This window comes from Nerophis ophidion, linkage group LG23 (genome assembly GCF_033978795.1).
Source record: "Nerophis ophidion isolate RoL-2023_Sa linkage group LG23, RoL_Noph_v1.0, whole genome shotgun sequence".
Classification (NCBI taxonomy): Eukaryota; Metazoa; Chordata; class Actinopteri; order Syngnathiformes; family Syngnathidae; genus Nerophis; species Nerophis ophidion.
In genome coordinates, this window is record NC_084633.1 from 36,373,048 (window position 1) to 36,445,136 (window position 72,089).

At 36.3% G+C, this 72,089-nt stretch overlaps 3 protein-coding genes across 6 annotated transcripts in view; all 3 read left to right on the top strand.

Annotated features, from left to right (window-relative positions):
- Positions 1 to 15,732, top strand: part of bptf (bromodomain PHD finger transcription factor) — a 128,880-nt gene extending 113,148 nt beyond the window's left edge. For 2 of the 3 annotated variants that reach the window (XM_061884279.1, XM_061884280.1), the window contains exons 29-31: positions 2,633 to 2,717; positions 2,799 to 2,985; positions 15,100 to 15,732. In XM_061884279.1, the coding sequence (XP_061740263.1) occupies positions 2,633 to 2,717; positions 2,799 to 2,985; positions 15,100 to 15,145 (318 nt within the window). In that variant the 3' untranslated portion in view covers positions 15,146 to 15,732. Of the gene's footprint in view, positions 1 to 2,632; positions 2,718 to 2,798; positions 2,986 to 10,877 lie in introns of all 3 variants that reach the window. The other variant, XM_061884281.1, reaches the window with a different exon arrangement.
- Positions 15,733 to 24,494: 8,762 nt separating this feature from the next.
- Positions 24,495 to 55,156, top strand: kpna2 (karyopherin alpha 2 (RAG cohort 1, importin alpha 1)). Of its 2 annotated transcripts, XM_061884284.1 has the most exons (11): positions 24,495 to 24,522; positions 24,771 to 24,894; positions 25,120 to 25,260; positions 31,935 to 32,023; positions 32,108 to 32,376; positions 32,460 to 32,554; positions 41,239 to 41,502; positions 41,577 to 41,810; positions 41,879 to 42,061; positions 54,711 to 54,860; positions 54,932 to 55,156. In XM_061884284.1, exons 2-11 carry the CDS (start codon positions 24,838 to 24,840, stop codon positions 55,019 to 55,021), a joined length of 1,572 nt encoding a protein of 523 aa, XP_061740268.1. In that variant the 5' UTR covers positions 24,495 to 24,522; positions 24,771 to 24,837; the 3' UTR covers positions 55,022 to 55,156. The 2 variants fall into 2 exon arrangements, with proteins under 2 accessions (XP_061740268.1, XP_061740266.1); XM_061884282.1 differs by lacking the exon at positions 24,495 to 24,522 and having other exon boundaries at positions 24,689 to 24,894.
- Positions 55,157 to 72,016: 16,860 nt separating this feature from the next.
- smurf2 (SMAD specific E3 ubiquitin protein ligase 2) overlaps positions 72,017 to 72,089 on the top strand; it is a 236,307-nt gene continuing 236,234 nt past the window's right edge. The window contains exon 1 of the mRNA XM_061884285.1: positions 72,017 to 72,089. This exon is cut by the window's right edge and continues 307 nt beyond it. The gene's annotated coding sequence lies outside the window, so the exon portion shown is untranslated.

The window sequence follows — 72,089 nt, forward strand, 5'->3', positions numbered from 1 at the left end:
ACTTTATCGTGGATGTTCTCTACTAAATCCTTTCAGCAAAAATATGGCAATATAGCAAAATGATCAAGTATGACACATAGAATGGACCTGCTATCCCCGTGATATTAAGTCGGCTCTTACCGGAGACTTCAGCGGATTATACGACCTCCTGCAGCTCAAAAAGGCAGCTCTGATCTTGGCTCCTCGGCTTCTCTCAGAGACACTGGCGTTCAACGCAGCCAGGTATGACTTTACAATCTCACTAAAACACTATTAAAACAATAAGCAGATAAGGGATCTTCCAGAATTATCCTCGTAAATGTGTCTAATTACATCTGAAACGCCGCCTGGAGCCGTCGCTTTTTCCTTTTTCTTTTTTTTCTAATACTTTACTCTAAACGTCCTGATCCACGAATCATTCATCCTCGCTCAAATTAATGGGGAAATCTTCGCTTTCTCGGTTCGAATAGCTGTTGCTGCTACTGGCTATGATTATAAACAATGTTCAGATGTGAGGAGCCCCACAACCCGTGACATCACACGCACATCGTCTGCTACTTCCGGTACAGGCAAGGATTTTTTATTAGCGACCAAAAGCTGCGAACTTTATCGTGGATGTTCTCTACTGAATCCTTTCAGCAAAAATATGGCAATATAGCAAAATGGTCAAGTATGACACATAGAATGGACCTGCTATCCCCGTGATATTAAGTCGGCTCTTACCGGAGACTTCAGCGGATTATACGACCTCCTCCTGCAGCTCAAAAAGGCAGCTGTGATCTTGGCTCCTCGGCTTCTCTCAGAGACACTGGCGTTCAACGCAGCCAGGTATGACTTTACAATCTCACTAAAACACTATTAAAACAATAAGCCGATAAGGGATCTTCCAGAATTATCCTCGTAAATGTGTCTAATTACATCTGAAACGCCGCCTGGAGCCGTCTATTTTTTTATTTTTTCTAGTACTTTACTCTAAACGTCCTCATCCACGAATCTTTCATCCTCGCTCAAATTAATGGGGAAATCTTCGCTTTCTCGGTTCGAATAGCTGTTGCTGCTACTGGCTATGATTGTAAACAATGTTCAGATGTGAGGAGCCCCACAACCCGTGACATCACGCGCACATCGTCTGCTACTTCCGGTACAGGCAAGGATTTTTTATTAGCGACCAAAAGCTGCGAACTTTATCGTGGATGTTCTCTACTAAATCCTTTCAGCAAAAATATGGCAATATAGCAAAATGATCAAGTATGACACATAGAATGGACCTGCTATCCCCGTGATATTAAGTCGGCTCTTACCGGAGACTTCAGCGGATTATACGACCTCCTCCGGCAGCTCAAAAAGGCAGCTGTGATCTTGGCTCCTCGGCTTCTCTCAGAGACACTGGCGTTCAACGCAGCCAGGTATGACTTTACAATCTCACTAAAACACTATTAAAACAATAAGCAGATAAGGGATCTTCCAGAATGATCCTAGTAAATGTGTCTAATTACATCTGAAACGCCGCCTGGAGCCGTCTATTTTTTTATTTTTTTTATTTTTTCTAGTACTTTTACTCTAAACGTCCTCATCCACGAATCTTTCATCCTCGCTCAAATTAATGGGGAAATTGTCGCTTTCTCGGTCCGAATAGCTGTTGCTGCTACTGGCTATGATTGTAAACAATGTTCAGATGTGAGGAGCCCCACAACCCGTGACATCACGCGCACATCGTCTGCTACTTCCGGTACAGGCAAGGATTTTTTATTAGCGACCAAAAGCTGCGAACTTTATCGTGGATGTTCTCTAGTAAATCCTTTCAGCAAAAATATGGCAATATAGCAAAATGATCAAGTATGACACATAGAATGAACCTGCTATCCCCGTGATATTAAGTCGGCTCTTACCGGAGACTTCAGCGGATTATACGACCTCCTCCGGCAGCTCAAAAAGGCAGCTCTGATCTTGGCTCCTCGGCTTCTCTCAGAGACACTGGCGTTCAACGCAGCCAGGTATGACTTTACAATCTCACTAAAACACTATTAAAACAATAAGCAGAAAAGGGATCTTCCAGAATGATCCTAGTAAATGTGTCTAATTACATCTGAAACGCCGCCTGGAGCCGTCGCTTTTTCCTTTTTCTTTTTTGTTTTTTTTCTAATACTTTAAACGTCCTAATCCACGAATCATTCATCCTCGCTCAAATTAATGGGGAAATCGTCGCTTTCTCGGTTCGAATACCTGTTGCTGCTACTGGCTATGATTATAAACAATGTTCAGATGTGAGGAGCCCCACAACCCGTGACATCACGCGCACATTGTCTGCTACTTCCGGTACAGGCAAGGCTTTATTTATTAGGGACCAAATGTTGCAAACTTTATCGTGGATGTTCTCTACTAAATCCTTTCAGCCAAAATATGGCAATATCGCGAAATGATCAAGTATGACACATAGAATGGAGCTGCTATCCCCGTTTAAATAAGAACATCTAATTTCAGTAGGCCTTTAAATAAAATGTTGAACATACTGGACAACTTGTCTTTTAGTACTAAGTAAACAAACAAAGACTCCTAATTATTGTGTCATTTATACACCTATTATTTTGTACACATGAGGGACAAACTGTAAAAATGTATTATTATTCTACATTTACTGTTAATATCTGCTCAGTCTCACAAGATGGCGTGGCCTTTCCTTGAACCGGTGGATTCCCACGATGCACCTGATTATTACCGAGTGATCAAGGAGCCGATGGGTAAGAAGCAACATTTCCAGATGCTATCAGTGGAACATAGCTGGCAGACATTTTTGCATCCTGTGTTTGACTCCCTGGCAGACTTTTCCACCATGGAAGGCCGTCTGCAAAGGCGCCATTACCACAAGCTCACCGAGTTTGTGGCCGACGTGACCAAAATCTTTGACAACTGCCGCTATTACAACCCCAACGACACGCCCTTCTTCCAGTGTGCGGAGGTGCTGGAGGGTTTCTTCGTACAGAAGCTGAAATGTTTCAAAGCTAGCAGGTAAGCTTTGCTGCTCACCTTCATGGTCGCTGCTTGTTTTCTTTTTTTTTTTTTGTCCTGTCCAGCAAATCATATAGTAGATGTAGATGCCCGTATCGGCTCTTCACATTTACTTTGCAGAAGATAAGTGTAGGATACGTCTCTTGTTGCCTTATTTGTGTTTGACTCCAATAAATGTATTTATAGCATCATTTGGTGCAGCCGGCCCGGAGCAGGCGGGGATAGAAAGATTAAAAAAATGAAGACAAAGGGGGAAATTGTGGGGATAAGACAGAGAGACAACAATAACAACAATAAAGTTACATCAACAAATAGGATAAGTACAAACCCCGTTTCCATATGAGTTGGGAAATTGTGTTAGATGTAAATATAAACAGAATACAATGATTTGCAAATCATTTTCAACCCATATTCAATTGAATATGCTACAAAGACAACATATTTGATGTTCAAACTGATAAACATGTTTTGTTTTGCAAATAATCATTAACTTTAGAATTTGATGCCAGCAACATGTGACAAAGAAGTTGGGAAAGGTGGCAATAAATACTGATAAAGTTGAGGAATGCTCATCAAACACTTATACAGGCTAATTGGGAACAGGTGGGTGCCATGATTGGGTATAAAAACAGCTTCCCAAAAAATGCTCAGTCTTTCGCGAGAAAGGATGGGGCGAGGTACACCCCTTTGTCCACAACTGCGTGAGCAAATAGTCAAACAGTTTAAGAACAACACTTCTCAAAGTGCAATTGCAAGAAATTTAGGGATTTCAACATCTACGTTCCATAATATCATCAAAAGGTTCAGAGAATCTGGAGAAATCACTCCACGTAAGCGGCATGGCCGGAAACCAACATTGAATGACCGTGACCTTCCATCCCTCAGACGGCACTGTATCAAAAATCGACATCAATTTCTAAAGGATATCACCACATGGGCTCAGGAACACTTCAGAAAACCACTGTCACTAAATACAGTTGGTCGCTACATCTGCAAGTGCAAGTTAAAGCTCTACACAAAACATGAATGGGAAAGAATTCCACCTTCAAAGCTTCAACAATTAGTTTCCTCAGTTCCCAAACGTTTATTGAGTGTTGTTAAAAGAAAAGGTGTGGGGACGGTGTGGCGCAGTGGAAGAGTGGCCGTGCGCAACCCGAGGGTCCCTGGTTCAAATCCCACCTAGTACCAACCTCGTCACGTCCGTTGTGTCCTGAGCTAGACACTTCACCCTTGCTCCTGATGGGTGCTGGTTGGCGCCTTGCATGGCAGCTCCCTCCATCAGTGTGTGAATGTGTGTGTGAATGGGTAAATGTGGAAGTAGTGTCAAAGCGCTTTGAGTACCTTGAAGGTAGAAAAGCGCTATACAAGTACAACCCATTTATCATTTATTTATGATGTAAGACAGTGGTGAACATGCCCTTTCCCAACTACTTTGGCACGTGTTGCAGCCAAGAAATTCTAAGTTAATTATTTTTTGCAAAAAAAATGAAGTTTATCATTTTGAACATCAAATATGTTGTCTTTGTAGTGCATTCAACTGAATATGGGTTGAAAAGGATTTGCAAATCATTATATTCCGTTTATATTTACATCTAACATAATTTCCCAACTCATATGGAAACGGGGTTTGTACAAATATGATGGTAAAAGTGATAACAAAGAAGCAGTTAGCAAAATAGATAATAACACAGAAATGTCAATGAACATTATTACACTAAAAATGGAGCAATACAAATACCACTATTGATAATGAACCTTAACAATAATTTACCTCTATTATCAACAATACAGTTGTTTAAATGCAACAATACATATAAAGTGTTTACCCCAGAATATTTGCTAGTTAAGGTGGTGTCTGGGTGGGTGTAAGGCATCTCATCGCTGCCTGGGAGGGCAATAGAAGCCTAAAATGTTTTTGGTGTGTTTCCCACTCCGTATGCCGAATGGCATTATACGTTATATATGTCGATATTTTTTCCGGAAAGTAAAAACAAAACAGTCCTAGTTACCTGAGATACTGAGTATGTCATTATTTTGTCTTAGTAAGTTAATATTTACTAAGTCAAAATAATGACATACTTAGTGTTTTGTCTTAGTAAGTCAGTATTTACTAAGTCAAAATAATGACATACTTAGTGTTTTGTCTTAGGAAGTCAGTATTTACTAAGTCAAAATAATGACATACTTAGTGTTTTGTCTTAGTAAGTCAGTATTTACTAAGTCAAAATAATGACATACAGAGTGTTTTGTCTTAGTAAGTCACTATTTACTAAGTCAAAATAATGACATACTTGGTGTTTTGTCTTAGTAAGTCAGTATTTACTAAGTCAAAATAATGACATACTTAGTGTTTTGTCCTAGTAAGTCACTATTTACTAAGTCAAAATAATGACATACTTGGTGTTTTGTCTTAGTAAGTCAGTATTTACTAAGTCAAAATAATGACATACTTAGTGTTTTGTCCTAGTAAGTCACTATTTATAAAGTCAAAATAATGACATACATAGTGTTTTGTCTTAGTAAGTCAGTATTTACTAAGTCAAAATAATGACATACAAAGTGTTTTGTCTTAGTAAGTCAGTATTTACTAAGTCAAAATAATGACATACATAGTGTTTTGTCTTAGTAAGTCACTATTTACTAAGTCAAAATAATGACATACAAAGTGTTTTGTCTTAGTAAGTCAGTATTTACTAAGTCAAAATAATGACATACTTAGTGTTATGTCTTACTAAGTCAGTATTTACTAAGTCAAAATAATGACAGTGTTTTGTCTTAGTAAGTCACTATTTACTAAGTCAAAATAATGACATACATAGTGTTTTGTCTTAGTAAGTCAGTATTTACTAAGTCAAAATAATGACAGTGTTTTGTCTTAGTAAGTCACTATTTACTAAGTCAAAATAATGACATACATAGTGTTTTGTCTTACTAAGTCAGTATTTACTAAGTCAAAATAATGACATACTTCGTGTTTTGTCTTAGCAAGTCACTATTTACTAAGTCAAAATAATGACATACTTAGTGTTTTGTCCTAGTAAGTCACTATTTATAAAGTCAAAATAATGACATACATAGTGTTTTGTCTTAGTAAGTCAGTATTTACTAAGTCAAAATAATGACATAGTGTTTTGTCTTAGTAAGTCAGTATTTACTAAGTCAAAATAATGACATACTTCGTGCTTTGTCTTAGTAAGTCACTATTTACTAAGTCAAAATAATGACATACATAGTGTTTTGTCTTAGTAAGTCAGTATTTACTAAGTCAAAATAATGACATACTTAGTGTTTTGTCTTAGTAAGTCAGTATTTACTAAGTCAAAATAATGACATACAAAGTGTTTTGTCTTAGTAAGTCAGTATTTACTAAGTCAAAATAATGACATACAAAGTGTTTTGTCTTAGTAAGTCAGTATTTACTAAGTCAAAATAATGACATACTTAGTGTTTTGTCCTAGTAAGTCAGTATTTACTAAGTCAAAATAATGACATACTTAGTGTTTTGTCCTAGTAAGTCAGTATTTACTAAGTCAAAATAATGACATACATAGTGTTTTGTCTTAGTAAGTCAGTATTTACTAAGTCAAAATAATGACATACTTTGTGCTTTGTCTTAGTAAGTCACTATTTACTAAGTCAAAATAATGACATACATAGTGTTTTGTCTTAGTAAGTCAGTATTTACTAAGTCAAAATAATGACATAGTGTTTTGTCTTAGTAAGTCAGTATTTACTATGTCAAAATAATGACATACTTCGTGCTTTGTCTTAGTAAGTCACTATTTACTAAGTCAAAATAATGACATACTTAGTGTTTTGTCTTAGTAAGTCAGTATTTACTAAGTCAAAATAATGACATACTTAGTGTTTTGTCTTAGTAAGTCAGTATTTACTAAGTCAAAATAATGACATACAAAGTGTTTTGTCTTAGTAAGTCAGTATTTACTAAGTCAAAATAATGACATACTTGGTGTTTTGTCCTAGTAAGTCAGTATTTACTAAGTCAAAATAATGACATAGTGTTTTGTCTTAGTAAGTCAGTATTTACTATGTCAAAATAATGACATACTTCGTGCTTTGTCTTAGTAAGTCACTATTTACTAAGTCAAAATAATGACATACTTAGTGTTTTGTCTTAGTAAGTCAGTATTTACTAAGTCAAAATAATGACATACTTAGTGTTTTGTCCTAGTAAGTCAGTATTTACTAAGTCAAAATAATGACATACTTAGTGTTTTGTCCTAGTAAGTCAGTATTTACTAAGTCAAAATAATGACATACATAGTGTTTTGTCTTAGTAAGTCAGTATTTACTAAGTCAAAATAATGACATACAAAGTGTTTTGTCTTAGTAAGTCAGTATTTACTAAGTCAAAATAATGACATACTTGGTGTTTTGTCCTAGTAAGTCACTATTTACTAAGTCAAAATAATGACATACTTATGTTTTGTCTTAGTAAGTCAGTATTTACTAAGTCAAAATAATGACATACATAGTGTTTTGTCTTACTAAGTCAGTATTTACTAAGTCAAAATAATGACATACTTAGTGTTTTGTCTTAGTAAGTCAGTATTTACTAAGTCAAAATAATGACATACTTCGTATCTCAGGTAACTAGGACTGTTTTTGTGTTTTGTTTTTACTTTTCCGGAAAAAATATCGATATATATGTAACGTATATTAAGTAAGTCAATATTTACTAAGTCAAAATAATGACTAAGTCAAATGAATGACTGTAAATAAGCGTTTGAAAAAAAGAGTTAAAAGTGGGGCCACATGCTGACCCTGAGAAGCTGGACGGGTGCAAAAAATAAAATTAAATTAAAAAAATATATTTATTTTTTTATTAGACTTTGGTTTTAGGTGGTGGCTCTTTGTTGTTAAGGCCGCCCTGGGAAAACCTGATGTACAAAATGATAACTAGAGATTCAAAAGAATGTAGAAAATTGGAGGGTAAGAAAGAGAAGCAACCTATATTAACCTTGTAGATTGTTATTGTAACAATAGGTTAAGCTTTGTCAGTGTGCCATGTGTTACTCAGAATATGTTTGATGAAAGGTGGTTATGTGCATGAGTGTTTGCTTGCATCGTCACGCTACCACCTCGCCTCGTTCTTCTTTATTTTACATTTTTACCCCCGCTTTTTTTTCACTTTTTAGTGCTTTGTGCTAACCTGACTCTGGCCAGATCCTTGTCGTTGGCTGAGCTCCACACATTGATCTAGGACTTCTCCATAGTAGATATATGTCAGAATGTCAAAAAGATCCTCGTGTGTGATGGGATAAAAGCACGTGTCCGCCGTCTTGAATGTCGTGCTACTTCAAGCGCTCACATGGGAATCGAGCCGTGACGCTGATGAATCAAACCGTGGCTTCGGCGCTCCCTGACATCTCTGACATCCCCTCCGGCGATCCTGATTGGTTCATTATTTGTTGCTATCTGGAAGAGGTTTCAGACCCTTGTGTGGAGCTCAGCCAACTACGAGGGTCTGGCCAGAGTCAGGTTACATTTGTGCCACTGGCCTGCATGAATCCACAGCAAAGGTCACCCACTAAAACCAGGGATGTGCCCATCAACTTTCTTTCTCTCCGATCCCATTATTCGGCCACGCATCAGCCGATAGTTTGGCAATAAATTGTGGAACTGAAAATGTTTGTAACAAGTCCACACTAATAAGTGCAGATGTCTGATAATACCGGACTGCCGATAAATGCTTTCAAATGAAATACCGGAAATGATCAGTATCGGTTTCAAAAAGTCAATTATGTGATGTTTTAAAAGGCCGCAGTACGGAGAAGTACAGAGCAGTTGTGTCTCCTAGTCATACTTGCCAACCCTCCCCATTTACCTGGGAGACACCCCCATTTCAGTGCCCCTCCCGAAAGTCTCCCAAGGCAACCATTCTCCCGAATTTCCACCCAGACAACCTTATAGGGTGCCAGACACATAATATCTATGGCTTTTCACACACACAAGTGAATGCAAGGCATATTTGGTCAACAGAAATACAGCATGATGTTTCCACCCCCATGCTTCACAGTAGGTGTGGTGTTCTTGGGATGCAACTCAGTATTCTTCTTCCTCCAAACACCACGAGTTGAGTTTATACCAAAAAGTTCTATTTTGGTTGACATTCTCCCAATCCTCTGCTGTATCATCCATGTATGCATTTTGGCATAAACTGAACGCGTCGTGTTTGGAGGAAGAAGAATACTGAGTTGCATCCCAAGAACACCACACCTACTGTGAAGCATGGTGGTGGAAACATCATGCTTTGGGGCTGTTTTTCTGCTAAGGGGACAGGACGATTGATCCGTGTTAAGGAAAGAATGAATGGGGCCATGTATCCTGAGATTTTGAGCCAAAACCTCTTTCAATCTGTGAGACCTCTGTCATAATTTTAAGTGGGAGAACTTGCATATCGGTGGCTGATTAAATACTTTTTTGCCCCATTGTATATGTGTGTATATATATATGTATATATATGTGTGTCAGTGTTTCCCACAGGTCAGGCATCTATTTGTGGTGGTGTGGTTGGGCAGCGGGGGGTTTGTGGCGGCGACGATGACCAAGAAGAACGCAGAGTTGGAATATAATTACAACACTTGATGTACATATTTATATACATATTTATATAATATGTAACTACAAGCTCCATTCACAGACAGAGTCCCATCGCTTTTATGAGCGGTCGAGCGAGTCAAAAGCCGAAAAAAAAAATATATATATATTTTTTTAATTTGTGGCGGCCGTAATTCTTTCGTGGTGGGCCGTGACAAATAAATGAATGTGTGGGAAACCCTGTGTGTCTATATATATATGTGTATTATATGTGTGTATATATACTGTATATGTGTATATATATATGTTTGTATATATGTATATGTGTGTGTAAGTATATATGTGTATGTTTATATATGTATATATATGTATGTATATATTTGTGTATGTATATATTTGTATATATATATGTGTGTACATATATGTGTATATATATGTATGTACATGTGTTTGTATGTATGTATATATATGTACGTATATATATGTGTGTGTGTATGTATACATATACATCTGTACGTATATATGTGTGTATATATGTATAAATATGTATGTGTGTATATAAGTGTGTATATGTATAAATATATACAAATATGTATATATATACATATATATATAAATGTGTATAAATATATCTATGTATATATATGTCTATATATCTGTGTATAAATATATGTATAAATATATATGTATATACATGTGTGTATAAATATATATATAAATATATATATACATATATGTATATATATACATATATATATATAAATGTGTACAAATATATGTATGTATGTATATATATATATATATATATATATATATGTCTATATATCTGTGTATAAATATATGTATAAATATATATATGTATATACATGTGTGTATGAATATATATATGTATATACATGTGTGTATGAATATATATATGTATATCTGTGTATAAATATATGTATATACATGTGTGTATAAATATATATATGTATACATACATATATATACTGTATATTTCTACATTCATATATATATATATACAGTATATATATATATATATATATATATATATATATATATAATACAGCCGAGGTTACTGTGATTTATCCGTTCTACAGTGCTCAATCCCGGGGTAGAGCGGAATATTCGTTAGGTCAGGAAAAAACACAGAAGCTATTTCATCCCTACAAGCCTGTTTCGCAGGTGTCCCTGCTCTTCAGGGGATTTTATTGAAATATATAATTTGTGTGAGGTGTTCTGCCTGCTTCACCTGCATCGTCCTTCCTTTGTTCACCTTGTGCTGCATGCCTTTTGATTTATGATTTATGCCATCCATTTCTCTCTTCCAGATTGTCAGACTCTTAAAGAGCCGGTCTAGCCTGGTCTAGCCTGGTCTGGTCTGGACTGGACGAGTTGACACATTAGTTCTTCAGGTCCAAGACCAGGATGTCACAACCACACCTTCTCTTTTAAACGCTTTTTTACCCACACGTCTGTATTTATTTCCTCCCTCCCGCCGGGGGAGTCTAGTACACCATATTTTATGACAGATATTTATGACATTTGGCTCCGCCCCCTACTGTGTACAATGGTCCAACATGCACGCTCATTGCACACACTCATGTACTGATCCTCTTCCAGTGTTGCATCCTGTGTGTCATCACTTCTTTTATTTGGCCTATCCTTCACAATCATTATGAGACAAAAAAGTTTATGCTGACATGTAAAAAATGTCTCCTTTTAGGTGGCTAGCAATGCAGCTAATGTTAGCAATCAATGCTACCTCTAAAACACTTTAAAAATGCATCCAAAAAGCGTCAACAATACTTCTTTTACGTTGTGTAACATGTCTAATGACCCAGCTGTAGCAACGTTGTTAACCAACACTGAGCAACTCTTTTTCTACGCTAACACGTCGGTGTGCTACGGTATTAGCCGTAAAAGCTAACTACGGAACGAGATAAGCTAGCTTGAGTTTGTAATGATCAACACAATGTGATAGGAGAGCAATCTGTACTGACTGAAAAACATGAATATTACAGTATCTGTAAAGTATTATTTCATGTTTTGTTTGTGTACAGCTAGCCAGACAGAGTGCTGCATGTATCATGTTTAACATTATTTAGTGACTCACTGGATGGACAGTTGTTTGTTTGGTTTAGCTGGCCGGGGACATTTTCCCCCCCGGTTTATTTGGGCAAGCACTCCATTTATGTCCAAATAGCTAAGCTCCAAATTCCATATTTCGCCGCGGTGAGTCACTTTCACCGCACTCTCTCTGACTTCCGTCTGCTCCAACATCTCACTCTTCCTTCGCGTACAATACCGAGTCCGCCATGATTAGAAAACGCTTGCATTAGTTTGCGGAAGTCGGAACACACATTTGGAATTTGGAAATGGAAATACATGCATGGAGGAATTGAATGGAAATTACTTCATTGATGCCTGGAGGGGAATTTTAGCACCACAGTTTGCTCACAATAGAAAATAAACACTTAAGTATTTTTTACATGTGAATAATACAAATACAGTCTATTATACAGCATTATTCACATGTGAATAACATAAATACAGTCTATTATACAGCATTATTCACATGTGAATAACATAAATACAGTCTATTATACAGCATTATCCACATGTGATAATCTACATACAGTCTATTACACATTATTCACATGTGAATAACTTAAATACGGTCTATTATACAGCATTATTCACATGTGAATAATATAAATACAGTCTCTGATACAGCATTGTTCACATGTGAATAACATAAATACAGTCTATTATACAGCATTATTCACATGTGAGTAATCTACATATATACAGTATTATACAGCATTATTCACATGTGAATAACATAAATACAGTCTATTATACAGCATTATTCACATGTGATGTGAATAATGCTGTATAATAGACTGTATTTATATTATTCACATGTGAATAACAGTCTATCATACAGCATTATTCACATGTGAATAACATAAATACAGTATTATTTTACAGCATTGTTCACATGTGAATAATATAAATACAGTTTAATATAAAGCATTATTCACATGTGGATAATATACATACAGTCTATTATACAGCATTATTCACATGTGAATAACATAAATACAGTCTATTATACAGCATTATTCACATGTGAATAACATAAATACAGTCTATTATACATCATTATCCACATGTGAGTAATCTACATACAATCTATTACACATCATTATTCACATGTGAATAACTTAAATACGGTCTATTATACAGCATTATTCAAATGTGAATAACATCAATACAGTCTATTATACAGTATTATTCACATGTGAGTAATCTACATAAATACAGTCTATTATACTGCATTAGTCACATGTGAATGATATAAATACAGTCTGTTATACAGCATTATTCACATGTGAGTAATCTACATAAATACAGTATTATACAGCATTATTCACATGTGAATAACATAAATACAGCATTATTATACAGCATTGTTCACATGTGAATAATATAAATACAGTCTAATATAAAACATTATTCACATGTGAAAAATTTACATAGTCTATTATACAGAATTATTCACACGTGAATACCATAAATACAGTCTATTATACAGCATTATTCACATGTGAATAATGCTGTATAATAGACTGTATTTATATTATTCACATGTGAATAACAGTCTATTATACAGCATTATTCACATGTGAATAATATAAATACAGTCTATTATACAGCATTATTTACATGTGAATAACATAAATACAGTCTATTATACAGCATTATTCACATGTGAGTCATCTACATAAATACAGTCTTATACAGCATTATTCACATGTGAATAACATAAATACAGTCTCTGATACAGCATTGTTCACATGTGAATAACATAAATACAGTCTATTATACAGCATTATTCACATGTGAGTCATCTACATAAATACAGTCTTATACAGCATTATTCACATGTGAATAACATAAATACAGTATTATTATACAGCATTGTTCACATGTGAATAATATAAATACAGTCTAATATAAAGCATTATTCACATGTGAATAATTTACATACAGTCTATTATTCAGCATTATTCACATGTGAATAATGCTGAATAATAGGCTGTATTTATATTATTCACATGTGAATAACAGTCTATTATACAGCATTATTCACATGTGAATAATGCTGTATAATAGACTGTAGGGCGGTTTAGCTCGGTTGGTAGAGTGGCCGTGCCAGAAACTGTGAGGGTTGCAGGTTCGATTCCCGCTTCTGCCATCCTAATCGCTGCCGTTGTGTCCTTGGGCAAGACACTTTACCCACCTGCTCCCAGTGCCACCCACACTGGTTTGAATGTAACTTAGATATTGGGTTTCACTATGTAAAGCGCTTTGAGTCACTAGAGAAAAAGCGCTATATAAATATAATTCACTTCACTATATTATTCACATGTGAATAACAGTCTATTATACAGCATTATTCACATGTAAATAATATAAATAGTTTATTATACAGCATTATTCACATGTGACTAATATAAATACAGTCTATTATACAGCATTATTCACATGTGAATAATGCTGTATAATAGACTGTATTTATATTATTCACATGTGAATAACAGTCAATTATACAGCATTATTCACATGTGAATAATGCTGTATAATAAACTGTATTTATATTATTCACATGTGAATAACAGTCAATTATACAGCATTATTCACATGTGAATAATATAAATAGTCTATTATACAGCATTATTCAACTGTGAATAACATACATAGTCTATTATACAGCATTATTCACATGTGAATAATATAAATAGTCTATTATACAGCATGATCTACATGTGAATAACATAAATACAGTCTATTATACAGCATTATTCACATGTGAATAATATAAATACAGTCTACTATCCAGCATTATTCACATGAGAATAACATAAATACAGTCTATTATACAGCATTATTCACATGTGAATAATATAAATACAGTCTATTATATAGCATTATTCACATGTGAATAACATAAATGCAATCTATTATACAGCATTATTCACATGTGAATAATATAACATAAATAGTCTATTTTATAGCATTATTCACATGTGAATAACATAAATACAATCTATTATACAGCATTATTCACATGTGAATAATATAACATAAATAAAGACTATTATACAGCATTATTCACATGTGAATAACAAATACAGTCTTATTAGTCAGGTAGTTTGGTAGTAGGATGTCAGGTAAAGTAATGAATAAAGAGTAAATATTAAACATATTGTTATGAAGGTGTCTGATACTACTTATATATATATATATATAAATATATATATATATACATATAAAATATTGATGGAGAGTTTTGAAGTGGTTTTAGAGGGTTTTTTTCCGAGCGATTTTAAAATCCTAATAAAAAGAAAATAATGTTTTCTTGTCTCTCATAATGATTGTGAGTGAGAGGCAACCCCCCCCCCTCCCCCCTCCCTAAAAAAAGGTGCAGTTCCCCTTGAAGTAAGTTGTGAAGGCCTCCTAACTTGCCCTCTCTCCACACTTCAGGTCTCATAGCAACAAGCTGCAGTCTTCTACTTCTTCAGCCTCTTAGAAAGCGCAACCAAACGCACTTGCCGCCACATTTGGCTTCTGTCACACCTCTTTGGGACCTTCTCCTCCTTTTACACCGCACCCCTTTTTCTTTTTGTACCCGCCTTGCAAGTGTACAGAGGAGGCATTTCACAAGAAACTTTACCTCGGAGGAAGGACTCAAGGAGCTTTTTTTTCTTCTTCTTCTTCTTCTTCTTCTTCTCTCGTTAAGATTCCCGCTGGCCGTCCTCGCGGCGGCCGTGTTTAACGAGGAGTGGAATATATAATGGCTGAGTTTTACTGAGCACACCTTGAAACGTCTACATTCACAGTGGAACATCTTTCTTTTTTTTTTTTCTTCTTGTTTTTTTTGTCGACGCCCACTTCTACGCGGCGTGGGAGTGGGCGTGGCAGGACGTGTACAGCCCTAGATGCTCGTTAGGCCGTGTGAAAACTGCTCTGCAATAGTGACCCACTTGAGTGACAAATCTGTGTTTGAAAGTTCCGGCTCTGTTTGTAAAAAATTGTCAGTTTTGGACTTGAGTTTTTTTGTATTGCAGTCAAAGAAATGATGGATGTATATGGAACTTAATAAAATGCAGAAGTCTTCATATGTTCCTCTGGTGGGCAGCAATGTCCAGGCCGCTTCGAACTGTCCCTATGCCAATGTTTAATAGACTGGATGTTCTCGCAACATGTGTCGCGAGGTCAGATAATACTAAAGTGTAGAACAGTCAACATTGAAAGAACACATCAAATGAAGGGGCAGGCCACTTTAAATGAGTGCCGGAATAATTTAATTGACATAACAGAATGCGGCCTACTTTAAATGACATAACAGGTAACATTAAATAATGTAACGGGCAATATTAAATGAATGGCATGCAACTTTAAACGAGGCCTGGGCCACCTTAAATTACATAACAGGCAATATTAAAGGAAGAGGGGCCACCTTAAATTACATAACAGGCAATATTAAAGGAAGAGCCGGCCTACTTTTAATGACATAACAGGTAATATTAAATAATGTAACGGGCAATATTAAATGAAAGCCAGGCCACTTTAAATGTCATAACGGGCATTATTAAATGAAGAGGTGGCCTACTTTAAATGACATAACTGGTAATAATTACTAATGTAACGGGCAATATTAAATGAATGGCATGCAACTTTAAATGAGGCCAGGGCCACCTTAAATGACAGAACAGGCAATATTAAGGGAAGGGTCGGCCTACTTTTAATGACATAACAGGTAATATTAGATAATGTAACGGGCAATATTAAATGAGGGCCAGGCAACTTTAAATGAGGCCTGGGCCACCTTAAATGACAGAACAGGCAATATTAAGGGAAGGGTCGGCCTACTTTTAATGACATAACAGGTAATATTAGATAATGTAACGGGCAATATTAAATGAGGGCCAGGCAACTTTAAATGAGGCCTGGGCCACCTTAAATGACATAACAGGCAATATTAAGGGAAAAGTCGGCCTACTTTAAATGAAATAACAGGTAACAATTAATAATGTAACGGGCAATATTAAATGAGGGCCAGGCTACTTTAAATGTCATAACTGCCATTATTAAATGAAGAGGCGGCCTACTTTTAATGACATAACAGGTAATAATAAATAATGTAACAGGCAATATTAAATGAGGGCCAGGCTACTTTAAATGTCATAACGGGCATTATTAAATGAAGAGGCGGACTACTTTTAATGACATAACAGGTAAGATTACATAATGTAACGGGCAATGTTAAATGAGGGCCAGGCCACTTTAAATGTCATAACGGGCATTATTAAATGAAGATGTGGCCTACTTTAAATGACATAACAGGTAATAATAACTAATGTAACGGGCAATATTAGATGAATGGCATGCAACTTTAAACGAGGCCAGGGCCACCTTAAATGACAGAACAGGCAATATTAAGGGAAGGGTCGGCCTACTTTTAATGACATAACAGGTAATATTAAATAATGTAACGGGCAATATTAAATGAGGGCCAGGCCACTTTAAATGTCATAACGGGCATTATTAAATGAAGATGCGGCCTACTTTAAATGACATAACAGGTAATAATTTCTAATGTAACGGGCAATATTAAATGAATGGCATGCAACTTTAAATGAGGCCAGGGCCACCTTAAATGACAGAACAGGCAATATTAAGGGAAAAATCGGCCTACTTTTAATGAAATAACAGGTAACATTAAATAATGTAACGGGCAATATTAAATGAGGGCCAGGCTACTTTAAATGAGGCCTGGGCCACCTTAAATGACATAACAGGCAATATTAAGGGAAAAATCGGCCTACTTTTAATGAAATAACAGGTAACATTAAATAATGTAACGGGCAATATTAAATGAGGGCCAGGCTACTTTAAATGTCATAACGGGCATTATTAAATGAAGATGTGGCCTACTTTTAATGACATAACAGGTAATATTAAATAATGTAACAGGCAATATTAAATGAGGGCCAGGCCACTTTAAATGTCATAACGGGCATTATTAAATGAAGATGTGGCCTACTTTAAATGACATAACAGGTAATAATTACTAATGTAACGGGCAATATTAAATGAATGGCATGCAACTTTAAATGAGGCCAGGGCCACCTTAAATGACATAACAGGCAATATTAAGGGAAGAGTCGGCCTACTTTTAATGACCTAACAGGTAATATTAAATAATGTAATGGGCAATATTAAATTAGGGCCAGGCCACTTTAAATGTCATAACGGGCATTATTAAATGAAGATGCGGCCTACTTTAAATGACATAACAGGTAATAATAAATAATGTAACAGGCAATATTAAATGAATGGCATGCAACTTTAAACGAGGCCAGGGCCACATTAAATGACATAACAGGCAATATTAAGGGAAGAGTCGGCCTACTTTTAATGACCTAACAGGTAATATTAAATAATGTAATGGGCAATATTAAATTAGGGCCAGGCCAGTTTAAATGTCATAACAGGTAATAATAAATAATGTAACGGGCAATATTAAATGAGGGCCAGGCAACTTTAAATGAGGCCTGGGCCACATTAAATGACAACAGGCAATATTAAGGGAAAAGTCGGCCTACTTTAAATGAAATAACAGGTAACATTAAATAATGTAACGGGCAATATTAAATGAGGGCCAGGCTAATTTAAATGTCATACCTGCCATTATTAAATGAAGAGGCGGCCTACTTTTAATGACATAACAGGTAATATTACATAATGTAACGGGCAATATTAAATGAGGGCCAGGCCACTTTAAATGTCATAACGGGCATTAGTAAATGAAGATCCGGCCTACTTTAAATGACATAACAGGTAATAATAACTAATGTAACAGGCAATATTAAATGAGGGCCAGGCCACTTTAAATGTCATAACGGGCATTAGTAAATGAAGATCCGGCCTACTTTAAATGACATAACAGGTAATAATAACTAATGTAACAGGCAATATTAAATGAATGGCATGCAACTTTAAATGAGGCCAGGGCCACTTTAATGACAGAACAGGCAATATTAAGGGAAGAGTCAGCCTACTTTTAATGACATAACAGGTAATATTAAATAATGTAATGGGCAATATTAAATGAGGGCCAGGCCACATTAAATGACATATCCAGCAGTTTTAAAGTTAGAGATTGGCCTACTTTAAATGACATAACAGGTAATAATAAATAATGTAACGGGCAATATTAAATGAGGGCCAGGCTACTTTAAATGAGGCCAGGGCCACTTTAATGACAGAACAGGCAATATTAAGGGAAGAGTCAGCCTACTTTTAATGACATAACAGGTAATATTAAATAATGTAATGGGCAATATTAAATGAGGGCCAGGCCACATTAAATGACATAACAGGCAATATTAAGGGAAGAGTCAGCCTACTTTTAATGACATAACAGGTAATATTAAATAATGTAATGGGCAATATTAAATGAGGGCCAGGCCACTTTAAATGACATATCCAGCAGTTTTAAAGTTAGAGATTGGCCTACTTTAAATTACATAACAGGTAATATTAAATAATGTAACGGGCAATATGAAATGAGTGGCGAGCCAATTAAAATGAGGGCCGGGCCACCTTAAATGACATAACGGGCATTATTAAATGAAGAGGCTGCCTTCTTTAAAAGACATAACAGGTAATATTAAATAATGTAACAGGCACACATAAAATGAAGAGGCAGGGCACTTTAAAAGAGGGCCAGGCCACTTTAAATGACATAACGGGCAGTGACCACCATTTCCCGAAGACAGCTGGCACTCCACTCGGCGACAGAAAGTTCTGTGAGTATGGCTTCCTGCGCTTCGTGCACCTTACTCTGCTAGAGAGCCGTGTCCGCCAGTTAGAGCAGTGTAATTTCGTGACTTTAGATGTTGCGGACACATCTGCTAGCGTTAGCTGTAGCGAGCTAACTAGCCCAGCTTGTAGCAGCCCTAAGCGGCCTACAAGCTACGGTGTACCGGTTGAGACGCATAATAGATTTAGCCCTTTAGCTAGTCCTACACCCCAGTCTACCGGGCACCACACTTTAGTCATAGGGGACTCCATCACCCGAAACATAAAGCTTAGCAAACCAGCCACATTTAAGTGTATTCCCGGGGGCAGAGCACCTGACATTGAAGCTAATCTTAGGGAGCTAACTTAACTCGCAACAGGTCTAGTAAACACGTACGGCAGGCTAACCGCACCACTAGTTATGCGAATATAGTAATACACGTTGGCTCCAATGAGACAATCAGAGATTACAAAGAGAAACATAGCCAGGGCTTGTAATCTCGCCAGAAAGATGTCCAGGCATCGAGTAATTGTCTCTGACCCCCTGCCTGGGAGAGGCAATTATGAGAGATATAGCAGATTAGTCTCTCTTAACAGGTGGCTGGATAGCTTCTGCAGACAACAGGGATTTACGTTTATTGATAATTGGCCCTCTTTCTGGGGCAAACCTGGCTTGCTGAGGAGAGACGGCCTTCACCCTAACCAGGAAGGCGCTATCATCTTGTCTCGGAACATAGATTTCTCGTTGAGTCACATTTGACTAACTGCACTAGAGCAAGCCCGGTCGCAGGCAATTACAGAGCCTGCTAGCCTGGGTATGGAGTCAGTTAAGTTAGAACTAGCCAGCGCCAGGCTGGATGATCCCTGTACACATAGCAATTTTCTTAGAATAATACACAACTCACATAACGTTTTTTCTGCTTCGACAGTGCCAGAGTTGGACATGCGTTCTACTGAGGTGGCAAATTATGATGCGTTCAGTTTAACGCAGCACCAAGCAAACAATCTGAAAATACCCGTTATATCAATTCCTAGATAAATAAATGATAAATGGGTTGTACTTGTATAGCGCTTTTCTACCTTCAAGGTACTCAAAGCGCTTTGACACTACTTCCACATTTACCCATTCACACACACATTCACACACTGATGGAGGGAGCTGCCATGCAAGGCGCCAACCAGCACCCATCAGAGGCAAGGGTGAAGTGTCTTGCTCAGGACACAACGGACGTGACGAGGTTGGTACTAGGTGGGATTTGAACCAGGGACCATCGGGTTGCGCACGGCCACTCTCCCACTGCGCCACGCCGTATGGTCGTAATTATTTTAAGTCCACTACGCATAATAAACGCACCAATATTGATATAATTCACTTCACTTCACAATAATAAACGAGGGCCAGGCCACTTTAAATTGCATAGCAGGCAAGATTAAATTAATGGCCTGCCAGATTAAATGAGGGCTGGGTAATATTAAATGAAGATACGGCCTACTTTAAATGACATAGGTGATATTAAATAATGTAACGAGCAATAATAACGAGGCCCAGGCCACATTAAATGACCCATCAGGCAATATTCAATGAAGATGCGGCCAACTTTAACTGACATAACAGGTAATATTAGATATTGTAATGGGCAATATTAAATGAGTGGCGAGCCACATTAAATGAGGGCTGGGCCACATTAAATGACATTACAGGCAATATTAAATGAGGAGGCGACCTACTTTAAATGACATAACAGGTGGTGATAAATAATGTAAATGCAATAATAAATGAGGACCAGGCCAAATTAAATGTCATGACGGGCAATATTAAATGAAGAAGTGGTCTACTTTAAATGACATAACTGGTAATATTAATTAATGTAATGGGCACACATAAAATGAAGAGGCAGGCCAAGTTAAATGAGTGCTGGGCCACTTCAAATGACTTAATGGACAATATTAGATAAGTGGCAAGCCACATTAAATGAGGGCCAAGCCACTTTAAAAGACATAACGGGCAATATATGACGCAAGGGGCAATATCAAAAGAGTGGCGGGCCACTTAATTTAGCGGTGGGATTGGCAGGTCCCTTTCAATTATGTGGCAAGCCACTTAAATGTGCGGCAGACCATGTTATGTTATGTCGTGGGCCACATTAAATGAGTGGCAAGCCACTTATTTGAGTTGCGTCCCAAGTTAAATGGTATGGCGGGTCAAATTAAGTGATGTGACGGGCCACTTAATTGACTTGCGGGTTTTGCGTCCCCCTGAAATGAGTGTCAGGCCACATTAAATAGATAATTAGCCACTTAAATAGGTTGTGGCCCACGTGAAATGATGTGGCCAGTAATTAACACGAGTCGTGGACCACTTAAGTAGTGAGGTTGGCCTCCCAATTAAAGAAGTGTCAGGCCACATTAATGAGGGATTAAGCGCAAAATGAGTTGTGGGCCACGATATATGTGGCAGGTCATTTAAATGAATAGCGGGCAACTTAATTGAGTAACTGGATTGGCGTCCTACTTAAATGACTGGTGGGCCACTAGAACTATGTGGCTGGCCATTTAAATGAGTTGCGGGCAAAGTTAGATGACATGACAGGCCACAGTAAATGCGTGGTATACCACTTAAATGAGTGGCCGGCAACTTAATTGAGTAGCAAGATTGGAGTCTCACTTAAATGAGTGGTGGACCATTTTAAATGAGGTGACGGCCACTTGAACAAGTGGCAGGGTACTTAATTGGGTGGCAGGCCACATTCAATTAGTGGCGGACTACTTAAATGAGTCGCAGGCTACTTAAATGAAGTGTAAGCCATTTTAAATGAAGTGACGGGCCATTTAATTAAAGTGACAGTGCCGGTTAAATTGTGTCGCAGGCCACTTAAATGAGTGGCAGGCCATTTAAGTGGATGACTGGCCACTTAAATGAAGGGTAGGCTCCTTAAAAATGAAGTGTTAGGCCATTTTAAATTGTGTGGTGGCTACTTGAATGAGTACGGGCCACAATAAATGAGTGGCTGGCTACTTAAATGTAAGGCAGGCTGCTTAAATGAAGGGTAAGCCACTTTAAATGAAGTGACGGGCTATTTTAAATTGTGTGGCAGGCCATTTAAAATGAGTGGCGAGCTACTTAGATGAGTGGCAGGCCACTTAAGTGAGTGGCTGGCTACTTAAATGAGTACCAGGCTACTTAAATGAAGGGTAGGCTCCTTAAAAATGAAGTGACAGGCCAATTTAAATTATCTGGCTGGGTACTTATTTGAGTATGAGCCACGAAAAATGAGTACCATGCTACTTAAATGAAGGGTAGGCTCTTTAAAAATGAAGTGACAGGCCATTTTAAATTGTGTGGTGGCTACTTGAATGAGTACGGGCCACAATAAATGAGTGGCTGGCTACTTAAATGTAAGGCAGGCTGCTTAAATGAAGGGTAAGCCACTTTAAATGAAGTGACGGGCTATTTTAAATTATCTAGCTGGGTACTTAATTGAGTATGAGCCACAGTAAATGAGTGGCAGGCTACCTAAATGAAGGGTAAGCCATTTTAAATGAAGTGACAGGCCATTTTAAATTGTGTTGCAGCCCGCTTAAATGAGTAGCAGGCCATTTGAGTGACTAGCTGGCTACTTACATGAAGGGCAGGCTTATTAAAAATGAAGTGAAAGGCCACTTTAAATGAAATGACAGGCAATGTTAAATTGTGTGGCAGGCCAAGATAAATGAGTGGTTGGCTACTTAAATGATGGGTAGATTCCTTAAAAATGAAGTGACAGACCATTTTAAATAAATGGCTGGCTACTTAAATGACTGCGGGCGGGCTGCAATAAATGGGTGGCTATTCAGTTCTGGTCTCCGAGTCTTGAGTTTGACACCTGTGGTTTAAATTTTTGTGTTTTTCTCTCCGTGTGTGTGCCCAATTCTTGCGAATATAGAAGTTCATGCATGACTTGCATGCTCCACAGGCCACTATAAATAACCTGGTTAACGCCTAGAAGTCACACGTGGCCATAAAACACAAAGTGATTGACAGACAATGTTTCACTTTATTCTGCAAAATGTGCTCGGTAAATAATACACTTTACATCTCTGGGAACTACATTTGCTTAAAAACGCCACATTTTATACAAAAATATTAGTATAATTGTTTATGTAACCTATTTTTATGGACTTGCCTCTTTGTGACGTTAAAGTTCCTGTTATAAGCCGTTATACAGTAATATGCCTTGAGCTCTTATTTTGAAGGCGCTGAGAGCGGAAGCGGTGACACGTAGTGGTGGAGCGGAGTTTTGAAAACAAAACAGGATGTGCATTCACAATAAGAGCTCAAGGTATATACTGTGTAGCAGCTTATAACAGGAACTTGACACCATTGGTTGATTGATTGAAACTTTTAGTAGTAGATTGCACATTTCAGTACATATTCCGTACAATTGAATACTAAATGGAAACACCCGAATAAGTTTTTCAACTTGTTAAAGTCGGGGTCCACGTAAATCAATTCATGGTAACCACAAAGAGGCAAGTCCATAAAAATAGGTTACATATACATGATGGAAAAAATTAACATATTTAAAATAACCAAAGTATGGTTTTAAATGTATTTGTGCGTAAAAATATTCATTTAAAACCTTGAGCTGGCAACGTACACTTCTACCTTGAGTTTGAACACGTACACGGGATAACGACTCATATAGTCATTTATTTCACACCCAGGGGGATCCTTATCCTAGAAAATAAACAACAACAATAAAACAAACAAGAGCACAATAAAACAAAACAATAAAATTCATAAATCTCGCGATATTACGGGAAGTGACACCAATTCCGGTATGCGGTGTTTTCTTTCAAACCCACCAATGGCATGGCTTGCTCGGCTTTCGCTGCTCAAATTGTCCAATCAGAACGCTCGCTTCCAGGAATTTAAAGGTCTGTGCGGCATTTTGTGTCACACTCACTCGGGAAGAGCTAGACGAAGTGGCTGGAGATGGGGAAGTCTGGGCTTCCCTGCTTAGGCTGCTGCCCCCGCGACCCGACCTCGGATAAGCGGAAGATGATGGATGGATGGATGGATGGATGGATGGACTCACTCTTTTCTCCACCAGCCGCTAAGTAAGTGCTCTTTTTTTTTTTTATTACATTTTTTCCCCTCTCGATATGTTATCGATTAAAACGCATTTTACAACTTCACACTGTTTGTAATTTGGATTAGTAGTCGAAATTATTATTATATATTTTTTTTTAATTTGTCGACTTGTGCTTTATACGTGTGCTGACGTCACGCTAAAGTGTCACGAGGCAGCGGCGCCAAGTTGACTTGTTAGCTAACAACGTTCTTCTTCTTTGGGGGGGGTGGACAGGAACTGCTTTATAACATCAACTTTTTCCTTGCCGACGAGCTTCTTTTGACACTTGGAGGAAGCAAACATGTCCGAGAACGCCGAACGTCTGAATAAGTTCAAGAACAAAGGCAAAGATGTGAATGTAAGTGTGGTAGTTCGTTAGTTAGTCGCTACGCTAAACACGTACTGTTTGTTACGTGCATTTATTTACTTAACAAATGTCAGGTATTTTATAATCACTTTTTTTTTTACGTCAAAAAATTGTGTAAATATATATAAAAAAAGATTTACTTTGAAAATCACTTGTTTACTTGATAAATGTTTTCTACTTTGTTCATCGTTTTATTACGTAAAAAAAAAATGTTAGGAGCTTCGACGCCGGAGGGTGATGGTCTCCGTCGAACTCCGCAAAGCCAAGAAAGATGACCAAATGTTCAAAAGAAGGAACGTGAGTGAGCTTCCCGAGGACGCCACCTCCCCTCTCCAGGAGAAGAACCAAAACAAGCAGGTAAGGCTGGACGCCATGTAACGTTGCAAAGTACACACTTCCGGTCCATCGCCACGTCGGAGTAACCGCTAATCGTCACATAGGATGTTTTGTTTTGGTAAACCTTCCGATGTATTCTTCATCCATCCATTTCTACCGCTTATTTCCTTTGGGGTTGCGGGGGCGCTGGTGCAGCTACAATCGAGTGGAAGGAGGTGTACACCCTGGACAAATCTCCAACACAGATAGACAGACAACATTCACACTCACGTTCACACACTTGGGACCATCCATCCATCTTCTTACGCTTATCCGAGGTCAGGTCGCGGGGGCAACAGCCTAAGCAGGGAAACCCAGACATCCCTTTCCCCAGCCACTTCGTCTAGCTCTTCCCGGGGGATCCCGAGGCGTTCCCAGGCCAGCCGGGAGACATAGTCTTCCAACGAGTCCTGGGTCTTCCCCGTGGCCTCCTACCGGTTGGACGTGCCCTAAACACCTCCCTAGGGAGGCGTTCGGGTGGCATCCTGACCAGATGCCCGAACCACCTCATCTGGCTCCTCTCCATGTGGAGGAGCAGCGGCTTTACTTGGGACCATTTAGTACAATTGGTGTCAAACTCTGGCCCGCGGGCCAAATTTTATTGGTGATGTAACACAGTGGTGAACCTGCCCTTTCCCAACTACTTTGGCACGTGTTCCAGCCATGAAATTCTAAGTTATTTGGAAAGAAAAAAAAAAGTTAGAGTTTGAACATCAAACATCTTGTCTTTGTAGTGCACTCAACTGAATATGGGTTGAAAATGATTTGCAAATCATTGTATTCCGTTTATATTTACATCTAACACAATTTCCCAACTCATATGGAAACGGGGTTTGTAATTAGGGTCCAATAAGCCCAAATAGCAAAGAGAAATAAAAAAGCATGTAAACAAACAGCTTGGGCCTTAAGAGGTTAAAATGTAATAATCCCTCATTCTTTTCTTTGATACTTTACATTAGTTTTGGATGATACCACACATTTCGGTATCGATCCGATACCAAGTAGTTACAGGATCATACATTGGTCATATTCAAAGTCCTCATGTGTCCAGGGACATATTTACTGACTATAAACAGAAGGATTTTTTTTTTTTTTTTAATTAAAAACGATTTTGTGATGCTAAAAATATCGATGTAATCATAGTAGTATCGACTAGATACGCTCCTGTACTTTATATCATTACATTGAATGTCAGGTGTAGATCCACCCATGGCATTTGTTTACATTCAGGAGTGCTACTTTATGTTAGCGGTGACAACAGTGAGCTATTGTATCCTACAGTGTGTAGTGAAGCATGTTTAGCTATTCCTCGTCCTCCAGTGATAATGATACGTGTAAGAAACTTTTTATTTAGAGAAAGAAATGTGTCTGGGGGCCTTTATATATATTCTTAGGAAAACTAATACAAAACCACAATAAAATCTGATTGTATGCTAAAAATGTTATGACAGACCGCCTCAAAAACGGAATGGAATTTTTTTTTTCTATGAAGGATAAAGCCCTGAATATTGAGAACATATGAACGTCACGCCTCCTCTCAATTGATATATTTTACAATCAAGCCAAATGCAACAAACATAGCGAAATATGAACGTAAAGGGTAAAAAAAAAAACCAAAACATCTACAATCTGATATATCACTAAGCTTTAGAACTTTCTTGTAAAAATCTCCTTCCACATCTGTCCCTGACACCTGCGTTTTTTTTCCTGAAGGAATCAAAGAACTATATCTATTTCAGGCGGGCCGCTCTAGAAACACTCTGTGGAAACGCTCCCAACCCACACTGCTTGGTGCCTCGTCTCAGCTGGTGTGACGTAGATTACCATAGTAACTAGTAGGGTTGTACGGTATACGGGTGTTGGTGTAGTACTGCAATACTAATGAATCATATATGGTACAATACCGCCTCTGAAAACTACCAGTCTGTCACACCATAAGATTTTTTGTTAAAATAAAGCCAATAACGCATTTTTTCTGGTCCCCTTTATTTAGTAACGTATCAAATTACCGAAAAGTATTAAAATAATGCGACAATAAAACAACACTAGTCACTAAAATATCATTCAAAAGCGCAGATTCCAACCATTGAAATATGTTGTATAGTTGAAGACTTCCGGTCATTAGAAAACATCATAATGGCAGCTACACTTTCCATCTTAAAGATCTAAACAAATATTTGGGAACGTCTGGCGGGCCAGATTGAAAAGCTTAACGGGCCGCATGTGGCCCCCGGGCCTTAATTTGCCCAGGTCTGTTTTAGAGGCAGTATAATACCGAATATGATTCATTAGTATCGCAGGACTATACTCGTGCTTGCCAACCCTCCTGGTTTGCCCGGGAGACTCCGGAATTTCAGTGCCTCTCCCGAAAATCTCCCAGGGAAAACCATTCTCCAGAATTTCTCCTGATTTCCACCTGGACAACAATATTAGAGTCGTGCCTTAAAGGCACTGCCTTCAGCGTCCTCTCACCTGAAAAAGAGACTATTATATATATGTCTCCGTCATCCATAGCTTTTATCTAGAACCCATAAATTAGGCAGGCATGTAGATATTTCTTAGTGTGTGTTTATTCCAGCCGGCATGTTAATACACTGACACACAACATCCGGATTCCCATCACGCATTGCTCCTGAACTACGGCAAGTAGTAATGTCCAAAAACATAACAAAGACGAAGCAGACGAACCAAGAAGAGACATGGCGACGACGAGTAAGAAGAAGTACGCTTGCGAGTTCCAAAATGACTGGAACAAATAATTTCGGTTCATCCATGGCAGCTCTCCCGTCCAAAGGCAAAACCTAGTAACTCACTTTTAGCTGATTTTGAGAAAACAAAGGAAAACCAATCTATCTTGATGCTGTCTTACAAAGATCTACAAAGTCATCAAACGTATAGGTGTTTTCTTGAGCTTTCATTTTCTTGCCGATCGAGCCGTGGATTGAATCTGCCCTCATGAACGTGTGCCCTTTCTCCAGATAATTTCTTACAATCTCTGGTGGGCCCCATTCTGCGTTTGCACATTGGGCAAGAGCCGTGTACAGCGTCCAGTTTTTATTTTGACCTCCACAGTTGTCTGCCCAAAAGAGTATGCAAGGGGAAGAATCAAGAACAATACATTTAATGAAGGTGCTTGCAACGTCCTGGGCCAATCTTCCAAATATCCCCTCGTGGCATAATATCACATAATCAGCTTGACCGTCGGCCCCCATTCCTGCAAATGTCTCACTAAAGACAATAAGGCGACTGAATATGAAGCGCCGATTGGTCCCTTGAGATACTAGGTTTTTCTGTTGTATCCACGCGGTTATGTGGTAGTTGCTAGGTCCTGCCATGCGCGTAACAGCTTACTTACGGAACAAATTACCATACCGCATACACTGATGTAAAGCATATCACCTAGGAACTCCAAAATTATTATCAGCTCAGTTTTGACCAACATTTAGTTACTGGGTTTTGACTTTGGACGGGAGAGCTGGAAGGGGAAGCGGTATGTTGCCTGCAAATTTTGTAGATCAGACTTCTCCATTGAAAACGGAAATACTTGATGATTTCTCCCGAATTCGGAGTTCTCAAGGTCGGCAAGTATGACTATACTAGTACAGGTATAGCGTACAACCCTAATAGAAGTAAATACACTTTTCCATCATATTCACATTTCATGGAAAGGGTCAGTAAAGTGCAACAGTTTTTATCTAAATCCACATAACACCGCATAAAGTGGAGTAACCCTCAGATGGTACCCACAAGGGTATCATCCAATAACCATGTACCCTACTGCATAAGTAGTAACAAGATCAGACTGGTACTCTGGTGGCCATCACATGGTATTTGTCTGGTATTGTTATTATATGAAGGTGTGTATTCCTTTTTTGTCGATGGGAGAATACTACTACCATATCTTTTGGATTATAAATTGCACCGGCTGAAAATGCTTAATTAAGAAGGAGAAAAAACATGTCAGTCGCACTAGAGCAGGGGTCGGGAACCTTTCTGGCTGAGTCAGCCGTGAAAGCCAAATATTTTAAAATGTATTTCAATGAGAGCCGTATAATATTTTTTTACACAGAGTACAACCAAATGCGTGCATTTTTAAGTAAGACCAACATTTTTAGAGTATAATAACTCTCTTACTCTTTTTAATAACATTGTTATTCTGAAGCTAACCAATAATACATAAAATACTTCTTACATTAATGTGACTTCTTGAACAGGTGTGGTAAAAAACTGATGGATGGATTAAAATGCATGTGAATGTTTTGTATTCAAACGTCATTTTTAACACTGATTACCAGCGGAATTATTCATTACTTATCGTGTTAAACAATGTCAGTTAAGATTTATCTAAGAGGCAAATGTACCGCAATTTTCGGATTATAAGTCGCTCCGTAGTATAAGTCGCACCGGTCGAAAATGCTTATTAAATAAGGAAAAAAACATAAGTCGCACTGGAGTATAAGACACATATTTTTGGAAAATTTATTTGATAAAACCCAACACCAAGAATAGACCTTTGAAAGGCAATTTAAAATAAATAAAGAATAGTGAACAAAAGGCTGAATAAATGTATGTTATATGATACATAAATACACTTAATATGATACATAAATAACCAACTGAGAAGGTGCCTGCTATGTTAACCCAACATATTATGGTAAGTCATTCAAATAACTATAACATATTTTCTTCGTCTCTTCCGCGAATGAGATCAATATTTGATATTTTACGGTAATGTGTTAATACTTTCACACACAAGTCGCTACGGAGTATATGTCGCAACCCCGGCCAAACTATTGAAAAGAAAACTGCGACTTATAGTCCGAAAATTACGGTACTACTACCGAATTTTTCGGAGTATAAGTCGCTCCGGGGTATAAGTCGCACCGGCCGAAAATGCTTAGTAAATAAGGGGGAAAAATATATATACAAGCTGCACCGGAGTATACGTCGCATTTTTTGGGGAAATTTATTTGATAAAACCCAACACCAAGAATAGACATTTGAAAGGCAATTTAAAATAAATAAAGAATAGTGAACAGGCAGAATAAATATACGTTGTATGACGCAACTGAGAAGGTGCCTGGTATGTTAACGCAACATGTTATGGTAAGAGTCATTCAAATAACTATAACATATAGAACATGCTATACCTTTAGCAAACAGTCTGTCACTCCTAATCGCTAAATCCCATGAAATCTTCCTCTGTGTGGCTTCTAAACAACTCTGCCAACTCCAAAGGTAGACAATGCGCTGCTTCCTTTTACGGTAATGTGTTAATTTCACACATAAATTGCTCCAGAGTATAAATCGCACCCCCGGCCAAACTATGAAAAAAAACCTGCAACTTATAATGCGAAAAATGGGGTACTTCTAGTGGGGATCTTGTTAAAGGGGAACATTATTACCAAACCTATGCAAGCGTCAATATATACCTTGATGTTGCAGAAAAAAGACCATGTATTTTTGTAACCGATTTCCGAACTCTAAATGGGTGAATTTTGGCAAATTAAACGCCTTTCTGTTTATCGGTCTTTTAGCGATGACGTCAGAACGTGACGTCACCGAGGCAATACACCCGCCATTTTCATTTTCACATTACAAACACCGGGTCTCAGCTCTGTTATTTTCCTTTTTTCCGAGTATTTTTTGGAACCTTGGAGACATCATGCCTCGTCGGTGTGTTGTCGGAGGGTGTAACAACACTAACGGGGAGCGATTCAAGTTGCACCACTGGCCAGAAATCTGCCGCCAGACCCCCATTGAATGTACCAAAGTGTCTTCACATTTGCCCGGCGATGCTAAGACAGACATGGCACAGAGATGTATGGATAACCTGCAGATGCATTTGCACCGATTAAGTCAACGAAATCACAAAGGTGAGTTTTGTTGATGTTGTTGACTTATGTGCTAATCAGACATATTTGGTCACGGCATGACTGCCCGCTAATTGATGCTAACATGCTATTTACGCTAGCTGTATGTACATTTGAAACTAGATACCCACATTTAATGCGAAACAAACACTTAGCAATCGACGGATTTAAGTTGCTCCAGTGTCACAAGATGCGAAAGTCCTGATCATTTGGTCTGCACATTTTACCGGCGATGCTAATAAGGCAGCCATGCTATGGGCCACTTCATTAGGTACACCCACGCTATGGCCGAATAGCGTCAATAGCTATTCGCTCAATAGCTTCAATTTCTTCTTCAATTTCGTTTTCACTATCTGCCTCCATACTCCGACCATCTGTTTCAATACACGCGTAATCTGTTGAATCGCTTAAGCCGCTGAAATCCGAGTCTGAATCCGAGCTAATGTCGCTATATCTTGCTGTGGTAACCGCCATGTTGTTTGTATTGGCAGCACTGTATGACGTCACAGGGAAATGGACAGTCGCATCGCAAATAGCGAAAATCAAGAAGTTTAAAGCTTTTTTTAGGGATATTCCGGGAGGTGTAAAATTTTGAAAAAAACTTTGAAAAATAAAACAAGCCTCTGAGAACTGATTTTTATTGTTTTTAACCCTTTTGAAATCGTGATAATGTTCCCCTTTAAACATCAGGTGGTTACAGGTGCATAATGTCTGAAAAGGATGCAGCAATGTGTTTAGTCCTCCTCCATTCAACTGATAATGTATCTCCTCTGCACATGTTAGACATCGGCTCAATGGAGCGTTGCGGAGATCGTTGCCGGCGTGAACAGCGGCAACACTGAGACCCAGCTCCAGGCCACACAAGCGGCGCGGTAAATATTGTTTTGTCAAACGCACACAAGCTGATTTCTTTCCACCAAAAGTCACTTTCTTTTGTGTTTGGGGGTAAAAAAAAGCAAACTGCTGTCACGGGAGAGGCACCCCCCCATCTGCCAGATCATCAGCGCGGGCCTCATCTCCAAGTTTGTGTCCTTCCTGGGACTGTCCTCCTGCCCTCCCATCCAGTTCGAGGCTTCCTGGGCACTCACCAACATCGCCTCTGGGACCTCCGACCAGACGGCCGCCGTGGTGGAGGGCGGAGCCATCCCCGCCTTCATCCGCCTGATCACTTCCCCTCACCAGCACATCAGTGAGCAGGCCGTCTGGGCTCTTGGAAACATTGCAGGTAACATTCTTCCTTCAATCTTACGCAACTGAGGCTTTCTACTGCCCAGACTAAACAAAGTGTGTTGGGAATGTGATGAATAGGCGATGGATCAGCTCTGAGGGACATGGTGATCAAGTTTGGAGCTGTGGCCCCCCTGCTGAGTCTGATCACAGTTCCAGACCTTTCTCTATTAAGTGTAAGTACTTGGAGTCACCAGTAACGCTGCACGCATGCAGCTGACAGTTTTGGTATTATGCACAGAAAATAATGCAATTTATTGTGTGAATGTAGGGCTGGGCGATGTGGCCTTTTTTTAATATCTGGATATTTTTAGGCCATGTCGCGATACACCATGTATATGTGGATATTTTGAACACTTGATGCATATAATCACAGCAGTATGATGATTCTATGTGTCTATGTTAAAACATTCTTCTTCATACTGCATTCATATATGCTACTTTTAAACTTTCATGCAGAGAGGGAAATCACAACTAAAAGTGTATTTATGAAACAGTTATTAAGCAGTGGCACAAACATTCATGTCATTTCCAAAACAAATGCAAGATTGTCAGAGACATTTTAAAACAAGCTATGAGTGCACTTTTGTGCATGATGTCACTAAGATGACATATCAAAACACTCAATTAAAGTGCACTTTTTGTACAGAACGCCACTACAATAGGTTAACACAGGGGTCGGGAACCTTTTTGGCTGAGAGAGCCATGAAAGCCAAATGTTTCAAAATGTATTTCCGTAAGAGCCATATAATATTTTTCAACACTGAATCCAACTAAATTTGTGCATTTTTAAGTATGACCAACATTTGTAGAGTATAGTAAGTCTCTTATTCTTTTTAACATTGTTATTCTAAAAGTTAACCAATGATCAATATAATACTTCTTAACATTAATGCGACATCTTGAACAGGTGAGGTAGAAAACGGATGGTTGGATTAAAATGCATGAGAATGTTTTATAATTTGAACGTTATTTTTGAAACTGTGATTACCAGCGGAATTATTCGTTACTTATCGTGTTAAGCAATGTCAGCTAAGATTTATCTGAGAGCCAGATGCAGTCATCTGGCTCTAGAGCCATAGGTTCCCTACCCCTGATTTAAGCATTAAATACCTTTTTTACCTGCACACTGCCTCCCGCTGTTTCCCACATCTACAAAGCAATTAGCTACCGACTGCCACCTACTGATATGGAAGAGTATTGCACGGTTACTTGGCTTAGCTCGGTTAGGAGAGTGGCCGTGCTAGCAACCTGAGGGTTCCAGGTTCGATTCCCGCTTCCGCCATCCTAGTCACTGCCGTTGTGTCCTTGGGCAAGACACTTTTCACACCTGCCCCCAGTGCCACCCACACTGGTTTAAATGTAACTTAGATATTGGGTGTCACTTTGTAAAGCACTTTGAGTCACTAGAGAAAAGCGCTATATAAATATAATTATCTGAGAGCCATATGTAGTCATCAAAAGAGCCACATCTGGCTCTAGAGCCATAGGTTCTCTACCCCTGGGTTAACACAAAGTGCACTTTTAATAACTGTCAAATAAAAATGAGCTGCTTAATGGGTTCCTGCGGATGTTATCTCCTTTTGTTGTTAATTTTTTTTTTTTCATACGGTGTTGATCTGGGAATAGTTGCTTCGGTATTTTGTTGGTGTGGCACCGGCCAGAGATGGTGATGCAGAGTTTCAAGCACTCATTCTCTAGCGGGTGACTTTTCAAATGATGCTACATTAGCAGTGCTGCTACTTTTTGTAGCAACGCTTTTGCCGCATAAATGTTGAACATATTCCCGCTTGAAGCCAAACCACCGCCGGACGATGGACCCCCTGCTGTTTTTCTTGGTAATGGAATTCTTCCTCCATTTGTTACCTGATTGGCAACTTCTTTCTTTCGTATTACCACTCGCACGGCTCCGCTAGCGTCACAGCTAACGTTACCCATGCTGCTACCTCTCTGCTCCGCAAGGGCATATACGTATGTGACGTATGTAAGAAGGTGCGCTTGCTGTCTGTGAGAAGGAGAGATAAGAAAGAGTGAGAAAAGCCTGTAGTGTAATGCCAGCAGCTAAAAAGCAACTGCGTGAGAAGGTATACTCCAATATCACCATATAGTCATTTTCTATATCGCACAGACAAATCCACGATATATCAATGTATCGCCCAGCCCTATTTGAATGCTAATAAACATTTGGTTTTCTATACCTACATTCATTTATTTTTATTTTTCTTCTGCATGCGCCTTCTACCTTCCACGTTTTTCATCCGGTTTCGATTCAAACCGTATAAACCGTCTGGCCTATTCGGGAATCGCGGGCTTTCCTTTGACCAATTTCCAGAATTTCAGGTTTTCCGGGACATTTTTCCTATTTAAAACAAATTGGCCATTTTTCAAACTTCCACCATTCCCACATTTTTCAACCTATTCAAACCATTCCACCTTCAATACATTCCACTCATCCTGGACATTCAAACTACAATTTTTCCATGTTAAAAAAATTGCGTTTTTTTTTTTTAAACACTGTTTTGACCTCTTTTTTGGCGACCACTCCTTCCATATTTTTCAAACCATTTCAAGCGTTCCACTGTCTAAACATTCCTCTTAATCAGGACAAAAACAGTAGTTTTTTGAACTGGAAAAATTCCCATTTTTTCTTGAATCCCTTCATGCCATTTCTAAATTAAAAATGTTACTACTTAATTTCTCGAAAGATTTTAAAAATTCCAACACCAGCCATTTCAACTCATTCAGAACTTTCAAGTCCTAACATTTTCCCCAAAAAATTCAAAATTTCCATGAAATTCCTATTGACATAAATGGAAATTTTTTTCAAAATTGCACATTTTTCAACCTATTTCAAACCATTCCACCTTCAACACATTCCTCTCATCCTGGAAATTCTAATAAGCATTTGTCCAAGTAAAATAAAATCCAGGTATTCCCTTTTTAAATGCTTTTTTGGCCCTTTTTTTGGGGGGGGGGCGACCACTCCTTCCACATTTTAACGCATTTCAAGCGTTCCACTGTCTAAACATTCCTTTTAATCAGGACAAAAACAATTTAATTTTTTTTAACTGGAAAAATTCCCATTTTTTCTTGAATTCCTTTATGCCATTTCTAAAGTAAAAATGTTACTACTTAATTTCTCGAAAGATTTTAAAAATTCCAACACCAACCATTTCAACTCATTCAGAACTTTCAGGTCTTAACATTTTCCCCAAAAATTTTCATGAAATTCCTATTGACATAAATGGGACATTTTTTCAAAGTTGCACATTTTTCAACCTATTGCAAACCATTCCACCTTCAACACATTCCTCTCATCCTGGAAATTCTATTGATCATTTGTCCAAGTAAAAAAAAATCCAGGTATTCCCTTTTTAAATGCTTTTTTGACCCCTGGTTTTTTTTTTTGGGGCGACCACTCCTTCCACATTTTAACGCATTTCAAGCGTTCGACTGTCTAAACATTCCTTCTAATCAGGACAAAAAAAATTTAGTTTTTTGAACTGGAAAAATTCCCATTTTTTTCTTGAATTCCTTCATGCCATTTCTCAATTAAAAATGTTACTACTTAATTTCTCGACAGATTTTAACAATTCCAACACCAACCACCAACTCATTCAGGATGTTCAAGTAAAGAAATTTTCCAAAAATTTCCATGAAATTTCCATTGACATGAATGGGACATTTTTCCAAGTTGCACAATTCCCATATTTTTCAACTTTCCAAACCAGTCCACCTTCAACACATCGCACTTATCCTGGACATTCAAACTACCATTTTTCCAAGTTAAGAAAATTCCAGGAATTCCCTTTTTTTTAAAACTCTGACTTTTTTTTGGGCGACCACTCCTTCCACATTTTTCAAACCACTTTAAGCGTTCCACTGTCTAAACATTCCTCTTAATCAGGACAACTGCAAACATTCCCGTTTTTTTCTTGAATTCCTTCATGCCATTTCTCAATTAAAATCTTACTACTTCATTTCTCAACCAATTTTGGAAAAATTCTAATCCCAACCATTTCAACTTGTTCAGAACGTTCAAGTCTTTTATAATTTTTCAAAAATTTCCATGAAATTACCATTGACATGAATGGGACATTTTTCAAAGTTGCACAATACCCACATTTTTCAACCTATTCAAACCATTCCACCTTCAGCACATTCCACCGTCCTGGAAATTCAATCGATCATTTTTTCAAGTAAAAATTTTTCCCCAGGAATTCCTATTTTTAAACCCTTTTGACCGTTTTTTTTTTTTTTTTTTTTTTGGGCGACCACTCCTTTCACATTTTTCAAACCACTTTAAGCGTTCCACTGTCTAAATATTCCTCTTAATCAGGACAAAAACAAAGTAGTTTTTTGAACTACAAACATTCCCGTTTTTTTCTTGAATTCTTTCATGCCATTTCTAAATTTAAAATGTTACTACTTCATTTCTCGACACATTTTGAAAAATACCAACACCAACCATTTCAACTCGTTCAGAACGTTCAAGTCTTTTATAATTTTCCAAAAATTTCAATGAAATTTCCATTGACATGAATGGGACATTTTTTCAAAGTTGCACGATTCCCACATTTTTCAACTTATTCAAACCATTCCACCTTCAACACATTCGACCATCCTGGAAATTCAAACGATCATTTTTTCAAGTTAAAAATTTTCCGCAGGAATTCCTGTTTTTAAACACTTTTGACCCTTTTTTTTGGGGGGGGGGGGCGACCACTCCTTCCACATTTTTCAAACCACTTTTTAAGCGTTCCACTGTGTAAACATTCCTCTTAATCAGGACAAAAACTAAGTTGTTTTTTGAACTACAAACATTCCCGTTTTTTTCTTGAATTCCTTCATGCCATTTCTCAATTAAAAATGTTCCTACTTCATTTCTCGCCAGATTTTGAAAAATACCAACACCAACCATTTCAACTCGTTCAGAACGTTCAAGTCTTTTATAATTTTTCAAAAATTTCCATGAAATTTCCATTGACATGAATGGGACATTTTTCAAAGTTGCACAATACCCACATTTTTCAACTTATTCAAACCATTCCACCATCCTGGAAATTCAAACTATCATTTTTTCAAGTTAAATTTTTTCCCCAGGAATTCCTATTTTTAAACACTTTTGACCGTTTTTTTTTTTTTTTTGGGCGACCACTCCTTCCACATTTTTCAAACCACTTTAAGCGTTCCACTGTCTAAATATTCCTCTTAATCAGGACAAAAAAACCTTTTTGAACTACAATCATTCCCATTTTTTTCTTGAATTCCTTCATGCCATTTCTCAATTAAAATGTTACTACTTCATTTCTCAACCAATTTTTGAAAAATTCTAATCCCAACCATTTCAACTTGTTCAGAACGTTCAAGTCTTTTATAATTTTTCAAAAATTTCCATGAAATTTCTATTGACATGAATGGGACATTTTTCAAAGTTGCACAATACCCACATTTTTCAACTTATTCAAACCATTCCACCTTCAACACATTCCACCATCCTGGAAATTCAAACTATCATTTTTTCAAGTTAAAATTTTTCCCCAGGAATTCCTATTTTTAAACCCTTTTGACCGTTTTTTTTTTTTTTTTTTTGGGCGACCACTACTTCCACATTTTTCAAACCACTTTAAGCGTTCCACTGTCTAAACATTCCTCTTAATCGGGACAAAAACAAAGTAGTTTTTTGAACTACAAACATTCCCGTTTTTTTCTTGAATTCTTTCATGCCATTTCTAAATTTAAAATGTTACTACTTCATTTCTCGACACATTTTGAAAAATACCAACACCAACCATTTCAACTCGTTCAGAACGTTCAAGTCTTTTATAATTTTCCAAAAATTTCAATGAAATTTCCATTGACATGAATGGGACATTTTTTCAAAGTTGCACGATTCCCACATTTTTCAACCTATTCAAACCATTCCACCTTCAACACATTCGACCATCCTGGAAATTCAAACGATCATTTTTTCAAGTTAAAAATTTTCCGCAGGAATTCCTGTTTTTAAACACTTTTGACCCTTGTTTTTTGGGGGGGGGCACTCCTTCCACATTTTTCAAACCACTTTTTAAGCGTTCCACTGTCTAAACATTCCTCTTAATCAGGACAAAAACTAAGTTGTTTTTTGAACTACAAACATTCCCGTTTTTTTCTTGTATTCCTCAATGCCATTTCTCAATTAAAAATGTTCCTACTTCATTTCTCGACAGATTTTGAAAAATACCAACACCAACCATTTCAACTCGTTCAGAACGTTCAAGTCTTTTATAATTTTTCAAAAATTTCCATGAAATTTCCATTGACATAAATGGGACATTTTTCAAAGTTGCACAATACCCACATTTTTCAACTTATTCAAACCATTCCACCATCCTGGAAATTCAAACTATCATTTTTTCAAGTTAAATTTTTTCCCCAGGAATTCCTATTTTTAAACACTTTTGACCGTTTTTTTTTTTTTTTTTGGGCGACCACTCCTTCCACATTTTTCAAACCACTTTAAGCGTTCCACTGTCTAAATATTCCTCTTAATCAGGACAAAAAAACCTTCTTGAACTACAATCATTCCCATTTTTTTCTTGAATTCCTTCATGCCATTTCTCAATTAAAAATGTTACTACTTAATTTCTCAACCAATTTTTGAAAAATTCTAACCCCAACCATTTCAACTTGTTCAGAACGTTCAAGTCTTTTATAATTTTTAAAAAATTTCCATGAAATTTCCATTGACATGAATGGGACATTTTTCAAAGTTGCACAATACCCACATTTTTCAACCTATTCAAACCATTCCACCTTCAACACATTCCACCATCCTGGAAATTCAATCGATCATTTTTTCAAGTTAAAATTTTTCCCCAGGAATTCCTATTTTTAAACACATTTGACCGTTTTTTTTTTGGGCAACCACTCCTTCCACATTTTTCAAATTATTTCAAGCATTCCACTGTCTAAACATTCCTCTTAATCAGGACAAAACCAGTTGTTTTTTTGAACTACAAACATTCCCGTTTTTTTCTTGTATTCCTCAATGCCATTTCTCAATTAAAAACGTTAGTACTTCATTTCTCAACAGATTTCGAAAAATTCCAACACCACCCATTTCAACTCGTTCAGAAAGTTCAAGTCTTTTATAATTTTCCTAAAATTTCCATTGACATGAATGGGACATTTTTTCAAAGTTGCACAATACCCACATTTTTCAACTTATTCAAACCATTCCACTATCCTGGAAATTCAAACTATAATTTTTTCAAGTTAAGTTTTTCCCCAGGAATTCCTGTTTTTAAACACTTTTGACCGTTTTTTTTTTTTTTTGGGGGGCGACCACTCCTTCCACATTTTTCAAACCACTTTAAGCGTTCCACTGTCTAAACATTCCTCTTAATCAGGACAAAAAAACATTTTTGAACTACAATTATTCCCATTTTTTTCTTGAATTCCTTCATGCCATTTCTCAATAAAAAATGTTCCTACTTCATTTCTCGCCAGATTTTGAAAAATACCAACACCAACCATTTCAACTCGTTCAGAACGTTCAAGTCTTATAATTTTCCCAAAATTTCCATGAAATTTCCATTGACATGAATGGGACATTTTTCAAAGTTGCACAATACCCACATTTTTCAACCTATTCAAACCATTCCACCTTCAGCACATTCCACCATCCTGGAAATTCAATCGATCATTTTTTCAAGTTAAAATTTTTCCCCAGGAATTCCTATTTTTAAACACATTTGACCGTTTTTTTTGGGGCAACCACTCCTTCCACATTTTTCAAATTATTTCAAGCGTTCCACTGTCTAAACATTCCTCTTAATCAGGACAAAACCAGTTGTTTTTTTGAACTACAAACATTCCCGTTTTTTCCTTGTATTCCTTAATGCCATTTCTCAATTAAAAATGTTACTACTTCATTTCTCAACAGATTTCGAAAAATTCCAACACCAACCATTTCAACTCGTTCAGAAAGTTCAAGTCTTTTATAATTTTCCTAAAATTTCCATTGACATGAATGGGACATTTTTTCAAAGTTGCACAATACCCACATTTTTCAACCTATTCAAACCATTCCACCTTCACCACATTCCACCATCCTGGAAGTTCAAACTATCATTTTTTCAAGTAAAATTTATTTTACAGGAATTTCCTTTTTTTTATACACTTTTGACCTTTTTATTTTTATTTTGGGCGACCACTCTTTCCACATTTTTCAACCCACTTCAAGGGTTCCACCGTCCAAACATTCAAAACAAAGTTGTTTTTTGAACTACAAAAATTCCCGTTTTTTTCTTGTATTCTTAATGCCATTTCTCAATTAAAAATGTTACTACTTCATTTCTCGAACCATTTGAAAACTTCCAACACCAAGGCTTTTAACAATTTCCCAAAAATTCGCAAATTTCCATGAAATTCCCTGTCATGAATGGGACATTTTTTTTCAAAGTTCCACAATTCCCTCATTTTTTATCCGATTTCAAACCGTTCCAACTCCAAAATATTCAACCTGTTGAGGAATTGTGTGCTCTCTTTCAACAATTAAAAAAAAAAATATCCCGGATTTCCAAGAATTCCCAGTTTTTAGGGACATTTTCCCCATTCAAAATGAATTATCCATTTTTCAAACTTCCACAATTCCCACATTTTCAACCGATTCAAACCATTCCACCTTCAACTAGTCCAACCAACACTTTCCCAAGTTCCGAACCAAATTCCGTTTTTCCTGGAAATTCAAACTCTTCAACATTCAAACTATTCTTACATTCTGTCAGCATTTCAGCTCAATGTCAGCATCGGAGCATTCACACGTCATTTCTTCAAGAATTGCCTCACCTCGTCATTCGTATGTTTCCCCCAGTCTGCTTACCTGAGAAATGTGACGTGGACCGTGTCCAACCTGTGCCGCAACAAGAACCCGTCCCCTCCTATAAGCACCATCCAGCAGCTTCTCCCCGCCCTCATCCGTCTCCTCCACCACGAAGACAAGGAGGTGATGACGGACGCCTGCTGGGGCGTGTCCTACCTGACCGACGGCACCAATGATCGCATCGAGGTGGTGGTCCAAGCGGGCCTGGTGCCTCGCCTGGTGCAGCTGCTGGGCTGCGGAGAGATCTCGGTGCTGGTTAGTACCTCCAAGACTTGGTCCCATAGTGCGGCCGGAAGGAACTAAAGGCCTTTTCCTCGCCCTCTCCTCAGACCGCCTCCCTGCGGGCCATAGGCAACATCGTGACGGGCACGGACGAGCAGACTCAGGCGGTGCTCAATGCCGGGGTCCTGGCCAAGTTTCCCCCGTTACTGTGCCACAACAAGGCCAATATTCAGAAGGAGGCCGCCTGGACTTTATCCAACATCACTGCGGGAAAAGAGAGCCAAATCCAGGAGGTCATGGATGCAGGCCTGGTTCCACATTTGGTCAACGTGCTGATCAGGGTAGGTTTCTGCTTCTCCTGGCACTCTCCCCGTTCTCTCACTCACACCGCATGCTTGTCTTGGTGCAGGGAGACTACAAGACCCAGAAGGAGGCCGTGTGGGCAGTTACAAACTTCACCAGCGGGGGCACTGTGGAGCAGGTGGTGTACCTGGTGCAGTGCAACGTGCTGGAGCCTCTTCTCACCCTGCTCTCCTCCAAGGACAGCAAGACTGTCCTGGTCATCTTGGACGCCATCACCAACATATTCTTGGTAGGTGCAACACATTTGGACCCTTGTGCACCCCGTGGGCCCAGCACGTTGTGTTCTAGGTCCAAGGATCGCAGTCTGAAATTAACCCCGGTTGATTTTTATTTATTTAATTGCATTGTCTTGAACTGCAAAATTGTTAGAAACAAAGTATACACACTTTCTCTTAAGACCTCTTGCAGGCCCAAACGACTCCCATTATCAGTCAATTCCCCCGCGAGGGGATGGCAGAGCAGAAAAGAGACGGCAGATCAACTGGTATCTCCAAATAAATGAGTTTTAAGATGGGACTTAAATGCTTCTATTGAGGTAGCATCTCTAACTGTTAGCGGTAGGGCATTCCAGAGAAAACACTCTCAAGCCCGTGTAGGTGTGTGTATAGGGAGGTATGGTGGGGTGTGTAGATGTGTGAGTGAGAAAGTCGAGCAACAACATTTTGTACCAACTGTAATCCTCTAATGTTAGACATAGGGAGCCCCCAAAATAATAGGTCACAGTAGTGGAGACATAGTGAGCGCATGAATAATGACCTCAGCGTCTGTGGTGGAGAAAATGGGAGACATGTCAGTGATATTATGGAGATGAAAGAAGGCTGTTTGAGTAACTCTTATTGTGTGACTCAAATGAGACAGTTGGGTGGCAGATAACTGCCATATTTTAATAGACTAATCCTGCTATATTACTATGCTTTTTCCATGGAAAACAATAATAATTTCATTCTTGCTATTGGGGAAAATCATTATTGCTATTGGAGAAAATGTTGCTTTGGTGTAATTGCACCCCTTCACCACTAGACGGTGCCAGTAAACCTCAGAGCTCTGGATGGGTTCAACTGATGGAATGCAATAAATGATCTTTGGCAATTTGTCAACTCCATCCATCCATTTTCTTCCGCTTATCCGAGAACGGGTCGCGGGGGCAGCAGCCTAAGCAGGGAAGCCCAGACTTCCCTCTCCCCAGCCACTTCGTCTAGCTCTTCCCGGGGGATTCCGAGGCGTTCCCAGGCCAGCCGGGAGACGTAGTCCTGGGTCTTCCCCGTGGCCCCCTACCGGTTGGACGAGCCCTAATCACCTCCCTTGGAGGCGTTCGGGTGGCATCCTGACCAGATGCCCGAACCACCTCATCTGGCTCCTCTCGATTTGGTGGAGCAGCGGCTTCACTTTGAGCTCCTCCCGGATGGCAGAGCTACTCACCCTATCTCTAAGGGAGAGACCCGCCACTCGGCGTAGGAAACTCATTTGGGCCGCTTGTACCCGTGATCTTGTCCTTTCGGTCATGACCCAAAGCTCATGACCATAGGTGAGGATGGGAACGTAGATCGACCGGTAAATTGAGAGCTTTGCCTTCCGGCTCAGCTCCTTCTTCACCACAACGGATTGGTACAACGTCCGCATTACTGAAGACGCCGCACCGATCCGCCTGTCGATCTCACCATCCACTCTTCCCCCACTCGTGAACAAGACTCCTAGGTACTTGAACTCCTCCACTTGGAGCAGGGTCTCCTTCCCAACCCGGAGATGGCACTCCACCCTTTTCTGGGAGAGAACCATGGACTCGGACTTGGAGGTGCTGATTCTCATTCCGGTCGCTTCACACTCTGCTGCGAACCGATCCAGTGAGAGCTGAAGATCCTGGCCAGATGAAGCCATCAGGACCACATCATCTGCAAAAAGCAGAGACCTAATCCCACGGCCACCAGACCGGATCCCCTCAACGCCTTGACTGCGCCTAGAAATTCTGTCCATAAAAGTTATGAACAGAATCAATGACAAAGGACAGCCTTGGCGGAGTCCAACCCTCACTGAAAATGTATCCGACTTACTGCCGGCAATGCGGACCAATGTCAACTCCTTAAATATAAAAACTGATGCTGCCAAAGTTAACAAGTAACTCATGTGATTAATCACAAAAAAACATCGCATTAATCACAAGCATGTCATCATCAGCCGTTGTCAGTCCACTGCTGGACGAAAGCCTCAGCATGTTTCTGCCATTTGGCGTACTTTTCATGCTGGTTATTAGCCTACACCTTCCATGCTGGCTTGTTGCGGGTTGGAAGGGGTATTTTTTATCAGAGATCCTTCTCCTAGACTAATTGCCTTACTGGACTGTTGAACTTAGTCTGTCCTGTTTGTTGTCTGTGACCCATTTACCCAGGGACACAGGCATGTACAATGTAAAAAAAAAACATTTATTTTTGCATGAAAATATAATTTTTTTTACATTTTTTTTAATGAAAAAAAAAAGTTGCAAACAAAATTTGTTGAACGCTCTCATCAACCGCAGGTATTCGTCGTTCCTCTTGATTAAACACCGCTCTTAGTTGCAGGACAGGGAGACAATCAGCAGCACCAAACCATCTCGCTAGTTAGCATCACTATTAACATCATTATGCCTTGTCGTCTCCGAGCCACAGCCTTGTTTACTTTGCTGCTCATCATATTTGAATGACTGGTGATCCAAACACTGTTAGCTAAGAAGTAGTTGTAGTTGTAGAGTGTTTATTTGTAGCCAGCTAGAAAATATATTTTTGGATGTAAACGGAGGTCACAACATCGAAAATATTTCTACCCATGGGGCGTGGCTACAGGATAAAGTTGCCATATGGAAATGTTGTAGAATTGGACATGACCTCTTCAATGGAGAACAGGGCTTTACGTGGGTGGTGGAGTGTGTTAGTCTTTCGCCAGCCAGGCATTAAAAAACAAAAACTAAAATTGAGCAACGTCTTCACTAAGACGTGTGTGATAGAGTGGGGCGGCCGTGCCTGAAACCTGAGGGTTGCAGGTTCGCTCCCCGCCTCTTGACATCCAAATCGCTGCCGTTGTGTCCTTGGGCAGGACACTTCACCCTAGCCCCCGTGCCGCTCACACTGGTGAATGAATGATAGGTGGTGGTCGGAACGTAGGCGCAAACTGGCAGCCTCGCTTCAGTCAGTCTACCCCAGGGCAGCAAATGTAGCTTATCACCACCAGGTGTGAATGAATGATGGCTTCCCACTTCTCTGTGAGCGCTTTGAGTATCTAATAATAGAAAAGTGCTATACAAAATCTAATTCATTATTATTATTTTTTATTAGAGTAAGTTACTCTGGATGCGGAATGCTGGTCTGATATCTTCTTAAGACTAGGACTCTGGTCAGAGAGTAGGGCACAGAGAGACTTTCAGCCACTCTTTGATGGTGAAGTTGGACGTGTGTGTGTGTGTGTGTGTGTGTGTGTCTGTGTCTGTGTGTGTGTGGTCTAAAGGGAACAATGATTAGGATACATTTAGTCAATATAATAGGATATGTATGTTACATATGACATACTCTACAATGTGTTATAAAACAAATATACAAAAACAAATGTGGTAGCGACTTGTCCGGGGTGTGCACCGCCTTCTGCCCGAGTGCAGCTGAGCTGGGCTCCAGCGACCCTGAAGGGGACAAGCGGTAGAAATGGATGGACAAATAATGTACATGGACTATTAAAGCAGTCCATTAGAGATGAATGGAGAATAAACACTGTTAATTTAGACCAGGGGTCACCAACGCGGGCACCAGGTAGCCCGTAAGGACCAGATGAGTCGCCCGCTGGCCTGTTCTAAAAATAGCTCAAATAGCAGCACTTACCAGTGAGGTGCCTCCATTTTTTTAAATTGTATTTATTTACTAGCAAGCTGGTCTCACTTTGCTCGACATTTTTAATTCTAAGAGAGACAAAAGTAAAATAGAATTTGAAAATCCAAGAAAATATTTTGAAGACTTGGTCCTTACATGTCTAAATATATTCATTAGTTTTTTTACTTTGCTTCTTATAACTTTCAGAAAGACAATTTTAGAGAAAAAAATACAAAAATGATTTTAGGATTTTTAAACACTTTTACCTTTTAAATTCCTTCCTCTTCTTTCCTGACAATTTAAATAAATGTTCAAGTATTTTTTTTTTTATTGTAAAGAATAATAACTATATTTTAATTTAATTTTTCATTTTAGCTTCTGTTTTTTTTGACAAAGAATATTCGTGCAATATTTGTGAAATTTTTCTTCAAATTTATGATTTAAAATTCCAAAAAATTATTCTGGCAAATCTAGAAAATCTGTAGTATCAAATTTAAATCTTATTTCAAAGTCTTTTGAATTTCTTTTAAAATTGTTCTGGAAAATCTAGAACAAATGATTCGTCTTTGTTAGACATAAAGCTTGGTCTAATTTGTTAAATATTCTAACAAAGTGTAGATTGGATTTCGAGCTAATTAAAACATGTCATCAAAATTCTAAAATTAATCTTAATCAGGAAAAATTACTAATGATGTTCCAGAAATTATTTTTATTTTTTTTTTCAAAAAGATTTGTATTAGTTAGTTTTTCGCCATTTTTTTCGGTTAGATTTTGAATTTTAAAGAGTCGAAATTGAAGATAAACTATTTTGTTTTTTCTCCTCTATTAAATCCTTCAATTAAGTGTTTTTTTTCATCATTTATTCTCTACAAAAAAACTTCCATAAAAGGAAAAAAAATGTACGACAGAATGACAGACAGAAATACCCATTTTTTTTTATGTATATATACATGTAGATTTATTTATTAAAGGTAAATTGAGCAAATTGGCTATTTCTGGCAATTTAGTTAAGTGTGTATCAAACTGGTAGCCCTTCGCATTAATCAGTACCCAATAAGTAGCTCTTGGTTTCAAAAATGTTGGTGACCCCTGATTTATGCGTGGTCTGTGTCGCCCTCTAGTGGTAGGTTAGGGCAACTACTGTGTAACTAGTATTAAAACTGCAAAAGTTGAGCGGGCAAATTTCATCGCCAAGCAGAAACATTGTTGCAAACAAACACTCGGTTATGGCTACATATAACACATTATAGGCATTTTAGCAATAATAACTGTGCTATATTCCAACCATACTTACTGTATTTTTCAGAGTATAAGTCGCACCTGCTGAAAATGCATGATAAAGAAGGAAAAAAATATATATATATAAATCGCACTGGAATAAATGTACTGTAATTTTCGGATTATAAATCGCTCCGAAGTAACTTTGCACAGGTCGAAAATGCTTGATAAATAAGGAAAAAAAACATATACGTCGTACTGGAGTATAAGTCATATATTTCTGGAAAATTTATTTGATAAAACCCAACACCAAGAATAGACATTTGAAAGGCAATTTAAAATAAATAAAGAATAGCGAACAACAGGCTGAATAAGTGTACGTTACATGAGGCATAAATAACCAATTGCTATGTTAACCTAACTTTTATGGTAAGAGTCATTCAAATAACTATTAACATATAGAACATGCTGTACCTTTACCAAACTATCTGTCACTCCTAATCCATAAATCCCATGAAATCTTATAAATCTAATCCAGGGATAGGGAACCTGTGGCTCTTTTGATGACTGCAGCTGGCTCTCAGATTAACCTTATTTTACATTGCTTAACGCAATAAGTAATGGATAATTCCACTGGTAATCAGTGTTAAGAATAACGTTAAAAATGTAAAAAAATTATCATGCATTTTTATCCCTCCATCCGTTTTCTACCGCAGTCTTTTTCAACCTTTTTTGAGCCAAGGCACATTTTTTGCTTTTAAAAAATCCGGAGGCACACCGCCAGCAGAAATGTATTAAAAACAAAACTCAGTTGAGAGTAAAAAGTCGTTGTCACAATTGTTGGATATGACTTTAAAGCACAACCAAGCATGCATCAATATAGCTCTTGTCTCAAAGTAGATGTACTGTCACCACCTGTCATATCACGCCGTGACTTATTTTGAGTTGTTTGCCGTTTTCCTGTGTGTAGTGTTTTAGTTATTGTCTTGTGCTCCTATTTTGGTGGCTTTTTCTCTTTCCATCCATCCATTTTCTACCGCTTATTCCCTTCTGGGGTGGCGGGGGGCGCTGGCGCCTATCTCAGCTACAATCGGGCGGAAGGCGGGGTACACCCTGGACAAGTCGCCACCTCATCGCAGGGCGCTTTTTAATCTTTTTTTGGTATTTTCCTGTAGCAGTTTCATGTCTTCCTTTGAGCGCTACTTCCCGCATATACTTTGTTTTAGCAATCAAGAATATTTCAGTCGTTTTTATCCTTCTTTGTGGGGACATTGTCGATTGTCATGTCATGTTCGGCTGTACATTGTCTTTGCTCCACAATAAGTCTTTGCTGTCGTCCAGCATTCTGTTTTTTTGTTTACTTTGTAGCCAGTTCATTTTTAGTTTTGCTCTGCATGGCCTTCCCTAAGCTTTAATGCCTTTTCTTAGGGGAATTAACCTTTTGTTTATTTTTATTTTTTTTACCTGCACCCTGCCTCCCGCTTTTTCTCGACATCTACAAAGCAATTAGCTCTAGACCGCACCGACCACTCAACAACACCACATCGTTTTCAGACTGTAATTACTGGTTTGCAAAAAATATTTTTAACCCATATAGGTGAAATTAGATCATCTCCCACGGCACACCAGACTGTATCTCACGGCACAGTGTTTGAAAAAGACTGTTCTACCGCACCTGTTTTACATAAAAATGCACACATTTAGTTGTATTCCATGTTTAAAAAACAATATATGGCTCTCACGGAAATACATTTTAAAACATTTGGCTTCTATGGCTCTCTCAGCCAAAAAGGTTCCCGACCCCTGGTCTAGTCTCTTACGTGAATGAGATAAATAATATTATTTGATATTTTACGGTAACGTGTTAATAATTTCACACATAAGTCGCTCCTGAGTATAAGTTGCACCCCCGACCAAACTATGAAAAAAAACTGCGACTTATCGTCCGAAAAATACGGTACATTTTAGTCAGGAACTCACACAATGTTTACACTATCATCCAAACAGGAAATGACGTCTCAGACTAGATCGCCAAATTAAGAGCATAGGAAATCTAACATCTCAAAACTGCTTTAGAATAAGATGAGACTAAAACACTTTCTGACAACGTCGCTTGACTGACATTCACAGCATCCGAGGATCTTCTGAGTTCACTATTAAGAAAAAAATGACCGACAGGAAACACTTTTTTTTTTTTTAACAATCTCGCGCCGTACCTGCTGTCAGATCTAAAGACTGACTGCACAGTTCCTGGCTTCACAATAAAAGCCCTGCTTCATCCTGCCTGCGCTAACAAAATAAGAGTCTCAAAAATCTAGCAATACATTGAGTTTGCTGCCAAAGTATTTCTTGTGAAGTGTATGAAAAGGAGTATGGACGCTGGACAAATAAGATGGAAAAAAGAAAGCGTTGTCATGTGATATTTGACAGAAAGGAGGACCTTTTTTCTCCATTTGAAAATGTGTAAGTTATCATCACTACTCTGATTCCAATCATTGGAAGTCATCACACACACTTATATTCTTGTCTTCATGAAAGAAACATGTTTGTATTAGCATTAAACAACCTTTTACTTGTTAACAAAAACCTCTATTTCATAAATTAATAAATATAAATGATATATTTGAATGACGTAGATCAGGGGTCACCAGCCTTTTTGAAACCAATAGCTGCTACTTTGGTACTAATTAATGCAAAGGACTACCAGTTTGATACACACTTAAATAAATTGCCGGAAATAGCCAATTTGCTCAATTTACCTTTTACTCTGTTATTATTAATAATTAATGATATTTGACTTTGTGGGAACACTTAACACCTTAATGATTTCTCATAAATATATATATATATATATATATATATATATATATATATATAAAAGGGGTATTTCTGTCTGTCATTCAGTCGTACATTTTTTTCCTTCTATGGAAGGTTTTTTGTAGAGAATAAATGATGAAAAAAAACACTTAGTTGAACGGTTTAAAAGAGGAGAAAACATGAAAAAAATGAAAATGAAATTTTTGAAAAAAATGTTTCGGTGGGAGAGGGGTTAGTGCGTCTGCCTCACAATACGAAGGTCCTGAGTAGTCAGGGTTCAATCCCGGGCTCGGGATCTTTCTGTGTGGAGTTTGCATGTTCTTCCCATGAATGCGTGGGTTCCCTCCGGGTACTCCGGCTTCCTCCCACCTCCAAAGATATGCACCTGGGGATAGGCCCCTCCCACCTCCAAAGACATGCACCTGGGGATAGGCCCCTCCCACCTCCAAAGACATGCACCTAGGGATAGGCCCTTCCCACCTCCAAAGACATGCACCTGGGGATAGGCCCTTCCCACCTCCAAAGACATGCACCTGGGTATAGGCCCCTCCCACTTCCAAAGACATGCACCTGGGTATAGGCCCCTCCCACTTCCAAAGACATGCACCTGGGGATAGGTTGCTTGGCAACACTAAATGGTCCCTAGTGTGTGAATGTTTTCTATCTGTGTTGGCCCTGTGATGAGGTGGCGACTTGTCCAGGGTGTGCCCCGCCTTCAGCCCAATTGTAGCTGAGATGAGCACCAACACCCTCCGCGATACCAAAGGAAATAAGCGGTAGAAAATGGATGGAAAAAAATGGAACATAGTTTATCTTCAATTTCGACTCTTTAAAATTCAAAATTCAACCGAAAAAAAGAAGAGAAAAACTACCTAAATCGAATCTTTTTGGGAAAAAAAAAAAAAAAGAATTTATGGAACATTAGTAATTTTTTCTGATAGATTAATTTTTGAATTTTGATGACATGTTTTAAATAGGTTAAAATCCAATCTGCACTTTGTTAGAATATATAACAAATTGGACCAAGCTATATTTCTAACAAAGAAAAATCATTATTTCTTCTAGATTTTCCAGAGCAAAACTTTTAAAAGAAATTCAAAAGACTTTGAAATAAGATTTAAATTTGATTCTACAGATTTTCTAGATTTGCCAGAATCATTTTTTTGAAATTTAATCATAAGTTTGAAGAAATATTTCACAAATATTCTTCGTCAAAAAAACAGAAGCTAAAATGTAAAATTAAATCAAAATGTATTTATTATTCTTTACAATACAACAAATAAATTTACTTGAACATTGATTTTAATCGTCAAGAAAGAAGAGGAAGGAATTTAATAGGTAAAAAGGTATATGTGTTTAATAATACAAACATTTTCAAGGTTGTATTTTTTTCTCTAAAATTGTCTCTGAAAGTTATAAGAAGCAAAGTCACCCATCAATCACCAGCATAGTGGACTTTAAGAATGGACTAAAAGGAGAAGAATTGCATAAAGAGATTATTCTAGATTGTACCTAATGTCATGACTGTTTTATTGACTATTGAGTATTTTGTTGATTATGGGATAAGCAGCAGAAAATGGATGGATGATAATTTTTCGTCACTTATTGTTTGTCTTTGGTACACTAATGTGTATATTTTTTAGGCCATTGGTTTTTTGTTTTATTTTTGCAAAAATTTATACAGTACATCTATTTTCATAATGCTATTTTTATCTTTGGTATGAAAATTATTATGTAACTAAAGTTATTAATATTTTTTGGTTCTTTGTCGTTGCTATTTTTGTATTATGACAATTTATTATTGGATCATGTTGTACTGCATTTTAATCTTTTGTTTTGTGGTTGTGTGATGTGTTTTGCCTGGACCCCAGGAAGAATAGTCTCCACTGCGGTGTTGACAAATGGGGATCCTTAATAAACTAAAGTAAAGTAAAAAAATAAATGAATTTATTCAAACAAGTGAAGACCAAGTCTTTAAAATATTTTCTTGGATTTTCAAATTCTTTTTGAGTTTTGTCTCTCTTAGAATGAAAAATGTTGAGCAAAGCGAGACCAGCTTGCTAGTAAATAAATACAATTTAAAAAATGGAGGCAGCTCACTGGTAAGTGCTGCTATTTGAGCTATTTTTAGAAAAGGCCAGCGGGCGACTCATCTGGTCCTTACGGGCGACCCCTGAGGTAGATCCTCTCCAATTGGTGAATTGAGAATTAGCTCACCTGCAGAAAAAGTTTGGGCACCCCTGACTTAAGCCCCGGAAAGTAAAAGGTGTATGTAAATAAGTTGTTTGTTAATGATCTACTGAAGTAGTGTGTTTAAAAAGAGCCAGAAGAGGTTGGTAGATGAGAATACATCTAAAGGTTAAATATAGTGTAACAATTTACCCAATTGTTAAATTATTTTGGGGATTTGTGTGGCAGTAGAAATGTTTCTCAATTTTTTTCTTCCTTTTTATTTATTTATTTTTTTGTCTAGAAGGGTGCCGATAACCCTCAAGTCTCCACAATTTACCTTAAGACCTCGTTCTGCCCAGTTAACTGTCATTAGAGCTGATATTTCTAACTCATCCTGGTACATGTCATCTTTTTTCTTTTATTTTTTCCCATGAAAACCAAATTAATTATGGTATAGCTCGGTTGGTAGAGTGGCCGTGCCAGCAACTTGAGGGTTCCAGGTTCGATCCCCACTTCCACCATCCTTGTCACTGCCGTTGTATCCTTGGGCAAGACACTTTACCCACCTCCTCCCAGTGCCACCCACACTGGAACTTAGATATTGGCTTTCACTATGTAAAGTTCTTTGAGTCACTAGAGAAAAACGCTATATAAATAAGATTCACAATTCATTTCACAGGTTGATTGGCCCTAGTGTGTGAATGTTGTCCCTGTGAGGTGTCCAGGGTGTACTCAGAGTCCAGCTGGGATAGGCTCCAGCATTAGCAAAACAGAGAAATATTGTTTTGATGTCCTGCGATGAGGTGGCGACTTGTCCAGGGTGTACGCCGCCTACCGCCCGAATGCAGCTGAGATAGGCTCCAGCGACCCCAAATCGGACAAGCGGTAGAAAAATGGATGGACGTTTTAATGTCCTCGTGCCCCGTAACCCCCAGACCGCGGCAGAAGACCATGAGGATAAGTTTTAGAGCTTTGATGAGCGTAAATGAATCAAACTGCCATTAAAAACCACAAAAAGACTTCCGCCCAATTATAGCTGAGATAGGCTCCAGCGACCCCAAATCGTACAAGCGGTAGAAAAATGGATGGATGTTTTAATGTCCTCGTGCCCCGTAACCACCAGACGGCGGCAGAAGACCATGAGAATACGTTTTAGAGCTTTGATGAGCGTAAATGAATCAAACTGCCATTAAAAACCACAAAAAGACTTCCGCCCGATTATAGCTGAGATAGGCACCAGCGACCCCAGAGGGAATAAGCGGTAGAAAATTGGATGGACTGTCAAAATGAAGGGGTTAACTCATGTGATTAATCACAAAGCATTATCTCATCAAGCATGCTATTTATTTGACCTTCACCGCTATTCTCTCAATGACCTTATCCATAATACGTTGGTACAACAATGTGAGCGGAGGGAACTTTTAGATAAAACAGTTGGCAAAATAAATGACATGCATTCAAGTAACACGTTTAAAAATGTCCCTGGATGACAATAACTTGACATTAGTGTACTGAAGGCTCGTCTCTTCAGCAAATTTTAATCATTCAAGCCTGTGATGAATTTAAAAATAATATTTTGATATCCGGACTAAAATGATGTCAACCGATGGACCTGAAGCGTTAAAGTAAAAAACGATATCAAATTATTGCAGATTTTGGAGTCATTTTGGATCCTAAGTAGGGTTGTCCTGACACCAATATTTTGGTACCGGTACCAAAATGTTTTTTTGATACTTTTCTTATAAAGGAGACTACAAAAAAAATGCATAATTGGCTTTATTGGAACAGAAAAACCTTAGGTTACATAAAACATGTTTATTATTGTCATTCAGTCCTTAAATAAAATGTTGAACATACTAGACAACTTGTCTTTTAGTAGTAAGTAAACAAACAAAGACCCCTAATTAATCTGCAGTAACATATTGTGTCATTTATACACCTATTATTTTGTACACATTATGAGGGACAAACTATAAAAAATGATTATTAATCTACTTGTCATTTACTGTTAATATCTGCTTATTTTCTGTTCTGAACATGTTCTATCTACACTTCTGTTAAAATGTAATAATCACTTATTCTTCCCTTCTTTGATACTTGACATTAGTTTTGGATGATACCACACATTTAGGGAACGATCTGATACCAAGTAGTTACAGGATCATACATTGGTCATATTCCAAGTCCTCATGTGTCCAGGGACGTATTTACTGACTTTATAAACATAATATGAATTAAATCGATTATCAACTAGATACGCTCTTGTACTTGGTATCATTACAGTAGATGTCAGGTGTAGATCCACCCATGGCATTTGTTTACATTGCAACGCCGGTGAGCTATTGTATCCTCCTACCGTGTGTGCTATTCCTAGTCCTCCAGCTTATAAGAAACATACTTTATTTGTCACCATGGAGACAAGGATTAGTGATTTAGAAGTAGCTAAAACACTGTGGATGGACGTTAGCCAGGTCTTAAAGCCGCTCTTTCTGAGGGTGTTTCAGTGTTATAACTTCACTTGTATCTGACTTTTTACACCAAAATGCGTCCATTCTCCCTTTTCTGTCTACACACTGTGTCTGCTTGTAAGTACTGTGTGTGTGTGCGCTGCTGAAAATGCTCGTAAAAGCAGCAATGTCACAACGTGACGTCATGCCTGTTAAGAAAGGGGGGAGGGGAGGACCAGTACTTTTTTAGAGGCGGTATAGTACCGAATATGACTCATTAGTACCACGATACCATACTAGTAGCGGTATACTGTAGAAACCTATTCTAAGAGATCTTAAGGTTGCTGAAGAGTTAAATATAACTTTAGTTTGAGGAATGCGTACGTCTTCTCTTCAGGCTGGTGACAAAATCGATGAGTCTGACAAGTTGGCCCTGATGATCGAAGAATGCGGCGGACTGGACCGCATCGAAGCCCTGCAGTCTCACGAGAACGAGACCATCTACAAAGCCGCCCTCAACCTTATCGAGAAGTACTTCTCTGAAGAGGTAACATCTTTGATCAACCCCTTTTTGAGTCTGTGTTTGAAGCTCACCCCTGCTCTCACCTTGGTTCCTAGGACGAGGAGCTGCAGAGTGTGGCCCCAGAAGCAACCGCTGATGGTTACGCCTTCCAAATGGGTGAAAACCAGAGCACTTTCAATTTCTAAATCGACCTCTTCCAGTCTTCATGTGTCCTGTTGTCACTGTTCTGCCTTTTTCTCGTTCATGTTTATGTTGTATGTAGTGTACATACCATCTAACACTCGTTGAACCACACGTGTAAATAAACCTGTTGGATTGTGTGCAGGCATTTTTCTCTCCTTTTTCAACTAACTATGGAGCAGGGTGTCCAGCAGACAGCAATAAAGCATGGCACCACATTGTGCTAAATATAATCTTGCATGCCAGGTGGCTCCTGAAGGCTAAAGGTCTACTGCCATCTTGTGGACGATGTGAGTAAATCAGATCAACGACCCTTGAATGTATTTTGGTACATTTATGACACAATCCAAACAACCTTCCCTAGTCATGGTGGAAAAAACAAGCTACTAACATAAAGGTCACAACCTGCTCACTGAAGTTTGTGGATATTATGAAAAAAAAAAATGTCCCAACTCCAAAGTCAGATAGCATTAGCTAACAAGCTATTATACTGTAAATCTGATATTTGCTAGTTTAGCACCACAAGTGCCACAACAACTCTTCACATGTGATTACTTTTTTTTAATCATGATTACTTTTTTTTTTATAAAGAATCTGGGTATTATCTTCGACCCAACTCTCTCCTTTGAGGCACACATTTAAAAGCGTTACTAAAACGGCCTTCTTTCATCTCCGTAATATCGCTAAAATTCGCTCCATTCTGTCCACTAAAGACGCTGAGATCATTATCCATGCGTTTGTTACGTCTCGTCTCGACTACTGTAACGTATTATTTTCGGGTCTCCCCATGTCTAGCATTAAAAGATTACAGTTGGTACAAAATGCGGCTGCTAGACTTTTGACAAGAACAAGAAAGTTTGATCACATTACGCCTATACTGTATATACCTTTATATACATATATACATACATATATACCTATACTGGCTCACCTGCACTGGCTTCCTGTGCACTTAAGATGTGACTTTAAGGTTTTACTACTTACGTATAAAATACTACACGGTCTAGCTCCATCCTATCTCTCCGATTGTATTGTACCATATGTCCCGGCAAGAAATCTGCGTTCAAAGGACTCCGGCTTGTTAGTGATTCCCAAAGCCCAAAAAAAGTCTGCGGGCTATAGAGCATTTTCCGTTCGGGCTCCAGTACTCTGGAATGCCCTCCCGGTAACAGTTCGAGATGCCACCTCAGTAGAAGCATTTAAGTCTCACCTTAAAACTCATTTGTATACTCTAGCCTTTAAATAGACTCCCTTTTTAGACCAGTTGATCTGCCGTTTCTTTTCTTTTTCTTCTATGTCCCACTCTCCCTTGTGGAGGGGGTCCGGTCCGATCCGGTGGCCATGTACTGCTCGCCTGTGTATCGGCTGGGGACATCTCTGCGATGCTGATCCGCCTCCGCTTGGGATGGTTTCCTGCTGGCTCCGCTGTGAACGGGACTCTCGCTGCTGTGTTGGATCCGCTTTGGACTGGACTCTCGCGACTGTGTTGTATCCATTGTGGATTGAACTTTCACAGTATCATGTTAGACCCGCTCGACATCCATTGCTTTCCTCCTCTCTAAGGTTCTCATAGTCATCATTGTCACTGACGTCCCACTGGGTCATTATTGTCACCGATGTCCCACTGGGTGTGAGTTTTCCTTGCCCTTATGTGGGCCTACCGAGGATGTCGTGGTGGTTTGTGCAGCCCTTTGAGACACTAGTGATTTAGGGCTATATGAGTAAACATTGATTGATAAACAAATTGATCAAAAAGTCAGTACAAATAAGTCAGAACTGTGGTTCCCAACTTTTTTGTAACTGTGGACCGGTCAACGCTTATCAATTTGACAATGGACCAGGGACGGAGGGGAATGATGGGCGACGGGCGTTGTTATGAAATAATAATAAACGTGAATCCAATGTGTACTCAGCCCATTACATACATAAAAAAACCACGTGGAAAAATATAGAAATGACAAGAACCAGCAATTCCACACTACTTTCTTTATGAATGTTATTTTTCAACAGCTGAAAAAAAGTTGCCCGTTCATTGTACAACGAAATTGTAAGCAAAACTAATTTAGTGCAAATTCATAACACATAAGAACATACAAACCCCGTTTTTATATGAGTTGGGAAATTGTGTTAGATGTAAATATAAACAGAATACAATGATTTTCCAATCCTTTTCAACCCATATTCAGTTGAATATGCTACAAAGACAACATATTTGATGTTCAAACTCATAAACTTATTTTTTTTTGCAAATAATAATTAACTTAGAATTTCATGGCTGCAACACGTGCCAAAGTAGTTGGGAAAGGGCATGTTCACCACTGTTACATCACCTTTTCTTTTAACAACACTCAAACGTTTGGGAACTGAGGAAACTAATTGTTGAAAGTGGAATTCTTTCCCATTCTTGTTTTATGTAGAGCTTCAGTCGTTCAACAGTCCAGGGTCTCCGCTGTCGTATTTTACGCTTCATAATGCACCACACATTTTCCATGGTAGACAGGTCTGGACTGCAGGTGGGCCAGGAAAGTACCCGCACTCTTTTTTTTACGAAGCCACGCTGTTGTAACACGTGCTGAATGTGGATGGCATTGTCTTGTTGAAATAAGCAGGGGCGTCCATGAAAAAGACGGCGCTTAGATGGCAGCATATGTTGTTGCAAAACCTGAATGTACCTTTTAGCATTAATGGTGCCTTCACAGATGTGTAAGTTACCCATGCCTTGGGCACTAATGCACCCCCATACCATCACACATGCTGGCTTTTGAACTTTGCGTCGATAACAGTCTGGATGGTTCGCTTCCCCTTTGGTCTGGATGACGCGATGACAAATATTTCCTAAAACAATTTGAAATGTGGACTCGTCAGAATACTTTTCCTATTTGCATCAGTCCATTTACGTAGATGAGCTTGGGCCCAGAGAAGCCGACGGTCTTTCTGGATGTTGTTGATAAATGGCTGTCTTTTTGCATAGTAAAGCTTTAACTTGCACTTACAGATGTAGCGACCAACTGTATTTAGTGACAGTGGTTTTCTGAAGTGTTCCAGAGCCCATGTGGTGATATCCTTTAGAGATTGTCGGTTTTTGATACAGTGCCGTCTGAGGGATCGAAGGTAACGGTCATTCAATGTTGGTTTCCGGCCATGCCGCTTACGTGGAGTGATTTCTCCAGATTCTCTGAACCTTTTGATGATATTATGGAGCGTAGATGTTGAAATCCCCGAATTTCTTGCAATTGCACTTTGAGAAACGTTGCTCTTAAACTGTTTGACTATTTGCTCACGCAGTTGTGGACAAAGGGGTGTACCTCGCCCCATCCTTTCTCGTGAAAGACTGAGCAGTTTTTGGGAAGCTGTTTTTATACCCAATCATGGCACCCACCTGTTCCCAATTAGCCTGCACACCTGTGGGCTGTTCCAAATAAGTGTTTGATGAGCATTCCTCAACTTTTATCAGTATTTATTGCCACCTTTCCCAACTTCTTTGTCACGTGTTGTTGGCATCAAATTCTAAAGTCAATGATTTTTTGCAATGTTTATCAGTTTGAACATCTTTGTAGCATATTCAACTGAAAATGGGTTGAAAATGATTTGCAAATCATTGTATTCTGTTTATATTTACATCTAACACAATTTCCTAACTCACATGGAAACAGGGTTTGTAAGTGGCTAACTAGCTATATTAATTTACTATGAAAATGACCATGTGTCTCAGTAATATTTATTGTACACATTTTTCTACAACATTGGAAAACATTAGTAAAACTTCTCAGGTTAGGACTCCTGGAAATGACTGTGTTAGAATGGCCAAAGTTATAGATGTGAGTCCAAGTTAAAGGAAACATCAGGCTGTCTTCTGCTAGTAGATGTATTACACTTGTACATGTAAACAAACTGAGTTTCCAGTCCACACAATGGTGAGTTCAAGGACCTTTGAAATTAGTCGGACAAAACTGCGCTCGCCAAATACTGTCACACAAACCTACTAAACAGTGGGCTGTCTATTAATTAGGAAGGTTTGTCGTGTTTGTCCTCTCACACAAACCATATTACAACAAAAAACATAGCCCCCCCTCCCATTTTTTCCCCATTTCCATACATTTTTGAAAAAGCTCCAGAGAGCCACCAAAGAGCCGCGGGTTGCTGACCCCTGTCCCTCTCTTCGATGGGCCTTTTCCCCTTCACAAAGAAACTTTCCAAAGACGTTTTGTTTTTTACTCGTTTTGATAGTTTGGTTAAATTTTGGCGCTCAAGTGACTGACCCAAGATATAACCGAGAGAATACAGTCATTTTTCAAAATAAAACATCATTCAGGCTCAGATGATAAATTAAACAGAAATAACTTTATTGTAACAATCCATCCATCCATCCATTTTCTACCGCTTATTCCCTTTCGGGATCGCGGGGGGCGCTGGCGCCTATCTCAGCTACAATGGGGCGGAAGGCAGGGTACACCCCTGGACAAGTCGCCACCTCATCGCAGGGCCAACACAGATAGACTGACAACATTCACACACTAGGGCCAATTTAGTGTTGCCAATCAACCTATCCCCAGGTGCATGTCTTTGGAGGTGGGAGGAAGCCGGAGTACCCGGAGGGAACCCACGCATTCACGGGGAGAACATGCAAACTCCACACAGAAAGATCCCGAGCCTGGATTTGAACCCAGGACTGCAGGAACTTCGTATTGTGAGGCAGACGCACTAACCCCTCTGCCACCGTGAAGCCTATTGTAATAATAATAATAATAATAATGGATTAGATTTATATCGCGCTTTTCTATTGTTAGATACTCAAAGCGCACACAGAGAAGTGGGACTCATCATTCATTCACACCCGGTGGTGGTAAGCTACATCTGTAGCCACAGCTGCCCTGGGGTAGACTGACGGAAGCGTGGCTGCCAGTTTGCGCCTACGGCTCCTCCGACCACCACCTGTCATTCATTCACCAGTGTGAGCAGCACCGGGGGCAAGGGTGAAGTATCCTGCCCAAGGACACAACGGCAGCGATTTTGGATGTCAATAGGTGGGAAGCGAACCTGCAACCCTCAGGTTTCTGGCTCGGCCGCTCTACCCACTACGCCATGCCGCCCGGTACCAATCGATCCACGGCCCGGAGGTTAGGGGACCACTGAGATAGATTATTCCATCCATCCATTTCCTTCCGCTTATCCGAGGTCTGGTCGCGGGGGCAGCAGCCTAAGCAGGGAAGCCCGGACTTTCCTCCCCCCAGCCACTTGGTCCAGCTCCTCCCAGGGGATCCCGAGGCGTTCCTAGGCCAGCCGGGAGACAGTCTTTGCAACTTGTCCTGGGTCTTCCCTATGGCCTCTTACCAGTCGGACGTGCCCTAAACACCTCTTTAGGGAGGCGTTCGGGTGCCTGAACCACCTCATCTGGCTTCACTTTGAGCTCCCCCGGATGACAGAGCTTCTCACCCTATCTCTAAGGGAGAGACCCAAACTCATTTGGGCCGCTTGTACCCGGGATCTTGTCCTTTCGCTCATAACCCAAAGCTCATGACCATAGGTGAGGATGGGAACGTAGATCGACCGGTGAATTGAGAGCTTTGCCTTCCGGCTCAGCTCCTTCTTCACCACAACGGATCGATACAGCGTCCGCATGACTGAAGACGCCGCACCGATCCACGATCCACTCTTCCCTCACTCGTGGACAAGACTCTAAGGTGCTTGAACTCCTCCCCAACCCGGAGATGGCACTCCACCCTTTTCCGGGCGAGAACCATGGACTCTGACTTGGAGGTGCTGATTCTCATTCCGGTGGCTTCACACTGTGCTGCGAACCGATCCAGTGAGAGCTGAAGATCCTGGTCAGATGAAGCCATCAGGACCACATCATCTGCAAAAAGCAGAGACCTAATCCTGGTTTTAAATAAGGATGGGGTGATACTGCACTTTCCTTCATTGATATTGTTGAATGATAAATAATAAGAATCTTTTGGAACCAAAGGATTTAATCAGATTCCTGGGTGACTACTTGATTCAGAATGGATCCTCGCAAAGACTTTTGTCAGGCAAAATATTTACAATGAACATTTTTCCGAAACAGGTTAAAAACACTCCTGGTTGGATGAAGGTGGCCTAAAAATCTGTCTTGAAAAATGGATTCAAAAATATTTTACATTTTAAATACATTTTTGAAAATTATGAATTGGATGTGAGTGAATTTTTTTTGTACCCAGTAGTGATACATGAAATGAAGTCGACGGTGCAGGAAAAACATACAACGCGTATTTGAAGGAGAAATGACCAATATCATCGTCACACTGGTATCAGTCCGAGACGGATCCATGCCATCGATATTGGAAACGATTCCTTTTACTAACCTGAGTTATTTACTGAGGTGATTCAGGTCTCACTTCTCGTGTGCCCAGACTCACACCGAGTATTCCAGTAACCATGAGTCGGTGAAACTTGAGTCTTCTTCCAAAACCCGAAAGTCAGTGAAACTCTCGAGTTTGTTTGTTTTGTCGCTGCAGCTCGTGCATGATTTGTTGCTCTCCCCCTCCCAAAAATATAGATTCAAATGCAGTTAGTTTTACCTGGTTTCTCTTTTCACAGGTTAGAAAAAGAACGAGTTAAATGAAACGATTCAGTGAGAACGACTCGTTCATGGCTCGCACGCGTCAAATAATCAATCAATCAATCAATGTTTACTTATATAGCCCTAAATCACTGGTGTCTCAAAGGGCTGCACAAACCACTACGACATCCTCGGTAGGCCCACATAAGGGCAAGGAAAACTCACACCCAGTGGGACGTCGGTGACAATAATGACTATGAGAACCTTGGAGAGGAGGAAAGCAATGGATGTCAAATAAGCACTGCTTCTGTCCGCCATTTTACCCCCCTTTGTTCCTTTAGGTGGATGGCACCATGCGCGAACAACAGTAGCCCTGATTGCTTTAAACTCACTCAGCAGCACCACCTGCTGTTGTAGAGTGGCAATTACAGGTGCTCTGAGTGCAGGTGTGGGGAATGTTACTGACAAAAGTTTTGACTCAATCAATCAATCAATCAATCAATGTTTATTTATATAGCCCCAAATCACAAATGTCTCAAAGGACTGCACAAATCATTACGACTACAACATCCTCGGAAGAACCCACAAAAGGGCAAGGAAAACTCACACCCACTCAAAAGAAAGCGTTTTCATACTTAAGATATTGTTTTTCTTTTTTTACGTGTGAATATTTTTAAATTGAAAACTTTTTTATTTTTTTTTACTTGCGAATTAGTTTTTTTTGTTTTGTAGAAGAAAAAAAAATTTTTCACTTGCAAATTTTCCAATTATTTTTTATGAAATCCTTTTTTTTTTTATCTGAATAGAATTATTGTTGTACTTGCTAATAGTTTTTTAATTGACCGAAATTATTTTTTAACTTTCAAATGTATCTTTTAATTTAAAAACATTTTTCTTAACCCGGGAAATCGTTTTTTTTCTAACTTGCAAATTGTTTTTTTTTTTAATTTTGTAGAAAAGTATTTTTACTTGCAAATTTTCTAATTGAAAAAAAACCTTTTGTATTTGTGGAGTAGTTTTTTTAATTGAATAAAATTGTATCTCGCAAATAGTTTTTTTTAAATTGACAAATAGTTTTTTAACATGAGAAATATTTTCTACCTGGGAATGTTTTTTTTTTTTAATTGAAGAAAATTGTTTTGCTTGAGAATAGTTTTTTTTATTTTTTAGAAAATGTTTTTATTTATTTGTGAATTATTTCTTAATTTTGCAGAAAATAGTTTTTTTTACTTAAATCGTGTTTTTTTAATGAATAATATTATTTTTATACTTGCGAATTGTTTCATTGACAAATGTTTGTTAGATTGGAGGGAAAAGATTTTGACTTAAGTAGTTTTAGTTTGTAGAATTTATTTTAAATTTTTTACTGGAAAATTGTTTTCTAATTGTAAAACAGAAGTTTTGGGGGAAATCAGTTTTTAATTGAATACAAATATTTGTATATTTGAAAATTGTTAACTAATTGACAAATATTTATTTGGATTGGAAAATAGTAAAAAAAAGTAAAGTATTTTACTTGGAATTATTTTTTAAATTGCATAATGTTGTTTTTGTTTTTGCAAATCTTTATTTCATTAAACATTTATTTTTACATTTGAAATATTTTTTTTTTACTTGCAATAATATGTATTTTTTTATATTTCACAAATTGTTTTTTTTAACTAAAGAAATTGTTTTTTTACTGAATAGTTTTTTACTTTCAGAAATGTTTTCTTATTTGAAAATCTTTTTTTTATTAACTAAGGAATATTTTTTATACTTGCAGTTTTTTTTAAATTGAAGTAAATTTAGATTTCGTAGATGCAAAACAATTTTATGGAAGATTTTTAATATGCAAATAATTTTTTTCATTGAAGAAAATTGTTTTGCTTGCGAATAGTTTTTTTTATTTTTTAGAAAATGTTTTTATTTATTTGTGAATTATTTGTTTAATTTTGCAAAAAATAGTTTTTTTTTACTTAAATCGTGTTTTTTAATGAATAAAATTATTTTTATACTTCCGAATTGTCTCATTGACAAATGTTAGATTGGAGGGAAAAGATTTTGACTTAAGTAGTTTTAGTTTGTAGAATTTATTATACATTTTTTACTGGAAAATTGTTTTCTAATTGTAAAACAAAAGTTTTGGGGGAAATCAGTTTTTAATTGAATACAAATATTAAAAATGTTTTATCTAATTGACAAACATTTATTTGGATTGGAAAATAGTAAAAAAAAAGTAAAGTATTTTACTTGGAATTTTTTTTTAAATTGCATAATGTTGTTTTTGTTTTTGCAAATCTTTATTTCATTAAACATTTATTTTTACATTTGAATTATTTATTTTTTACTTGCAATACATATGTATTTTTTTATATTTCACAAATTGTTTTTTTTAACTAAAGAAATTGTTTTTTTACTGAATAGTTTTTTACTTTCAGAAATGTTTTCTTATTTGAAAATCTTTTTTTTAATAACTAAGGAATATTTTTTATACTTGCAGTTTTTTTTAAATTGAAGTAAATTTAGATTTCGTAGATGCAAAACATTTTTATGGAAGATTTTTAATATGCAAATAATTTTTTTCATTGAAGAAAATTACCTATTTTACTTGCAAATATTTTCTTTTTGCAAAAAATAGTTTTAACTTGCGAATCATTTTTTCTAATTGAAATAAATTTTATTTTTAATTAGTTGGGAATCGTTTTTTTTAATTGCAGAAAATTATTTTTGTAATTGCGAATGATATTGAGGAAAATTACTTTTATAGTTACAAAAACAATTTTCTTCACTTCAAAAAATATTTGCATCCGCGAATGTTTTTTTTTTTTTTGAAGAAAATTGTTTTAAAAATTGTTTTACTTGCGAATTATTTTTCTTAATTTTATAGAACTTTTTTTTTTACTTGCAAATTGTTTTCCAATTGAAAAAAAAAATGTTTATTTGTGAAATCGTGTTTTTTAATTAAGGAAATGTGTTTTTATACTTTCAAATGTTTTTAATTGAAAAAAAGTTTTGTTTCTTGGAAATTGTTTTTGCACTTGCGAATCGTATTAAATGAGGAAAATTGTTTTTATAGGAGCAAAGAAAATTTTTGCTTTTATAATTGCGAAACATTTTTATTTAATTGAAGAAAATTGATTTTGTATTTGCAAATGGTTTTTTTTAAGACATTCTTCCGCTTAAAATCGTATTTTTAATTAAGGAATATTTTTATACGTGCAATTTTTTTGAAATTGAAGAAAAATTTGATATAATTGCAAAAAATGTTTTTTTAAGATAATTGTTTTTAATATGCAAATCCTGTTTTTCCATTTTTAATTTGTACTTGCAAAAATTTATTTTTGAAAGAAATATTTTTTTATATTGCAAATCATTTTTTTTTAATTGAAAGATTTTTATTTTCAATTGAGTTTTTTTTTTACTTGGGAATTTTTTTTTTTAATTGCAGAAAATGTTTTCATACATGCGAATGTTTGTCTTTAACTGAAGACATTTTTCCTCTTCAAATCTTATTTTTAATTAAGGAATATTTTTATACTTTCAATTCCTTTTAAATTGAATACAATTTTTATTTCATAATTGCAAAATAATTTTTTCATTTAAGATAATTGTTTTTAATATGCAAATACTTTTGAATTTTTCTTTTGTACTTGCAAATATTTTCCTTTTGCAAAAAATATGTTTTAAATTGCGAATTGTTTTTTCTAATTGAAAGAAATGTTATTTTAAATTAAGTTTTGTTTTTTTAAATTTCAGAAAATCGTTTTGTACTTGGAAATGTTTTTGTCTTTTTAATCAAATACATTTTTCCGCTTCAAATCTTATTTTTGATTAAGAAATATAATTTTTATACTTGTAATTTTTTTTAAATTGAAGAAAACATTTATTTCAAAATTGTAGAACATTTTTTTTATTTAAGATAATTTTTTTTAATATACAAATCCTTTTTTTCCATTTTTCATTTGTACTTGCGAATATTTTCTTTTTGCAAAATATATTTTTTTGTATTGCAAATCGTTTTTTTTAATTGAAAGAAATTTTATTTTCAATTGAGTTTTTTTTTACTTGGTAATGTTTTTTTTTTCAAATTGCAGAAAATGTTTTCATACTTGCGAATGTTTGTCTTTTTAACTGAAGACATTTTTCCACTTCAAATCTTATTTTTAATTAAGGAATAATATTTTTATACTTGACATTTTTTTAAATTGAAGAACAATTAGATTTCATAATTGCAAAACATTTTTTTATTTAAGATAATAGTTTTTAATATGAAAATCCTTTTTTTCCATTTTTCATTTGTACTTGCGAATATTTTCTTTTTGCAAAAAATATCTTATTTTGCAAATCGTTTCTTTTAATTGTATAAGAAATTGTATTTTTAATTGATTTTTTTTTTTTTACTAGGGAATGTTTTTTTATTTTAATTGCAGAACATTTATTCATACTTGCGAATGTTTTTGTCTTTTTAACTGAAGACATTTTTCCGCTTCAAATCTTATAATTAACTAAGGAATATTCTTATACTTGCTATTTTTTTTAAATTGAAGAAATTTGATTTCATAATTGCAAAACTATTTTTTTATTTAAGATAATTGTTTTTAATATGCAAATCCTTTTTTTCCATTTTTCATTTGTACCTGCGAATATTTTCTTTTTGCAAAAAATATTTTTCATATATTGCGAATTGTTTTTCTTAATTGAAAGAAATTGTATTTTCAATTGAGTTTTATTTTTACTTGGGATTGTTTTTTAATTGCGGAAATTTTTTCCGTACTTGCGAATGTTTTTGTCTTTTTAATCGAAAACATTTTTCCGCTTCAAATCTTATTTTTAATTAAGAAATATTATTTCCATACTTGCAATTTTTTTTAATTGAAAAAAAATGTGATTTCATAATTGCAAAAATGTTTTTTGTTTAAGATAATTGTTTTTAATATGCAAATCCTTTTTCTCCATTTTTCATTTATACTTGTGAATATTTTCTTTTTGCAAAAAATATCTTACTTTGCAAATCGTTTTTTTAATTGAAAGAAATTTAATTTTTAATTGAGTTTTTTTTTTTTTTACCTGGGAATGTTCTTTTTTTAAATTGCAGAACATTTATTCGTACTTGCGAATGTTTTTATCTTTTTAACTGAAGACATTTTTCCGCTTCAAATCTTATTTCTAACTAAGGAATATTATTCTGATACTTGCAATTTTTTTTAAATTGAAGAAAAATTTGATTTCATAATTGCAAAACAATTTTTTATTTAAGATAATTGTTTTTAATATGCAAATCCTTTTTTTCCATTTTTCATTTGTACCTGCGAATATTTTCTTTTTGCAAAAAATATTTTTTATGTATTGCGAATTGTTTTTCTTAATTGAAAGAAATTGTATTTCAATTGAGTTTTATTTTTACTTGGGATTGTTTGTTTTTTGATTGCGGAAATTTTTTTCGTACTTGCAAATGTTTTTGTCTTTCTAATCGAAGACATTTTTCCGCTTCAAATCTTATTTTTAATTAAGAAATATTATTTCCATACTTGCAATTTTTTTTTATTGAAAAAAAATGTGATTTCATAATTGCAAAAATTTTTTTGTTTAAGATAATTGTTTTTAATATGCAAATCCTTTTTCTCCATTTTTCATTTATACTTGCGAATATTTTCTTTTTGAAAAAATATCTTATTTTGCAAATCGTTTTTTTAAATGAAAGAAATGTAATTTTTAATTGAGTTTTTTTTTTAACTAGGGAATGTTTTTTTTTTAAATTGCAGAACATTTCTTTGTACTTGCGAATGTTTTTGTCTTTTTAATTGAAGACATTTTTCCGCGTCAAATCTTATTTTTAATTAAGGAATATTATTCTTATACTTGAATTTTTTTTTGAATTGAAGAAAATTTTGATTTCATAATTGCAATTTTTTTTTTAATGTATGAGTACCTTGAAGGTAGAAAAGCGATATACAAGTACAACCCATTTATCATTTATTTAAATCCTTTTTTTCCATTTTTAATTTGTACTTGCCAATATTTTCTTTTAGCAAAAAATGTTTTCAACATGTGAATCTTTTGTTTTAATTGAAGTAAATGTTATTTTGAATTGAGTTTTTTTTTTTTTTTACTTGCAAATGTTTTTGTCTTTAATTGTAGACATTTTTCCGCCTCAAATCGTCTTTACAATTGGGGGGGAAAAAGTTTATACAATTTTGAATTTTTTTTTTTACTTGCAGAATTACTTTTTTATTTCAAAACATTATTTTATTTTTTTAGCTAGCAAATCGTGGGTCGTGAGCAGCAAATCGTTTTTTTTAATTGAAAGGAATTGTTTGTTTTTTAATTGCGGAAATTGTTTTCGTACTTGCGAATGTTTGTCTTTTTAACTGAAGACATTTTTCCGCTTCAAATCTTATTTTTAATTAAGGAATAAAATTTTTATACTTGAAATGTTTTTGAATTGAAGAAAAATTAGATTTCATAATTGCAAATTTTTTCTTGATTTAAGATAATTGTTTTTAATATGCAAATCATTTTTCTCCATTTTTCATTTATTCTTGCAAATATTTTCTTTTTGCAAAAAATATCTTATTTTGCAAATTGTTTTTTTTATTTGAAAGAAATTTAATTTTTAATTGTTTTTTTTTTTTTTTTACTTGGGAATGTTTTTTTTTTTTCATTTGCAGAACATTTCTTTGTACTTGCGAATGTTTTTGTCTTTTTAGTTGACGTTTTTCCGCTTCAAATCTTATTTTTAATTAAGGAATATTATTCTTATACTTGAATTTTTTTTTAAATTGAAGAAAATTTTGATTTCATAATTGCAATTTTTTTTTTTAATTTAAGATAATTGATTTTAATATGCAAATCCTTTTTTTCCATTTTTCATTTGTTTTCTTTTAGCAAAAAATGTTTTTAACATGTGAATCTTTTTTTTAATAGAAGTAAATGTTATTTTGAATTGAGTTTTTTTTTTTTACTTGCAAATGTTTTTGTCTTTAATTGTACACATTTTTCCGCCTTAAATCGTCTTTAAAATTGGGGGGAAAAAAAGTTTTTACATTTTAGAATTTTTTTTTTTACTTGCGGAATTAGTTTTTTATTTCAAAACATTTTTTTTTAAACTAGCAAATCGTGGGTCGTGAGCAGCAAATCGTTTTTTTTAATTGAAAGAAATTTTATTTTCAATAGTTTATTTTTTTTACTTCGGGTTGTTTGTTTTTTAATTGCGGAAATTGTTTTCGTACTTGCGAATGTTTGTCTTTTTAACTGAAGACATTTTTCCGCTTCAAATCTTATTTCTAATTAAGGAATAATATTTTTATACTTGAAATGTTTTTGAATTGAAGAAAAATTAGATTTCATAATTGCACATTTTTTCTTGATTTAAGATAATTGTTTTTAATATGCAAATCCTTTTTCTCCATTTTTCATTTATACTTGCAAATATTTTCTTTTTGCAAAAAATATCTTATTTTGCAAATTGTTTTTTTATTTGAAAGAAATGTAATTTTTAATTGAGTTTTTTTTTTTCATTTGCAGAACATTTCTTTGTACTTGCGAATGTTTTTGTCTTTTTAGTTGACGTTTTTCCGCTTCAAATCTTATTTTTAATTAAGGAATATTATTCTTATACTTGAATTTTTTTTTTAAATTGAAGAAAATTTTGATTTCATAATTGCAATTTTTTTTTTAAATTTAAGATAATTGATTTTAATATGCAAATCCTTTTTTTCCATTTTTCATTTGTTTTCTTTTAGCAAAAAATGTTTTTAACATGTGAATCTTTTTTTTAATAGAAGTAAATGTTATTTTGAATTGAGTTTTTTTTTTTTACTTGCAAATGTTTTTGTCTTTAATTGTACACATTTTTCCACTTTAAATCGTCTTTAAAATTGGGGGGAAAAAAAGTTTTTACATTTTAGAATTTTTTTTTTTACTTGCGGAATTAGTTTTTTATTTCAAAACATTTTTTTTTAAACTAGCAAATCGTGGGTCGTGAGCAGCAAATCGTTTTTTTGAATTGAAAGAAATTTTATTTTCAATGTTTTTTTTTTTTACTTCGGGTTGTTTGTTTTTTAATTGCGGAAATTGTTTTCGTACTTGCGAATGTTTGTCTTTTTAACTGAAGACATTTTTCCGCTTCAAATCTTATTTTTGATTAAGGAATAATATTTTTATACTTGAAATGTTTTTGAATTGAAGAAAAATTAGATTTCATAATTGCAAATTTTTTCTTGATTTAAGATAATTGTTTTTAATATGCAAATCATTTTCTCCATTTTTCATTTATACTTGCAAATATTTTCTTTTTGCAAAAAATATCTTATTTTGCAAATTGTTTTTTTTATTTGAAAGAAATTTAATTTTTAATTGTTTTTTTTTTTTTTTTTTACTTGGGAATGTTTTTTTTTTTTTCATTTGCAGAACATTTCTTTGTACTTGCGAATGTTTTTGTCTTTTTAGTTGACGTTTTTCCGCTTCAAATCTTATTTTTAATTAAGGAATATTATTCTTATACTTGAATTTTTTTTTAAATTGAAGAAAATTTTGATTTCATAATTGCAATTTTTTTTTTTTATTTAAGATAATTGATTTTAATATGCAAATCCTTTTTTTTCCATTTTTCATTTGTACCTGCGAATATTTTCTTTTTGCAAAAAATATTTTTTATATATTGCGAATTGTTTTTCTTAATTGAAAGAAATTGTTTTTTTTCAATTGAGTTTTATTTTTACTTGGGATTGTTTGTTTTTTGATTGCGGAAATTTTTTTCGTACTTGCGAATGTTTTTGTCTTTTTAATTGAAGACATTTTTCCGCTTCAAATCTTATTTTTAATTAAGGAATAATATTTTTATACTTGACATTTTTTTAAATTGAAGAAAAATTAGATTTCATAATTGCACATTTTTTCTTGATTTAAGATAATTGTTTTTAATATGCAAATCCTTTTTCTCCATTTGTCATTTATACTTGCGAATATTTTCTTTTTGCAAAAAATATCTTATTTTGCAAATAGTTTTTTTTATTTGAAAGAAATGTAATTTTTAATTGAGTTTTTTTTTTTTTACTTGAATGTTTTTTTTTTTCATTTGCAGAACATTTCTTTGTACTTGCGAATGTTTTTGTCTTTTTAGTTGACATTTTTCCGCTTCAAATCTTATTTTTAATTAAGGAATATTATTCTTATACTTGAATTTTTTTTTTAAATTGAAGAAAATTTTGATTTCATAATTGCAATTTTTTTTTTTTAAATTTAAGATAATTGATTTTAATATGAAAATCCTTTTATTTCCATTTTTCATTTGTTTTCTTTTAGCAAAAATGTTTTTAACATGTGAATCTTTTTTTTAATAGAAGTAAATGTTATTTTGAATTGAGTTTTTTTTTTTTTTACTTGCAAATGTTTTTGTCTTTAATTGTACACATTTTTCCGACTTAAATCGTCTTTATAATTGGGGGAAAAAAAGTTTTTACATTTTAGAATTTTTTTTTTTTACTTGCGGAATTAGTTTTTTATTTCAAAACATTTTTTTTTAAACTAGCAAATCGTGGGTCGTGAGCAGCAAATCGTTTTTTTTAATTGAAATAAATTTTATTTTCAATAGTTTTTTTTTTTTACTTCGGGTTGTTTGTTTTTTAATTGCGGAAATTGTTTTCGTACTTGCGAATGTTTGTCTTTTTAACTGAAGACATTTTTCCGCTTCAAATCTTATTTTTGATTAAGGAATAATATTTTTATACTTGACATTTTTTTAAATTGAAGAAAAATTAGATTTCATAATTGCACATTTTTTCTTGATTTAAGATAATTGTTTTTAATATGCAAATCATTTTTCTCCATTTTTCATTTATACTTGCAAATATTTTCTTTTTGCAAAAAATATCTTATTTTGCAAATTGTTTTTTTTATTTGAAAGAAATGTAATTTTTAATTGAGTTTTTTTTTTTTACTTGGGAATGTTTTTTTTTTTTCAATTGCAGAACATTTCTTTGTACTTGCGAATGTTTTTGTCTTTTTAGTTGACGTTTTTCCGCTTCAAATCTTATTTTTAATTAAGGAATATTATTCTTGTACTTGAATTTCTTTTTTAAATTGAAGAAAATTTTGATTTCATAATTGCAATTTTTTTTTTAAATTTAAGATAATTGATTTTAATATGCAAATCCTTTTTTTCCATTTTTCATTTGTTTTCTTTTAGCAAAAAATGTTTTTAACATGTGAATCTTTTTTTTAATAGAAGTAAATGTTGTTTTGAATTGAGTTTTTTTTTTTACTTGCAAATGTTTTAGTCTTTAATTGTAGACATTTTCCGCCTTAAATCGTCTTTAAAATTGGGGGAAAAAAAGTTTTTACATTTTAGAATTTTTTTTTTTTACTTGCGGAATTAGTTTTTTATTTCAAAACATTTTTTTTTTAAACTAGCAAATCGTGGGTCGTGAGCAGCAAACAACTTTCGGCGTGTTGGTGGAGTTTAGCCAGTCTTTTCGCGACAGATACCTCCCCCAAGGCGCGATGACGTCACCGGCCATCTCCCAGCAGCAGACTTGCGTCGAGCAGACTCACAC

Excerpts from the sequence above, each read along its gene's own strand:
- kpna2 (XM_061884284.1), top strand. The coding sequence starts at position 24,838 with ATGTCCGAGAACGCCGAACGTCTGAATAAGTTCAAGAACAAAGGCAAA. Across the intron at positions 24,895-25,119 it reads ACAAAGGCAAAGATGTGAAT|GAGCTTCGACGCCGGAGGGT; the intron begins GTAAGTGTGGTA and ends AAAAAATGTTAG. Across the intron at positions 54,861-54,931 it reads AGAAGTACTTCTCTGAAGAG|GACGAGGAGCTGCAGAGTGT; the intron begins GTAACATCTTTG and ends CTTGGTTCCTAG.